We start from the raw sequence: 72,089 nt of genomic DNA, 5'->3' as shown, positions 1-72,089 counted from the left end.
TTCGCTCCTTGGTGCTGCGCTCCCCGCCCGGTCCTAATTTACGATCGGGATGGGAGGTGGCGAGGGGAGCGGAGGATCGGGGTGGGAGGCTGCGGGGAAGCAGTATGGGGCTGCGTGATTGTTTAAAAGCCGGCGGCTTTTTACCGCGCGCCGGCTTTTAAACAATCAGGAGAATTCTCCCACGCTGGGATGGCATTCTGATGACAAGCTGGATCGCAGCTGAGCGCTGCCATCCAGCTTGTCATCCTTCAGAGACACTGCAGAGCGCAGGCATTATGGGAACTTCCGATTCCGGTATTCGATATTATAAAAGTATCGGAATTAAGTATCGGAATTCCGATACAGTGAATATCGGCCGATACCCGATATTTCAGTATCGGAATGCTCAACACTATTTATGACGTGTAATAAACTGTGGTTATGAAAAACGGCAAAGTAGTTGCTGGTGTGCAGTGATTGACGCAGCAAAGCGAGTATCCCCCCGGATAATAAGTAGCGCTGCCTTACAATATATATATATATATATGTACATACACAGTATATATACACAGTGGGTGAAATACAGTTGTGCTCAAAAGTTTACATACCCCGGCAGAATTTTTCCTTTCTTGGCCTTGTTTCAGAGAATATGAATGATAACAAAAAAAACTTTTCTCCACTCATGGTTATTGGTTGGGTGAAGCCATTTATTGTCAAACTACTGTGTTTTCTCTTTTTAAATCTTTATGACCAAAAACATCCAAATGACCCTGATCAAAAGTTCACATACCCTGGTGATTTTGGCCCGATAACATGCACAGAATTTGACACAAATGGGTTTGAATGGGGTATGTAAACTTTTGAGCATAACTGTAAGTATTGAACATGTCACCAATTTTCTAATTAAATATATTTACTATTGACATGAAATTCTCATCAAAGGTCAGTAACAACCCATCCAATCCACAAAGGTAAAGAAATCAAACCATAGATGCCCATAAATTATGTGTAATAATGAGAAATGACCCAGGGAAAAAAGTATTGAACATATTTACTCAGAAAATTGATGACAGATTCAAAACTTTCTTCACCCATTGCATTTTTCTATACATATATATATATATATATATATATATATATAAATATATATATATATATATATATCTCTACATATACCTATATATATATATATATATATATATATATATATATATATATATATATATATATATATATATATGTATATAGTGGATACAGTTTTGCTGTTTTTGTCATGTAAAAAAAAAATCATACCAAGAAGAATAATTTCAGAACTTTTTCCACCTTTAATGTCATCTAAAATTTGTACAAATCCATTGACAAACAAACAAAAACATATAATTTTGAAGGGGGAAATAATAATTACAAAACTAAAATAATGAAGTTGCATTAGTGTAACACCCTCCTATAATTTGGGATGTGGTTGTGTTAATAAATATCATAGGGTACTTAGTAAACACTGTTTTTGATTTAAAAAAAAAGTGTAAAAGCAATGCACCAGAATCAAGGTGTATCCAAATTGTGATGTCCTAACCTCTAGTATTAAAACCTTTCGATGTGTCAAAGTGAGGACAATGTGAACAAGAGCCGAGCAGGACTGAGTCCCGAATATGGATACCCAGCAATGAGAAACTGTATAAATGGCCTGTGAGAACATGCTCCTATATTACATGCATATCAGCTTATACTCCAGTTAATTTTTTTCAGTTAAATTACAGGTTTCTGCACTCTGTGCATCTAGAGGTGTGCCCTCCCTTTTTTGAGCTGGACATTAGGTTTATAAAGCTTCCCATTACTGAGTATGCATATTCTGGACCTGATCCTGTTCAGACCTTGTTCACATTGACATCACTTTGACACATGGTAAGGTTTTAATACTAGAGGTTAGGACCATCCCTATTTGGGTACAACTTGAAGCTGGTGGGATGTTTTTTACATTTTTTTTTGAACAAAAACAGTGTTTACTAGATATCATATGTTATTTATATGCACTATTGCTTTTACTTATTAACTTACAGCAGGGTATATGTTCATTTTCTTTCTATCTTAGGGTATGTCGGTTTAATGGCCTGTGTGAACATGCTCCTATATTTTGCATCCATACCAACTTATACTCCAGTTCATTTTTTTCGGTTGTGTTTAGAATTAGGCAGTCACATTTAAACTCATGTTTAAAAGCAGTCAGTACACAGCTGCCATAACTTAAAGTGATTCTGATTAAACCTATATAAAGTTTAGCTGTTCTTGTAGGATTTTCCTGACATTTTTTTAGTTTCATTTTACAGCAAACACCATGGTCTGTAAACAGCTTAGAACACAGCAAAGGAATCTCATTGTTGAAAGTTGTCAGATGAGATCAAGGTTGAACTTTTTGGCCATAATTATAAAAGATATGTTTGGCTCAAAGCCAACACTGCGCATCACCAAAAGAACACCATACCTGTAGTAAGGCATAGCAGAATTACACTTTGGAGCTGTTTTTTGGCAGCTGGAACTTGTGCTTTATTTAAGGTGAAGGGAAATATGAACTGTTCCAAATATCAGTCAGTTTTTTTAACAAAACCCTTAGGTCTCTGCTAAAAAGATGAAGATGAAGAAGAATTTTCTTCCTACAGTATGTCAATGACCCTAAGCATACCTCCAAATCAACAAAAGAATGGAAAATTTGCTGGTTGAACTGAAGATGGCGTTTCACAAAAGATGCCCTTACAATCTGTCAGATTTGGAGCGCTAAACTTGGCTCATCTTTATGCCGTCACAGCCTGACACTGAGGAGCGCAAGCATGCCTGCGCTTCTCAGTCTCTGCGGTATGGCAAGCTGGATGGCAGCGTTCTGCTGCGATTCAGCCTGTCATGTGAATGTAGCAGAGCTGGAGCCGTCGTGGGAACCATGGAAAGGTAAGGATGAGGTTGCTTTATTTTACTTTTATTGCCGCAGGAGATCGTTGACCTTCAGCTGGAATGGGCGTGATGGTAAGTATGGTTTAATTTAGAACAATAAAGAATTGTGTGCTTATTTCAATTAAAGGACTTTATTCTGGGTGTTTGTGTTTTTTTTAACTTTGACTATGGGGTTAGTAATGGGGGTGTCTTATAGACACCCCTCCATTACTAACCTGGACTTGATGTCAGCTGGCATTATAAGCTGACATCAACCCCAGCCCTATTACTCCACTGCCACCGCTACAGGGCAGTGGGAAGAGCGAGGCTAAGTGCCAGAATTGGCGCATCCTATGGATGCGCCATTTCTGGGGCGGCTGACGGCTGGTGTTTCTAGCCTGGGAGGGGGCCAATATTCATGGCACCCTTCCTGGGCTATTAATATCAGCCCCCAGCTGTCTGCCTAGCCTTTGCTAGCTATTAAAGTAGGGGGGAACCAACGTCATTTTTTTGGGGGGTCCCCCATTTTAATAGCTAGTAAATGCTAGCTATTCAGCTGGGGGCTGATATTAGTAGCCTGGGAAGCTCCGTGGGTATTACCCCCTTCCCAGGCTTCAAACATCTGCCCCAGCTGCCTGCTTAACCTCCGCTAGAGCCTAAAATTACGAGGAACCCTACGCCAATTTTTTTTTTAATATGTCCTTTATTTTAACATTAAATGACAAGTACAGTAATCAACACTATCACTGTACTTCTTATATATGTGACTGACATGTTTCTATCTATCTAATCTATGTGTGATGCTCTATTCTTTCTATTCTAAATTGTCGGGTACCGCTGCTGAATTGCCGGCCGGCTTTTTTAAAGAGACGGTGCATGAAAACATTATTATTTTTTTTAATAAATCCTTTACACTAAATGACAAGTACAGTAACCAACATTGTCACTGTACTTCTCATATATGTGACTGACATGTTTCTATCTATCTAATCTATGTGTGATGCTCTATTCTTTCTGTTGGAAATTGTCGGGTACCGGTGTATGCCGCTGCTGAATTGCCGGCCATCTTTTTTAAAGAGACGGTGCATGAAAGTACTATTATTTTTTTTAATTAATCCTTTAACACTAAATGACAAGTACAGTAAGCTGAGCGCTGCCATCCAGCTTGTCATCCTTCAGAGACACTGCAGAGCGCAGGCATTATGGGAACTTCCGATTCGGGTATTCGATATTCTATAAGTATCGGAACTCAGTATCGGAACTCCGATACCGCGAATATGGGTCGATACCCGATATTTCAGTATCGGAATGCTCAACACTAGTCGTCACATAAGGTTTTAAGATTTCTGTCAATATTCCCCTTATTGTCCTTCTTAAAAGCCAGCCCTGCTTGTAGCATAACTACATTGCTTTGCCTTCCATAAAAAGTTTACTTATTTTGTAAGACTTTAGAAGATTCTGACATAGTATGTGATTTGTCAAATTGTACCATAAAATTGCATTGTTTTATATTGGGTGCATAACGATGTAGGTAACAGTTACAACAGAAACCATTCACTCACAAATTCAGCTCTGCTAAATCTCACAGGCATTTCACAGATTTTCACATTTAGACACCCAATATGTTTTCCTAGCAGGTTTAATCACAACCATTGCTGACTTTTCATTTTAGACCTTCCTTTTACACAGCACACAGATCAGTCAACCAGATAAGCAACAGTAATTACCAGCATGTGCACCAAATGGATACAGAGAGTGTAAAACATATATCCAACACTAAAATAAATCATGAGAAAATAGAGTTGTTAACACTTTGGCCTTTCTCAAAATTGGATAGAGCATTTTGTTTTCACAATTTCTGTTCTAATGTTTCTTCAAATTTCACTTTCAGGTGTAAAAAAAATGTGAATTACTAACTGCGAAGAAAGTCTGCCAAATTGTGGTTGCTTTAATTTTCCTCATTGTTGCATGTAATATTGTTTTTTGAGAAACTACCCCGAAAATTGTAGCAAAAATTCCTCAATCTCACAAAAAAACAGTATGTCTTAGTGAAGAAGCTTAAAAAAAACCTTGAAAATAAAATTTGACACAATTTTAATGCTTTATTTAACCTTGGAGAAAGCTGCTCACAGGAATTGCTCTTGAGCCCATCCTATTTTCTGATTTATATTACCTTGGTGCAAAGTGTACTGTTTCTTAAAATGAAAGAAAATGTTTGAGGTTTATGTATTGATTTAAAATAAAATCTTTAAAAATTTATATTTTCTCACTGTATACTGAAGAACACACAATAGACAAGATACATACTTTCAGCATTCTACAATTCTTTTTTAGCTTTGCCGTGTAGACTCGGCCTGGATCTGCTGAGTACTTTCATGATTATTAGGGTAGATGCACATGACTGTTTACTCTCCATCTGAGATTATTATGATCAGACTCTGATCAAAGTTTGATCAGAGTTTGATTAGAGTGGCATAAATGTTTCTTGGAGGTGAAGAGAAAAAAAAAAGTTTCTCCAGTCCATGAAAATCGGACCGCAATTGGTAGTCATCCAAGTGCTGTCTGATGTTTTTAACAGACTCATATACTTGTGTGACACCCCAGGGGTCTGGTTGCCACAGTGATAGAGATATTATGTCTGAGAGCAGGTGGGAGGTCCTTTGGTCAGGGATCCTGTGCATGCCACACCTCCTGCCCAGTCTTGGGAGGGGAAGAACTTCCCCTATATAAACCCGGGGCTGAAGCAGGGTGAGCAGTCAAGGAGAGTAGAGACAAGAAGCAGCATAGGAAGAAACAGCAGAAGCTCAGTGGGAGCAATATTACTACGAGTCAGGGGCTGGCAGCTGCAGAGCTCGCCCTGACTGAGAAGATTTCTTACCGGACCGAGGCTGTGGGGACTAATTCCTACCCAGCAGCAGAATCCGTCAGGCAGGGGATTTCAGGTCCTCTGGCCAAGAAGCCCGAAGGCACGGTCACACGCGTGGGACCAGCACCGCCATCGTGGAGCGGAAGCCATTAGAAGGCCCCGAGTCACCGGCCATACGGGTGAGCACCACACGGTACACTCAGGGACGTGGGCTACTTATATCCGCTTCTAGCAAGGTAGCCAGAAGAGTACAGTCAGTTTGGGAGGCCTACAACTCCGCCTGGCCAGGGGAGATCCCATCTGCTCAAGGACTGACCAGGCCCCGTTCGCTAGCAAGTACTCCGGGAGGGTCTATCGTTGTTACCAGTAAAGACCCTGAATTACACCGCACCGTCTCTGAGTGGTTCCTGCTACCCCCATCATCCACGTCGGCTGCCCTGAGGCCATACCCCTCCCGTTGGGGGTTATACCATCCCCGCTGCACCATCCATCCACCGGCCTCAGCGGACTGTCCTGCAGCGGCAGCTCCATAAGCTGCATTCAACGGGTGGCGTAGTCGTCCTACATCTACTGCCGTCCAGTTTGACTCCCTGGGCACGGACCGGGTCACCGCCACGAGACTACAACCCTCAAGAGATCCGGCTCCGGGTAAGCTCCCGCGTGCGCAACGCAGCGCGACACAGGCCCAGGGGCGCGTCAACTTTGGCGTAGTCGGCAGGATTTCGTGCCCGCAACCACCGGGTACTGCGTGCCTGAAAAAGAGACTTTTAAAACTTACCATCCGTGAAGTTTTCCCGCCATCGGTGAAGATTCCCGCCATCCGGCGCCATTTTCAGCCTTCTTCCCGCCATCTGTGAAGATTCCCGCCATCCGGCGCCATCTTCAGCCTTCTTCCCGCCATCCGTGGAGTTTTCCCGCCGTTGGACGCCATCTTGAGGACGCCGCGCGGGAAGAAGAGGGGCGTGGACTCCGAAAGCGCGCGAGAACTGAAGCCCCGCCTCACGTCCGGACGTTGCGTAAGGTCCTGGAAGGAGCCCAGCAGACGCCGACGTCACCGGAGCGCGACGGAAGGTCCTCAACCCTGACGATCTACTGCGGAGCCGCGGCCTACGGAACAGGATCATCGCAAGGTAGGCCACGGTCCACTAGGGGGGAGGAAGATGTCGGATGCGGAGGAGAGCTTCATTGCCTCAACCCCCGCCAGCACCACCGCTGCTGCAGTTATGCCCTTCACCATGCCCTATATCCCGGGAGCAGCTTGGCTACCCCAGTACTCAGGGGAGTCACATACCCTGCATGACTTTAGAGAAAAGCTGGATAGCCTCTTCCAGGTGTACCCCCTCACAGAAGAGCAAAAAGTGAGCATCCTGGTGGCTCAACTAACCGGGGCAGCCAAAAGGGAAGTAAAATCCTGGCCACCTGGGAGGAAGACTGTCGCAGGGATACTAACCCGGCTGAAGGACACCTTTGATACCCGCACCTCAGCCGAGATTAAGCTTAGATTCTACGGGTGCAAGCAGCGAGCGCATGAGAGTATAAGGGACTATGCACTAAACCTACAAGAGGCCCTGAGGGCCATTAAGCAGACCGACCCTGATGGAGTGGGAAACGAGGACAGGCTCTTGACCGAACAATTTATAGAGGGACTATATTGTAATGCCCACCGAACCCAGTTGCGGGCGATGGCCTTACAGGATCCCCATCTGAGCTTTGCACAGTTCAAGGACAGAGCCATCCGGGTGCTCCGAGAACCGGCACCGGGTGGCGTTGTGACCCACAGGCGCCCAGCTATCACTTACCACCAGGAGGCGGCGCCCTTGTCGGCAGGGCCTGTGGGAGCTGATGCGCAGGCTTTGGACAATGACCCGGCTCCAGACCTACACCATCAGGTCCAAGAGCTAGCTAAGAGCGTTGCTGCGCTAACCCGAACTGTGCAGTCTTTACAGGTTTCCACCCCAGGGAAGATCCAGCTGGCATCCGGACCGGAGGACATCCCGTGGCATCGACCAAGGAGGACCCCACCGGCCAGAGGAAGACCCAGTGACCGATACAGCGAAGACGGACGACCCATCTGCCGCCGCTGCAATCAACCCGGACATATGGCAAGGTACTGTTCTTTAAACGGGCACAACCTGGGGTAGAGGGCCAACCCCCAGGAAAAAGATCACCAGGCCCATCGAACTGGCGCGACAGATATGTGGGAGGACGTCCAGTCTTGCCTGTGGTACTGGATGGCATTCCCATGAGTGCCCTACTGGACACCGGGTCACAGGTCACCACCATCCCGTACGTGCTCTTTAAGCAGTACTGGAATGACTCGGATATTACCCGCTACCCTGACGACGACTTGAGTATCATCGCCAGCAATGGCCAGCCCGTGCCACAGATCGGATTTAAAGAGGTGACCATCAAAATCGGTAGAGTCGAACTGGCAGCACAGGGAGATATTGTAGATATTGACAAACATGAGAGTCACCCAAAAATAACTCTAGGAACTAATGTAATTGAAAATTGTCTTGCAGAGGTGATTTTCCTTTTACAGCAGGTTGCCAAGAACGCCAGCTCCGGCGAGCAGCGGGTGCTCCAGAAAGAGATCCGGGCACTGATGCGACGGCAACAGGTGGAACTCTCCGGCGGTGAGATTGGTAGCGTAAGAATGTGTGACCCTTTTCCTATTGCCATGCCCCCAAAAAGTGAAATGATGATTTGGTGCCGGGCAGCTATTGGTCTGAGAGGTAGAGATTACCAGGCAATGGTAGAACCAGTTTACTCAGACAGTAGGCCCACCATCTTGACAGCACGGGGGGTGGTTAATGTACGCCATGGGAGGGTGCCCGTTCGCATAATCAATATCGGGAAGAGGGAAGTGTACCTGCCCCGGTATGCCACGCTAGCCAAATTATATACCATTAACCAAAATGCTATACAATCTGTGGAACCCTTGCCTCCATCTCACCCGGAGGAAGGTAATGGCTCTAAGAAAACAAAGGAGGACTGGTGTCAGCAACTACATTTGGGTACTGACTCCACTCCCTCACATCAGAAACAGGGAGTCTATCGGGTGGTTCAAGAGTACGAGAGAGTGTTTAGTAAACACCCGTTAGACTTCGGGCGAGTCAAGGGGGTAGAACACCACATCCCCACGGGAGACCATCCTCCCATAAAAGAGAGGTATCGACCCGTACCCCCTGCACACTACCAACATGCCAAGGGGATGCTTAGAGACATGAAGGAGGCTGGGGTGATCAGGGATAGCTGTAGCCCCTGGACAGCTCCACTAGTCTTAGTCAGAAAAAAAGACAACACCATGAGGATGTGTGTAGATTACCGGAAAATCAACCGTATCACACACAAGGATGCGTACCCCTTACCAAGGATAGAGGAGTCATTGGCTGCTTTAAGATCTGCTAACTTCTTCTCTACCTTGGATCTCACTAGCGGGTACTGGCAGGTTCCTGTAGCAGAGGCGGACCGGGAGAAGACCGCATTCACCACCCCGATGGGACTTAGCGAGTTCACCTGCATGCCGTTCGGACTCTGCAACGCACCAGGAACCTTCCAACGACTAATGGAGTGTTGTCTGGGCCACAGAAACTTCGAGACGGTCCTGTTGTACCTGGACGATGTCATCGTATATTCCAAGACGTATGAGGACCACCTGAAACACCTGGCGGAAGTGTTCGAAGCTCTGGCGAGTTACGGCCTAAAGGTGAAACCCTCCAAGTGTCACCTCCTGAAGCCAAAGGTGCAGTACCTGGGACACGTGGTGAGCGCTGACGGAGTGGCTCCCGACCCTGATAAGATCACCGCAATTAAGGAATGGCCAAGCCCCTCCAGCGTAAAAGAAGTGCGGCAGTTCCTCGGGTTGGTAGGCTACTACCGAAGGTTTATTCCCGGTTTCACCAAAAAGGCAGCACCTATGCAGGACCTCCTGATAGGCCAGTCCCGGAAGGCCAAGAACCAGAAGCCGCCCTTCAAATGGGAGGAGCTGGAAGAAGAGTCCTTCCGCCAGCTGAAGATGGCCCTCACGGGGGACGAAATCCTGGCGTACCCGGATTATAGCCAGCCCTTTATCCTCTACACCGACGCCAGTAACATCGGGCTAGGAGCCGTACTGTCCCAGATCCAGCAGGGGAAGGAACGAGTAATCGCCTACGCCAGCCGAAAGCTGCGACCCACCGAAAGGAATCCCGAGAATTACAGCTCATTTAAGCTAGAGTTCCTGGCCGTAGTATGGGCAGTCACCGAGCGCTTTAAGCATTACCTCGCTTCTTCCCGGTTCACCGTGTACACGGATAACAACTCGTTGACACACCTGGACACGGCAAGACTCGGTGCCCTGGAGCAGAGGTGGATGGCCCGTCTGTCCAACTACGAGTTCACAATCAAATACCGGGCCGGACGCTCCAATACCAACGCGGACGCCCTGTCCAGGATGCCCAACCTGCCGGACGAAGGAGAAGATCCGGAGGGACTGGAAGAAGTTGAACTCCCTGCGTTCCACCGTCATGGGACTATCCAGTACTCCCACCGGGTAAGGAGTAAACAGGCTGCTACGTTGAACCCCTTACCTCACTACAACTGGGCGGAAACGCAAGACAGCGACCCTGCCGTCCGACTGGTGAAGGAGATGCTGACTCGCCCGGAGGCTTGCCTTGAACCAGACGCTCCGGAGGAAGCCAAACAACTATGGGCGGAGAGGAGTCGACTGTTCCTTTACAAGGGGAAGTTGTGCCGCAGAATGGTTAACTCCCGGACGCATGAACTACTCTGGCAAGTAGTGGTGCCACGAAGAGACGCAGCCATGGTGATGGAGGCATACCACGACGGAGCTGGACACTTCGGGTGGAAGAAGCTGGAGTTCCTGCTGCGCGAGCGATTCCACTGGGTAGGCATGAGGGGAACCATTGAGAAGTGGTGCAGAGACTGTGGCCCGTGCAACCTAAGAAGGAAGGATCGTGCCAGCCAGAAGACTCCCCTGCAGTCCATCGTCACCCGGCAGCCGTTGGAACTGGTAGCCTTGGATCATGTAAAACTGACCCCAAGCAGAAGTGGCTACGTCTACGCACTAACCATCGTGGATCACTACTCCCGGTTCTTGGTTGTCGTCCCCGTCAAGGACTTAACAGCTCGAACAGCAGCGAGAGCCTTCCAGCAGCATTTCTGCCGTCCACACGGGTACCCGGACCAAGTGTTGACAGACCAGGGACCTGCCTTTGAAGCGGAGGTCTTCCAAGAATTCTGCACTCTGTATGGCTGCCGGAAGATAAGGACGACACCCTATCATCCGCAAACTAATGGACTTTGTGAGAAAATGAACCAGGTGGTAATGGATCTTCTGAAAACGTTGCCACTGGAAGAACGCAGTCTGTGGCCTGAGAAGCTGCCCGATCTGGTGGACCTATACAACCACATCCCGGTAGGTTCCACCAACTGTACCCCGGCTTACCTAATGAGGGCAAGACCTGGTAAGTTACCTGTTGACCTGGAAATGGGAGTCCTGACACCCGAGGACACTTCACCAGAAGCAGACTGGGACACAGAGAGGCAGCAGCAGTACCGGAGAGTACAGGAGAGCGTGGAGCGAAGTCTCTGTCAGGCTAGGGAAAGACAAGAGAAAACTTACAACCAGTATGCTCCTGCTGTTCCCCTGGTACCCGGAGAGCAGGTCTTGAAGAGGAAGAGACGGCTCCACAAGTTGGACGACCAGTGGGAGAAGGACCCGTACACCGTACTGCCCTCAAGCCACGAGAACCCGAAGGTTTGTACCATCAGTAAAGACGGAGGGGAAACTACAGCCATTGTATCCCGGGACCACCTGAAGAAGTGTCCCGAACAACTGAGGAACCCTGAAGAGGAACAAGAAGACCATCGACCCGTAGAGGAAAGGGAAGATATGGTTAGTACTGTGCTCGGGGACTTCCCTCGGTCTTGGACTCAAGTCAATGGTGCAGTTGTGGTACCCGTACTCACCTTCCTCCAACCAGCATCCCAAGCACCTACGGAGCAACAGGTAGAGCTGGAAGAGCAGCCGGTCCAGGAGGCAGAAGACTCCACACAAGCAGAACAGGAGGATCAACCCTCTGCTTATAGTGAGCCTGCCGTACCCCTAGTGAGACAAAGAGCCGGTAGACAGCTGCCCAGTTTACCTGTAGTTCAGGGCCAGACAGTCAGCTCCGTAGGTCCACTAGGGCCACTAGGGGCCAGTTACCCGCACGCTGGAGGATTTGAAGTGTATAAATTGTTTTATTTATGTTTATCTGTGTATTGTTGCTTGTGTATAATTTTGTGTTTCCAGTTATTTTTAGGAATCCTTGGTGGATTTACCGGGAATCCTTGTACATAGTTGGAGCGTAACCCAGGATGGACTAGAGACTGTTAAGGACTCGGGGTAGGACAGACCCCTACCTGGTTACGTCTCCCTGTTTTGGTGAAATGGACACCTTGCTTTCTTTAAAGACTGCACCCGGTTACGGACATGCCGTGACCACCTTTATGTGTTTCTTTATTGTATTGTTATTGTTATATCTTGTTATGTTTTTCTAAAATATGTTTAGTCCCGGAGTACTAAATTTCACTAGGGGGGAATGTGACACCCCAGGGGTCTGGTTGCCACAGTGATAGAGATATTATGTCTGAGAGCAGGTGGGAGGTCCTTTGGTCAGGGATCCTGTGCATGCCACACCTCCTGCCCAGTCTTGGGAGGGGAAGAACTTCCCCTATATAAACCCGGGGCTGAAGCAGGGTGAGCAGTCAAGGAGAGTAGAGACAAGAAGCAGCATAGGAAGAAACAGCAGAAGCTCAGTGGGAGCAATATTACTACGAGTCAGGGGCTGGCAGCTGCAGAGCTCGCCCTGACTGAGAAGATTTCTTACCGGACCCGGAGTCCGAGGCTGTGGGGACTAATTCCTACCCAGCAGCAGAATCCGTCAGGCAGGGGATTTCAGGTCCTCTGGCCAAGAAGCCCGAAGGCACGGTCACACGCGTGGGACCAGCACCGCCATCGTGGAGCGGAAGCCATTAGAAGGCCCCGAGTCACCGGCCATACGGGTGAGCACCACACGGTACACTCAGGGACGTGGGCTACTTATATCCGCTTCTAGCAAGGTAGCCAGAAGAGTACAGTCAGTTTGGGAGGCCTACAACTCCGCCTGGCCAGGGGAGATCCCATCTGCTCAAGGACTGACCAGGCCCCGTTCGCTAGCAAGTACTCCGGGAGGGTCTATCGTTGTTACCAGTAAAGACCCTGAATTACACCGCACCGTCTCTGAGTGGTTCCTGCTACCCCCATCATCCACGTCGGCTGCCCTGAGGCCATACCCCTCCCGTTGGGGGTTATACCATCCCCGCTGCACCATCCATCCACCGGCCTCAGCGGACTGTCCTGCAGCGGCAGCTCCATAAGCTGCATTCAACGGGTGGCGTAGTCGTCCTACATCTACTGCCGTCCAGTTTGACTCCCTGGGCACGGACCGGGTCACCGCCACGAGACTACAACCCTCAAGAGATCCGGCTCCGGGTAAGCTCCCGCGTGCGCAACGCAGCGCGACACAGGCCCAGGGGCGCGTCACTTGCATTGCTGATTTTGATCCAACACTCGGACCACTTGGTCCAAGGAAAAATCGGACATGTGCACAGCCCCATAGAGTATCATAGATACGAGTGCTACCTGTAAAAATCACGAATACAACCTGTCCTCTTGTAGAGAGGGGTCTTTAATGACAAGATGACAGCTCATAGATGACATACTACTGGAGGCTTAGATAACGCAAGACAAAAGAATAAGACTTTGCTTAACTCTTACTGGATCTATGATTTCTGGGAGAGCGACTGTACTACATCTCTTCGTGGAGATATATAAATATATAGTCACTTTTCTAACCATTCTCTCTCATTCAATGAAACTGCAATAATATACGCATATCCGTCTGCATTACATATTTTTTTTAACGCAATGACTAAACAATTTAATGATAAATCAACATTATTTATCTGAAGTCCTGTATCTGCATGATTGGTCACCAATCACCAATCAGCACTTACTCTTGCAGAATCAGTCTTCTCCAGTAAATCAATACTGATCAATACCACTGCCAAAATTGTCATTTGGGGACCTGTTAAAGAAGAATGCTGGACATTTGAAAAATGTTAATATTAATGAATATTGAACATGTTTTGGATGCATGCACCCTTCATTAGAAAAAAGCTCTGCGTTCACTCCTAGGTAGTAATGATTTCTGTCTCTCCAAAAGGGAAAATTAATCATCCACATCACTTCAATACAATTTGTCAAGAGCTTTAGAATGGACCTAAGAAAACAGGTCAGCAAATATCACTAGGTCATCAGAGTCACCAGAGCATAGGCCCACACTATATATCAATGAGCCATCATTTCTGGTCACAGTATGTGACAAAAAATATTTAGTTTCTATGAGGGCGATAATTGCTAGATGTTTTGCATATTAAGATTACAAAGGTGAAAATCAATTCCTATAGGGGAAGGTTGAGAAAAGACACAGGTCATGTTCAGCCTTATACTCTGCATTGCTTACACTACCTACTCAAAAAGGGGGTAAGGAATGAGCTGTCCACATACATGCCTATACTGATGGCTATATCAACACAATGTAAACCTTTTGGACAATTCATCTATGTGCAATAAATCATAACCTGCATTACTTAAGCACAAATATCTTATAGCCATTGTTTTTGACATGTGAAGATGTCGTGGGTATCAGATGTTCATAATAAATGCATGTTCAATTTATATTAATTCAAATATTGTATGGAATTATTACTTTACAGTTTATGATAAATGCAATCAATGTGCCTATATTATTGTTCTAAATTAGGATAAGAAAGGCTGAATGAAACCTACCAAGCTGTTTTCTCAAGCAACTTGCCATACTCCATAGAATAAAATAAAAGGTACAGCACATAGCCTCAATTTCAGTCTAGGTACAGTAGATATAACACGTACATATGAATCAAATTTTCTCACCGAAAAAATGTACCATATTACAAAATAAATTCTATTCTCAATATGTAACACTTCTGTATCTGACAGTTAATTCTAGATAAAATATTACCTGTAGATAGTCTAGATAAAAAGAGGGACAACAACATAGTGTGTGATGGATATCTCACCTAACTATACACAGTATATAGTTAGGTGGGATAGCCATCATACACTATATTGTTGTCCCATTTTTTATCTAGGCTATCTATAGTGTTTCTATAGGTCCATTTTAGTCAAGGGTGGTTAGTACATGCTAGGGTATATTAGGGCTAGCCACCTTCGAGTGGGGGAACTACATACGTATTATAGAGTGCCAACCTTCGTGGAAAGACAGGGGCAATTAGGGATATGATAAGGTATCCTGCATTGATAACATATGTATTGAACCCTAATGCACCCACTTTTTCCTTTTATTCTAATTTCTATATATATAGTGGTGTGAAAAACTGTTTGCCCCCTTCCTGATTTCTTATTCTTTTGCATATTTGTCGCACTTAAATGTCTTACATCACAAAACAAATTTAAATATTTGATAAAGATAACATAAGTAAACGCAAAATGCAGTTTTTAAATGAAGGTCTTTATTATTAAGGGAAAAAGAAATCCAAACCTACAGGGCCCTGTGTGAAAAGTGCCTGCCTCCCGCCCTTAAAACATAAATTAACTGTGGTTTATCACATCTTTGGAAAGCGGAGTTCAATTTCCCTAGCCACACACAGGCCTGATTACTGGCACACCTGTTCTCAAACAAGAAATCACTTAAATAGGACCTTCCTGACGAAGTGAAATAGACAAAAAAATCCTCAAAAGCTATACAGCATGCTATGATCCAAAGAAATTCAGGATCAAATGAGAAACAAAGTAATTGAGATCTATCAGTCTGGAAAAGGCTATAAAGCCATTTCTAAAGTTTTGGGACACCAGCGAACCACAGTGAGAGCCATTATCCACAAATGGCGAAAACATGGAACAGTGCTGGGCTGACCAAAATTACCCCAAGAGTGCAGCGACGACTCATCCAAGATGTGAAAAAAGACCCCACAACAACATCCAAAGAACTACAGGCCTCACTTGCCTCAGCTAAGTTCAATGTTCATGACTCCACCATAAGAAAGAGACTGCGCAAAAAATTGCATGCATGCTAGAGTTCCAAGTCGAAAACCACTGCTGAGCAAAAAGAACATAAAGGATCATCTCAGTTTTGCTGGAAAACATCTTGATAATCGCCAAGACTTTTGGGACAATACTCTGTGGACTGACGAGACAAAAGTTGAACTTTTTGGAAGGTGTATGCCCCATTACATTTGGCGTAGATGTAACACAGCATTTTAGAAAAGGAACATCATACCAACAGTAAAATAAGGGGGTGGTAGTGTGATTGTCTGGGGTTGTTTTGCTGCTTCAGGACCTGGATGGCATCTGTTCGTGACCTCAAAGTGAAGCACAATTGGGTTATGCAGCAGGAAATGATCCAAAACACTCCAGCAAGTCCATCTCTGAATGGTTTAAGAAAAACAAAATTAAGACTTTGGCATGGCCTAGTCAAAGTCCTGACCTTAATCCGATTGAGATGTTGTGGCATGACCTTAAAAAGGCGGTTCATGCTCAGAAACCCTCCATTATGGCTGAATTACAACAATTTTGCAAAGATGAGTGGGTCAATATTCCTTCAGAGCATTGTAAAAGACTCATTGCTAGTTATCGCAAACGTTTGATTGCAGCTGTTGCTGCTAAGGGTGGCCCAACCTGTTATTAGGTTTAGGTGGCAATCACTTTTTCACACAGGGCCCTTTATGTTTGGATTTCTTTTTCCCTTAATAATAAAGACCTTCATTTAAAAACTGCATTTTGGGTTTACTTGTGTTATCTTTGTCTAATATTTAAATTTTTTTTGTGATCTGAAACATTTAAGTTTTATAAACATGCAAAAGAATAAGAATTCAGGAAGAAGGCAAACACTTTTTCACACCAATGTATATATGTAGGTATTATTTTGTCTAGAATTAACTGTCTGATACGGAGGTGTTTTAAATATTGAGAAAAAAAGTTGTTCTTTAATACGGTTAATTTTTTGTTGAGCGCATCACGTAGCTTCACAACATGGGAACAGAAAGTATTTACATGCTCACTTCTATCACATAGTCTCACAAAATGGATATAAATCCTTATATTGAGATAGTAGGTAAAGACAAGTTAATTGTCCATTTCCACCCTTAAATGATAACTTGTAACAAGAAAATCAATTTACGAGCTTGTATGAGAACAGATTTTTTTATTCCTTCAAAGTGTAAAAGCTTTCTTTAAAGTGGCCCTGTCTGAGATTTGGGATCTCGATCATTGTGGGAGTCACAGTAGCTGTATATGTTTAGGACAGCATTAACCATAGAAGGTCACTCTTGTGCAGCTTTGTTTGCTTATCATGCCCATGTGCAGCTACAGTCTCAAAAATCACAAGTAAGGGGCAACTTACATGATAAATGATGATGCAGATGAACTCAGAGCGTTTTTTTTTTTTTACAGGATAGTGCAGGGACAGTTACTCCTCTCATAATTCAACCTCTGTATGCTTATGGGCTGAATTTCTCAAATAATGGGGTTGGTAAATAGAAGCCTTTTGTGTTTACTCTCTCAAGGACACAGTACATCCCATTGAGAATGCAGAACTTGAGGTCTAACGTCTAACTTGTCTCTGTGAGCATGTTCAACTTACTGCTGCCACCCCTTACTGGCTTCTCTTTTATCAATCCTTCTGGAGTGTAGACATCACTTAATAATAATAGTAATAATATTTTTATTTATATAGCGCCAAAATATTCTGCAGCGCTTTACAATTCAGACAGTTTACAGACATTAATGGCACTGCCCCCATTGAGGCTCACAATCTACATTCTCTATCAGTATGTCTTTGGAATGTGGGAGGAAACCGGAGAACCCGGAGGAAACCCACGCAAACACAGGGAGAAGATACAAACTCCTTGCAGATGTTGTCCTTGGTGAGATTTGAACCCAGAACCCCAGCTCTGCAAGGCTGAAGTGCTAACCACTGAGTCACCGTGCTGACCCACAACCTTTCCTTTTAACTAATGCAGCAAGTAATACTCTCATTGCCCATTGATAGACAGCTCTGCTACAAGCCCCATCTCTCATAATAGAGCCAACTCAATTTCCATACAAGAGTGACAATTTCCTCGCACACCCCCAACAATGTTCCCTACCAATCAACATGGACACAGGAGGTGAAGATACAATGCAAAAAAAAACCAGAAACAAACATACACACAAGATGGGGAAAACAAAGGTCTTGCCCCTTCACAAGCTGAAAGTCCAGAAGCTTTGGTCTATAGCACAAATATAGCCTAATCCTCACAGCATATTTTTTAGTTTATTATCTTCTACCAGTGCTATGGGCAATTGGGCAAATATTACTTATAATTGGAGATGAGCAGATTGATCTGCAAAGGGTCAACTTTGAGTAAAATTTCCTGAAATTCGACGTCCTACCCAAATTCGAAGAAAAAAAAAGCATGCCCACCATAATTTCCCACATTGCTGAAGCATTAGGGAGCAGGCTATCAATGTTTGACGCATCCAAGCAGGTTTACCCTACAACTATGAAATCACATGGTCTATGCCAGTTGATCCTGGATTATCATAACTTGTACATTGGTGGTCAGTACCCGGGTTATCATGGATCAGTGGGTCACAGTGAAGCACATCTGGGTGCAGAACTGGCAGACTGCATGACAGACTTGGATCATATCTCTAGATCCACTGAAAAAGTACATACACATACCAACAAAATGTATTTTTCTTTATCCCTATCCTCTCTCTCTCATTCCCACTCCCCCCATCCTTTTCCCAAATCTAAAAGTGTTATTCATGTATTTTCCAAGCAATTAGACTCTTTCCAGTATTGTGATTCATGAATCTAATTTTTGGAAAAAAATCGGAAAAGCTGGTGAATTTGAATTTCAATCAATCCCCTCATCTCTACTTAAAATCTTTACAATCTGTTTGTGCTTTTTCAATTTGTTAATAAGAAAATGTGTTTATTCATGACTTATTCAAGTTTTCCTGATACAACACAGGATAATCATATATCTGATTCAGTGTCACTTCTTCCCGAGTTCAGATCAGAGGGGTTAGCGTTTAGTATTAGACAGGCTACATTTTTAACACTATCACTTTAAGGCTATCAGTTTCCTATGATGAGAATTGTAAATCCAGAGGAAGAGACATTTAAGGCTGACTAATAGGAAGGGGAGCAGTAGGGGTGTAATTATAGTGGGTGTTGAGGATGCAGTCACAATCAGGCCCTGGAGCCTAATAAGGGGAAAGGAGAGGGGGAGAGGTCCCTTTGGCCCAAATTACATGACCAATAGATTTTGCATTGGGGTCCACAAGCTTCAAGTTAAGCTACTTGGGATGAGATGAGCACTAAAGCCCAAGAAGCTTTAACTATACAATGGCTGAAAAATCTAAACTTTGTTTCCTCTTTCTGAAAAAAAATGTTTCAAACCTTAATCTGGGTAGCAAGACAAGGCATCATAATAAACGAAACCTAATATAGAAATAAAATGAACATATACCCTGCTATAAGTAAGTAAAAAGCAATAGTGCATATAAATAGCATAGGGTACTTAGTAAACAGTGTTTTTGATTAAAAAAAAAGCGTAAAAGCAATTTCACCAGCGACAAGGTATACCCAGTCAGGACAGTCCTAACCTCTAGTATTAAAACCTTAACATGTCAAAAATTACCTCAATGTGAATAAGGGCCGAGCAGGATCGGGGCCCGACTATGGTCACCCTGCAATGGGAAGCTATATAAACGTAATGCTCAGCTCAAAGAAAAATGAGGTGAAGCCCGTTGGCATACATGCAATGTGTAGGAGCATGTTCACACTGGCCATTAAACAGACAAAACATAACATGAACATATACCTGCTGTAAGTAAGTAAAAGCAATAGTGCATATAAATAACATAGGGTATTTAGTAAACACAATGGCACCATAATAGTGATGACAATTTTGATTGTTGATAATATTCACCCCACCATCCCACCCCTTTTATATATTCTACTGCATTATTTGCTTTTAAAAAACCCTCTAAAAGAGGCCCCCAAAATAAGGTTATTACAGTTTGTCCTACTGCTGTCATCTCTAGCAATCAGCTCGACTGATGGGGAAAATAGCAGAAAATGTTCCTTCCTAACACCACAAAAGTGGAAATTAAGCATTATCAAGTGCAAATTTAAATTAATGAGATGTGAACATGGCGCTGTCTTCAATAAAGAGAGAGATGCGCTTTGTAATTGCTCTCTGTGCCAGCTAACTAATGAACATCCAAAGCAAGCAAGTGTCTAAAGGTGTTTTCCTGGATATTTAGTTTACAAAAGGCAGGAAAAGTTTTGGTGATGAGATGCTGATCGTGTATATATGTCTCGCAAGGTGAGGGAAGGAATAAGTGTACAATGACGGGAGGGGGGGTGGAGGAAGCCCACAACTCGGGAAAAGGGGCGTGGAGACCCCTAGGCAGATCTAATATCACCTTGCCTACCCTATCATCCCTATAAAGGTTCTGCATCTATCGCCGAGTAGGAACCTAAACTCTGAATGTCCCTAGAGCTAGGCTCTAAATAGGGAGGGGAAGGGGTGAGCATTAGTCAGGCCCTTCTACAATCTAAAGACCACAAGGTAAACAACCAAAGTGGATACACTTATCTTGTGCAGACACCAGAGAGATAACGCCAACTGTCCTCCAAGTGCAACAAAGATGAGACTAGCCAACTGATTGTACTCCAAGCCTACATAAAGGTTCATAGAACTATCACCAGCAACTCTCTAGAGAAACTAAGAGTTTTTAACTACTAAGCAAGGGTGTGTCAATCAGCAGCAAAAGATGGAGGTCGCTGCTGTGTCCTAAAGGGAGAAAGATATAACTATACTCAAGGGATTAGAGGATCAAGAAGTTGTCTGCAATGCCAAGCGCAGTGACCTTCTACAGCTGGATCCAGAGCGACTGTCTGTCACACCTTACATACCCATGGACAATATGTGACTGATCCAGCCAATCACTGGCCTCAGCAGTTGTGTGACGACCATACTACCATTACCAGTGAGTCCAGTGACTGTTTGCAGTGGCCGTAAGTAATAACTGCTGGACAGGGAAAACATCTTCGGAGCCAGTGCTAGAAATTAGGAAATTTGGAGATGAATATGAATTATTGCTCTTTTCCTGTCCTTTAATTAAAATGTCTTTTTAGAGTATTTTAAAATTAGATTTGGAAAGCAGACAATTTATTTCTCATTTTAGATCCTCTGGTATTTTTATTTTTTCTAACAGTAAAAGTTTATTCTTGAAGGTGAATTATTTATTTTCCAGCACATGCACTGTAATTGTGTAAATAATCTAATGCTTGGCAATTTTGGGTAGATAAAATAAAATTTATGTCGAGAAAATATTTACTATAACACACCTAGTTAAGAATATATTATGTCTGTGGAAAATATCAGCACAAAATAGTCAGCTATAATGATATTTTTCAAAAACTTCCTGCTGCTGCAACTATTCCCGCTGAGCCAATTATAGCTGTGACCACTAATCACTGCAGTGCTCTTGACATATGCTTAGAGCAAACAAAGGAAAAATCTCATACTAACTTTTACACAAAACTGGGTTTTCTTTGAAACATGTTTTCATAATGACATCTCCAAGAAACCATTAGTGACTCCTACAGATCAACAATAGGCAAAAAGGCATTGAAGAAATGTAAACATGCCACTTTTCCGCTTTTGGTGTGATAGCTACACTAACTAATGTATACACTTATGAAGCAAAAATCTAAACAGAGGGTAACAAAAAGGTTGTTTCAGATGTAAAAATTCAGTATTTACTATAGACTTTTTCAGAACGCTATATCTACGGTATATATCTTTTATTTCCTATGCAGATTAATATTATTAACACGACACCTAAATGGGTACAGTAGAATTGATGCTCAAGTATATATTGATAAACTGCATTATATATATATATATATATATATATATATATATATATATATATATACAGTGGAGAAAATAAGTATTTGATACACTGCCAATTTTGCAAGTTGTCCCACCTACAAAGAATAGAGAAGTCTGTCATTTTTATCGCAGGTACACTTCAACTGTGAGAGACAGAATATTAAAAAAAATTCATAAAATCAGATTGTATAATTTTTGCATAATTAATTTGCATTGTATTGCATGAAATAAGCATTTGATACAATAGAAACACAGAACTTAATATTTGGTACAGAAACCTTTGTTTGCAATTACAGAGGCCTGACGTTTCTTGTAGCTCTCGACCAAGTTTGCACACACTTCATCATGGATTTTGGCCTACTCCTCCATACAGATCTTCTCTATATCTTTCAGGTATTGCGGCTGTCACTGGGCAACATTGAGTTTCAGCTTCCTCCAAATATTTTCTATTGGGTTCAGGTCTGGAGACTGGCTAGGCCACTCCAGGACCTTGAAATTCTTCTTAAGGAGCACTTCTTAATTGCCCCAGCTGTGTGTTTCAGCTCATTGTCATGCTGGAAGACCCAGCCTTGACTCTTCTTCAAGGTCTTTAATGAGGGAAAGAGGTTGTTGCCCAAAATCCAACGATACATCACCCTATCCATACTCCCTTCAATGAGGAGCAGTCATCCTGTCCCCTTTGCAGAAAAGCACCCCCAAAGTATAATGTTTCTCACCACCATGCTTCATGGTTGGGACGGTGTTCTTGGGGTTGTACTCATCCTTCTTCTTCCTCCAAACACGGCAAGTGGATTTGATACCAAAAAGTTCTATTTTGGTCTCATCTGACCACATGGCCTTCTCCCATGCCTCCTCTGAATCATCCAGATGGTCATTAGCGAACTTCAAACAGGCCTGAACATGTGCTGGCATGAGAAGAAGGACCTTGCTTGCCTTGCAGGATTTTAATCGGTAATGGTTGAGACTGTAATGGTTGAGACTGTGGTCCCAGCTATTTTCAGGTCATTGACCAGGTCATCCTGTGCAATTCAGGGCTGATTCCTGACCATTCACAGAATCATCCTATTCCTTACTCCACGAGGTGAGATCTTGCATGGAGCCCCAGACAGAGGATGATTGACAGTCATCTTGTGTTTCTTCCATTTTATAATAATTGTACCAACAGTTTTCGCCTTCTCACCAAGCTGCTTGCCTATTGTCCTGTAGTCCATCCCAGCCTTGTGCAGGTATACAGTTTTGTCCCTGGTGTCTTTAGACAGCTCTCTGGTATTGGCCATTGTGGAGAGGTTGGAGTGTGATTGATTGAGTGTCGAGGAAAGGTGATTGGAAGTGATTGGAAAGGTGTCTTTTACACAGGTATGGAATTCAAACAGGTGAAATTAATACAGATAATGAGTACAGAGTAGGAGGGCTTCTTAAAGAGAAGCTAACATGCCTGTGAGAGACAGAATTCTTGCTGGTTCGTAGGTGATCACATGCTTATTTCATGCAATAAAATGCAATTTAATTATTTAAAAAATATACAATGTTATTTTTTGATTTTTATTTTTAGATTTTGTCTATCACAGTGGAAGTTTACCTACGATACAAGTTATAGACTTCTCCATTCTTTGTAGGTGGGAAAACTTGCAAAATCGGCAGTGTATCAAATGTTTATTTTCCCCACTATATATATAAATTTATATATATAGATATATATATATCTATCTATATATATATCTATATATATAAATATACACTGCTCAAAAAAATAAAGGGAACACTCAAATAACACATCCTAGATCTGAATGAATGAAATATTCTCATTGAATACTTTGTTCTGTACAAAGTTGAATGTGCTGACAACAAAATCACACAAAAATCATCAATGGAAATCAAATTTATTAACCAATGGATGCCTGGATTTGGAGTCACCCCCAAAATTAAAGTGGAAAAACACAATACAGGCTGATCCAACTTTGATGTAATGTCCTTGAAACAAGTCAAAATGAGGCTCAGTATTGTGTGTGGCCTCCACATGCCTGTATGACCTCCCTACAATGCCTGGGCATGCTCCTGAAGAGGCTGCGGATGGTCTCCTGCGGGATCTCCTCCCAGACCTGGACTAAAGCATCCGCCAACTCCTGGACAGTCTGTGGTACAACATGACGTTGGTGGATGGAGCGAGACATGATGTCCCTGATGTGCTCAATCGGATCCAGGTCTGGGGAACGGGTGAGCCAGTCCATAGCTTCAATGCCTTCATCTTGCAGGAACTGCTGACACACTCCAGCTACATGAGGTCAGGCATTGTCCTGCATTAGGAGGAACCCAGGGCCAACCACACCAGCATATGGTCTCACAAGGGGTCTGAGGATCTCATCTCGGTACCTAATGGCAGTCAGGCTACCTCTGGCAAGCACATGGAGAGCTGTGCGGCCCTCCAAAGAAATGCCACCCCACACCATTGCAGACCCACTGCCAAACTGGTCATGCTGAAGGATGTTGCAGGCAGCAGATCACTCTCCACGGCGTCTCCACACTCTGTCACGTCTGTCACATGTGCTCAGTGTGAACCTGCTTTCATCTGTGAAGATCACAGGGCGCCAGTGGCGAATTTGCCAATCCTGGTGTTCTGTGGCAAATGACAAGCGTCCTGCACGGTGTTGGGCTGTGAGCACAACCCCCATTTGTGGACGTTGGGCCCTCATACCACCCTCATGGAGTCAATTTCTAACTGTTTGTGCAGACACATGCACATTTGTGGCCTGCTGGAGGTCATTTTTCAGGGCTCTGACAGTACTCCTCCTGTTCCTCCTTGCACAAAGGCGGAGCCAGAGGTCCTGCTGCTGGGTTGTTGTCCTCCTATGGCCCCCTCCACATCTCCTGGTGTACTGGCCTGTCTCCTGGTAGTGCCTACAGCTTCTGGACACTACGCTGACAGACACAGCAAACCTTCTTGCCACAGCTCGCATTGATGTGCCATCCTGGATGAGCTGCACTACCTGTGCAACTTCTGTGGGTTGTAGAGTCCGTCTCATGCTACCACGAGCGTGAAAGCACAACCAACATTCAAAAGTGACCAAAACATCAGCCAGAAAGCATTGGTACTGATATGTGGTCTGTGGTCCCCACCTGCAGAACCACTCCTTTATTGAGTGTGCATTCATCTAAAGCTAAGCAATTTTCCATTGTTTGTCCTCCCTTGTTGTCTTTAGTGTTCAGTGGGGATAGACTAGTGCTCATCCCCTTCCTTCAATAGCCAGAGCCAAACATCAGGGAAATAAACAAAAACTGACACTTTGGGTTTGTTTATCTGTGTGTTTTTGGGCGGAAACTTTTTTTCCCCTTTCTCCTTGGCATGGGTTCAGTTGCAGAGCAGTTCCACTGTCTGTCTCTGGAGGTGAATGACCTCCGCTGTGAGGTTCAGCAGCAACATTAGTGGCTACAGGTCGCCAATGTGGGGGACTCTGCAGGTAGGTCTGTTCAGGCTGAACCCAAGGTTGCCCCGCAGACAGGTTTTCAGGAGGTAGGGACAAGTTTTTTGTTTTCAAGGAGGCCTGCAAACTGCATTTTCAGCTTCACTCTTACTCCTCCGGAAATGAGGAGCAACGGGTTGGAATTGTGGAATTGCGATCTCTTTACTGCAGGGAGATCTTCAGTCGTGGGCGTTTTCTTTACCCCAGGACTCGGTTTGTCTCCAGTCTGTGGAGGGGTTTATTAAGGCTCTGGCCCTCATCTATGATGACCCTGACCGAGTCGCCTTGGCTGAGTCTAGGCTATGTCGCCTTTAGCAGGGAAATCGGTCAATGGAGACGTACAGTTCCGAACTCCATAGGTGGGCAACGGATTCAAAATGGAATGACTCAACCCTTAGAAGTCAATTTTGTGAGGGGCTTACTGAAAGGTTAAAAGATGCCTTGGCAGTATATGAAACCCCTCAGTCCTTCTAAGCTGCCATGTCATTGGCCATACGTCTGGATAGACGCCTTCGGGACAGACGGGTGAGACCACCTTCTCTGGTGCCTTCTTATCTGGGTTGTGTACCTCTGCCGGGGGGAGCGGTCTGGGGGTGATCCAATACTGGGGGGGTCTTTGCATCATACATTTTCCTGGAGATTCACAAGAAAAAAGGGGCATGTTTTTTTGTGGGAAAAAGGGACATTTTGTTGGGACATGTCCTTCAATTCATAAACAAAAGGAGACTCGATTAACTCTTGGTAGTCTGGAGTTGGATAAACAAGGGGTGCAATTGTTGCTAACCTGCAGTTCTCACATTGTCCTGACAGCAGAGGTGGTGCTAGAGAGCAAAACCGAGAAAACTATTTGTTGACAGTGGAGCTGGAGTCAGTATGGTTGATGCTGAGTTGGTACAAATTCATGACCTTGCTTGCTGTGCTGGTCTGTGTCATGGGCTTGCTGATAATCTTCCCACACCAATTGTTTTGGGTATTCCTTGGCTTGTTAAACATAATCCATTCGTAGATTGGCAAGCCGGGGAAATTATTGAATGGGGAGATTACTGCCATAAGAACTGTTTCGATATTTCCCTTTTTACTGTCTCTATGGAAATATTACGTGCTTTTCTGTCTGGTTTTGAGGACATTATTTCTGAGAGGGGGTGTCAGGATTTGCCTCCTCATCATGCTTATGACTGTCCTATTAACCTGATCACCATAGCTAAACTACCAAAGTCCAGACTGTATAATTTTTCTGGCCCTGAGAGACAAGCCATGAAGGATTTCATTGCGGAAAGTCAGGAGAAGGGACATATTAGACCCTCATCTTCGCCCATCGTGACAGGCTTCTTGTTTGTGAAGAACAAAGATGGCGGTCTACGTCCCTGTTTAGATTTCCGGGAATTAAATCAAATTACCATCCGTGATCCATACCCTCTTCCTCTGATTCTTGATTTGTTCAGCCAGGTAGTAGGAGCTAAGGTATTCTCCAAGTTGGATTTAAGGTGACCCTACAATCTAGTTAGAATCAGAGAAGGAGACGAATGGAAAACAGCATTCAATACCCCGGAAGGACATTTTGAGAGTCTGATTATGCCTTTTTTATTTGACCAATGCAACTGCGGTATTCCAGCATTTCATAAATGATGTTTTCCATCATTTGGTGGGGAGGTTTGTGGTGGTCTATCTGCACGATATTTTGGTTTGCTCACTGTTAGGGGGACGGTTGCAAACAACTTTATTATAATGGAACGCAACCGACCCCGGGGTCTGCAATGCAGCCTGGTGGACTGCTGCCGAACACCTTCCGGGTGAGAAGGAAGACAACCAACTTAAATGATAAACCCTTCCGTGTTACTGCACACGGGAACGGGTATAGCGGTTCGCTCAATCTCCGTTAACTGCACGGGAGATGTGCGGCCGGGGAAGTAGCTGTAGCCCTGTTAACTACACAGGGACAACGCTGTAGGCGCTAGGATGCGTGTGTGATACACGCCGGGTATAGGCCGACTGAGGAGAACCGCTCCACGTGGCTCACAGGCGGTACCGGGAATACGGCGTCTGCAGACTGCTCGGGGTGTATGGCAACCCCCTTGTAAGAGCCAGACTGCCAGACCAAACTATCTGCCTATTTCCACTAAACTGCCTATTTCCACTAAACCTGCCTATTTCAACTATAGCACACGTGGAGCTCAAACGACCAAGCGTCCACACAACAGCATCACTGCTCAATGATCAGAGCGCGCAGCCATGTTTGTGGGAGGGCTTTTTAAAGACTAAGCCCTGCCCACCGTCGCACCATTGGTGACATCACCCGTGACCAATCAGGCGGTGGCAGGTCACCCGGATCAGCTGACTCCCAAACCACCAATCACGGTCCACCATGTCACGGGCATGCTCAGTGCAGAGAATCCTGGACTTCGGCTGTAGCAGCCCTGTTTCCCTCCGCAACCTACGCTTCATGTTGCTAGGGATAAAGTCCCGGGAAACAACTCGTCCATCTCATGCACCAGCTAGGTGTTGGGACTGATGAAAATGCTGAGCAACATCAGCCCTGGCTGGATGAGAATGGGAGACCACCAAGTTCCCTGATGGCTCTGAACCCATTTCAAATCCAGTAACTGCCCGACGCCTAACATTCACCTGATTTTGAGACTCATCAGGGGCATGTTAAGCAGGTGCTCCAGATATTAAGGGATAACAAACTTTATGCCAAACTGGAAAAATGTGCTTTCGCTGTTCAAGAGGTGCATTTTTGGGGGTACTTGTTGTCATCTTCAGGTTTTCGAATGGATCCAGAGAAGATCTGTACAGTCCTTGATTGGGAATGTCCCGAGAACCTGAAGGCTCTATAATGTTTCCTGGGCTTTACTAGTTTTTACCGGAAATTCATCCAAAATTACTCAGTAACGGTGAAACCCCTTACTGATATGACTAAGAAGGGGTCTGATTTTCCCAAATGTTCGGATGCCGCCCTCCAGGCTTTTTCTTCCTTAAAGGATAGTTTTGCCACTGCTCCTATACTCAGTCAACCCGATATTTCCCAACCCTTTATCTTGGAGGTTGATGCTTCGGATGTCGGGTTTGGGGCTGTGTTGTCTTAGGGTCCGTCCCCTGGTAAATGGCATCCATGTGCCTTCTTTTCTAAAAAATTGTCTTCGGCTGAGAGAAATTATGACGTGGGTAATAGGGAACTTTTGGCGATCAAATTGGTGTTCGAAGAATGGCGACATTGGTTGAAGGGGGCTGTCCATCCTATTACTGTTATTACTGACCATAAGAACCTGTCGTATCTCCATTCAGCTAAACGTCTCAACCCTAGGCAAGCCAGATGGTCTCTGTTTTGTACTAGGTTTAACAGCAATTTTGTTGTGACATTTCGTCCAGGGGTCAAAAATGTCAAGGCTGATGCTTTGTCCCGGAGCTTCCCTGGTGGTGATGACCATGAGAACCCTGCCCCGATATTACAGAAAGGGGTAGTCATTTTGCCACTGTACCCTGAACTGGAGGGTGAGGTGTTGGAGGCTCAGGGGGACGCCCCTGCCTCCTGCCCATCATAACTCTGTGCTTGCTGGGCATCCAGGTGGTAAGGCAACTGCAGACCTCCCCTCTCGTCATTTTTGGTGGCCGGGGTTGCATTGGGATGTGATTGAACACATAACTGCTTGTAGTATTTGCACGCGTTCTAAGGTTTCACATACCCATTCGTCTGGTACTCTTCTTCCGCTACCTATCCCTAGTAGGCCATGGACACACTTGTCCATGGATTTTATTACTGACCTACCGGTTTTTGCAGGCAAAACGATGGTTTTGGTGGTAGAAGATAGGTTCAGTAAAATAGTTCACTTCGTCGCATTACCTGTACTTCCAAATGCCAAGACACTTGCTCAGGTGTTCATAAATGAGATCGTGAAGCTTCACGGGGTTACCTCCGATGTGTTGTCAGATTGGGGGACCCAGTTTGTTTCCAAGTTCTGGAAGGCATTCTAGTCTCGTCTGGGGGGTGCAGCTGTCCTTTTCCTCTGCCTTCCACCCTCAGTCAAATGGACAGACCGAACGTGTCAATCAGAATTTGGAGACCTACTTCAGGTGTTTCATCTCCGAAAATCAGGAGGATTGGGCATCCTACTTACCGCTGGCAGAATTTTCCATTAATAATCATCTTCAAGAATCCACTGGCAGGTCACCGTTCTTTGGTGCGTATGGTTATCACCCACAGTTTGGTACCTTTAGTGGGGGAGGAGCTTCAGGAGTTCCTGAGGAGGAACGGTTTTCTTCGTCGCTCTCCTCAGTACGGCAGCGTGTTCTGAGTAATTTAAAGATCATGGGAGACAGGTATAAACGTATGGCTGACAGAAAATGCTTGCCAGGTCCGGACCTGAATATGAATGACTTTGTGTGGTTGTCTACCAGGAATATAAGATTTAAAGTTCCTACTTGGAAGCTGGGACTTAGGATTATTGGTCCCTATAAAAGAACTGCCATCATTAACCCAGAAGGGTTTTGTCTCAAAGTTCCTCAGGCCCTTAAGGGCCACAATGTGTTCCACTGGTCCTTACTCAAGATGTATGTGGAACCTCTTGAGCCCTCACCTCTACCACCGCCCCCAGTAATGGTTGATGGTAATCTGGAATTCCAGATTTCGAGGATTGTAGATTCTTATCTCCAGCATTGTTCTCTCCAATACTTGGTGCACTGGAAAGGCTATGGTCCAGAGGAGAGGATGTGGGTTTCAACATCAGAGGTGAACGCTCCCAGGTTGGTTCGTTCATTCCACACCTCTTATCCTGAGAAACCCAGTCCTGAGTGTCCGGAGGACACTCGTAGAGGAGGGGTACTGACACGGCTGTGTCAGAAGTGACAGAAAGTCACTCTACGGTTGGTTGCAGGAGATCTCTACGTTTGGCATTACAGACAACTTCTTAGATGCTGTCTCTAGGATCCAGCGGCAACCTTCCTCTGGCTAATTAAAACCCTCGCCTACTTGTATAAATACCTGCTGTGTGTCAGAGGGAGGTGCCGGCGATATTCATTACTTCCTCTCTGGTGCTTGAGGACGTTTGCGCATTTGCATGGAGTCATCTTAAGCTAAGCAATTTTCTCTTGCTTGTCCTCCCTTGTTGTCTTTAGTGTTCAGTGGGGATCGACTAGTGCTCATCCCCTTCCTTCCCTAACCAGGGCCAAACGCCAGGGAAAGACAGGGCGAGGAATGCGTGTGGCGATTGGTGAAGAGCCAATATAGGGACGTTAGGGGACACAGGGTGATAGTCTATCAGCCAGTAGGTCCCCACTCCCCCCCCTTTCCCTAGAGTCTGGACTTCCTTTCCCTCTTCCCTTTGTGTTACACTAAGTCTTTCCCACAGCTTGCGTGACACATGTGACCCACTGGGAATAGTGGCGCTGACATCAAAGGAACTGTGCTGCTGCAGGAGGTTAGTGTTAGAACTTGATTCTTTGGGACCATCCACCATTTTTTTGTGGTTTTCTGGCTGTTGGTCTTTTTTCCCTGGTGTTGGTTTTGACTACGGTCAGGTGATTGTATCACCCTTTATTACCTAGCACCTGCCTCCTAGTCCTTGCCGGACAACAGTGTTTATCTGCGAGAGTTCTGGCTAGGAGGTTTGGTAGTAGTACTTTCTGTGTTTAGTTTTGTGCAGTTTTTGGATCCTCTAGTTCTGCCTGCTGAGATTCCTTTATTCCCTTTTTCATTTCTGCAGCTTCCTCTAGTTTCCTGCTAGGAGGTCACCTGTTTGTTTTTCCCAGTTCTTAGTTCTTTCAGGGTCTCCTTCCCCTCTTCCTTTAAGTCTTCTTTTGAGTTTAGTCTAGGAAACGTCGGTGGGTCTATTCGCTAGGAATAGGTTGCCCACTCCACAGTAGGGCCTCAGTCTAGACCTATTGCAGGGACAGCTTTTCCCCTCTTCTGCCCTAGTGTGGAGTTGCAGTTTCGTAACAGTTTGTCTGGCCCAAATATAAAAAAAAAAAAAAAAATCCTCATCTGGATTCCTTCAATATGAACATCACACAGGAGCTTGCTCAGCACCTGCAAGGGTTAACTCTGGAAGTAGCTAGTCTGCAACAGCACGTCATTAATTGCCCTGGAGCACGCCCTGATGAACCGAACGTAGGATTACCTGAGTTTTTTTCTGGTAAACGGCAGGAATTTTTTACGTTTAAAAATGAATGTTTACTATATTTTCGGCTTAGACCTGGGTCCTCAGGGAGTGAATTACAGCGTATGGGGATTATTATGTCTTTATTGCGAGGCAAACCCCAAATCTGGGCATTTTCTTTACATCCTAATGATTCTTGTTTGACGTCAGTAGAATAATTTTTTACTGCATTGGAGTTGTTATATGATGATCCTGATTGGGTCATATCAGCTGAGGCAGAGCTCAGACAGCTTAAACAGGGTTCTGGTGAGGCTGAGAAGTATTGCACCCTATTCAGACGATGGTCCGCAGAGGTCAGATGGAATGACCCAGTGCTCAAGAGTCAGTTTCTGGCAGGTTTGAATGAAAGGGTTAAAGATTTGCTCATTGCATATCCTGCACCTGCCACTTTGGAAACAGCTATGCAGCTAGCTATCCGTGTGGATAGAAGATTGAGAGCCAGGCAGAGTGAAGAGAAGACTCTTTTAATGTTGGACCTCGGTCTCTCAGGCTAGTCACGCCGTCAACGGGGAACCGATGCAAGTTGGGGTGACGTCCTCCTGTTCCCAGGAGAGGGAGAGGAGGTTCTCTGGAAGGCTATGCTTGTATTGTGGTAAGGCTGACTATTTTATTAAGCAATGCGAGGCTCGCATAAGGAAGTTAAACAAAAGGGTCAGCAGGAGCAACTCTCCTGTTATATAGCATTTTTACGCTCCGCAGGAGTGTTTTTATCTGGTAATACCACCTATCATGGTCATTCCATTGATTTTCAGGTAATGGTTGATTGTGGCCTGATCAACAATTTCTAGTCAAGTATAAGTTTGTTTCTGAACCTTTGTCGTCTCCTTTCCCTGTTGTGGCGATTGATAACACTCCCCTGGAACATGGGTGCATTTCTCGGAAGGTCACCGGGTTCCCACTAATTATGAATATGGAACATAAAGAGCATATAGACTTATTTGTACTTGCTAATTTGCAGGGCCCACTGGTTCTGGGTTTTCCCTGGTAAAGGGTGCACAATCCATTGTTGGACTGGTCGTCTAGTACTATAAGGTCCTGGGGTCAGGGGTGTTATGGTAAATGCTGTAATGTTCACATTGCTGCAGTTTTGAAGACGGAGCTACCTGAAGCCATTCAGGATTTCTGGAGGGTATTTTCGGATGTTGAGTCGCAAGCTCTACTGCCCCATAGAGAGTATGTTTGCGCTATTGAGTTCGTCCCAGGTACTACACTCCCTAAGAGTCGTTTATTTAATCTGACGATTCCTGAGAGGGAGGCTTTAAAGGAGTACCTACAGTCTAGTTTAGCTGCAAGTCATATAAAACCATCTAAGTCCCCTGTGGCTGTAGGATTCTTTTTTGCTAAAAAGAAGGATGGGGGTATTAGGTCATGTTTGGATTTTCGGGAGATTGATAAGATCACTGTGCGCAATCCTTACCCATTGCCGCTGATTCCAGATTTTTTAATCAGCTTACCGGAGCGAAGTGGTTTTCTAAGATTGACCTTCGAGGGGCATATAATTTGTTGCGGGTGAAGGAGGGTGATGAATGGAAGACAGCTTTTAATGCCCCGGAGGGTCATTTTGAGTGTCTGGTGATGCCTTTTGGCCTTACTAATGCGCCTGCGTTTTTTCAAAATTTCATTAATGACATTCTGAGGCCGTTGATCGGTAGGAGCGTTATTGTTTATTTGGATGATATTTTGATCTATTCACCCGATCTGGTGTCGCATTGGCAGAGAGTCTCCAAAGTTCTACAGATTTTGAGTGAAAACACTCTCTTTGCTAAGCTAGAGAAGTGCGAGTTTGCGGTACAGAAAATTAGTTTTTTGGGGTACTTTGTCTCCTGTGATGGGTTTGAGATGGACCCGGTGAAGGTTCAGGCAGTACTGGAGTGGCCTAGACCTGAATGTTTAAAGTCCATTCAGAGATGTTTAGGGTTTGCTAATTATTACAGAAAGTTCATAAAGAATTTTTCTGTTATCGCTAAACCTATAACTGATCTCACCAAGAAGGGTGCTAATACAGTCCAATGGTCCACTGAGGCAGTTAAGGCTTTTGAGCATCTCAAAGAGAGGTTTAGCTCTGCCCCTGTTTTGATCCAGCCAGATGAGACCAAACCATTTCTGGTAGAGGTTGATGCCTCATCAGTAGGGGTGGGGGCAGTTCTGTCCCAGGAGGGAAAGGATGGGGTGCATCCCTGTGCTTTCTTTTCTAAAAAATTCTCGGAGACGGAGCTCAACTATGATGTAGGGAACCGAGAACTGCTGGCAATTAAACTCGCGTTCGAGCATTGGCGACATTTTTTAGAGGGGGCTAGACATCCGATACAGGTTTTTACTGATCATAAAAATCTGATATATCTGGATGCTGCTAAACGTTTGAATGCCCATCAAGCTAGGTGGGCACTGTTTTTTGCCCGGTTCCATTTCTCCGTAACATATATTCCTGGGACAAAAAATGTTAAAGCGGATGCCCTGTCTCGTAGTTTCACTCCAGCAGTTAATACGGTGAAGGAGGAATGTATTTTGCAGAGGGGGGTGGTGGTAGCAGCATTGGGTTCTGAGTTGGAGAATAGCATCCTGGGGGCCCAGAAGGCTGCACCAACAACCACTCCGTATGGTAAATTATTTGTGCCTAGAGCCTTGAGGAGAGCTTTGTTTGCTGAATGTCATGAGTCTCGGTTGGTGGGTCATCCAGGGATTTCGGAAACTAGAAGGTCGATTGGTCAAAGTTTCTGGTGGCCAGGGTGGCAAAGAGAAATCGTCAAGTGGGTGCGTCTGTGTACTGTGGGCGCTAGGTCGAAGGCCTCACATGCCCCGGCTGCGGGGTTGCTGTGCCCTTTGGAGGTCCCTAATTCGCCATGGACGCATCTTGCTATGGATTTTATTACCGATCTGCCATTTTCTGAAGGGTTTTCTGTCATCTGGGTTGTTGTGGATCGGTTTAGTAAGATGTGCCATCTGGTCCCGTTCAATAAACTACCCTGCGCAAAGACTCTAGCTAAGGCATTTGTGAAAGAGATTGTCAGGCTCCATGGTGTTCCCACGGACATTGCTTCCGATAGAGGACCTCAGTTTGTGGCTCGCTTTTAGCGTGCATTCTGTGACAGATTAAAGGTTCATTTGTCATTTTCATCTGGGTATCATCCGGAGTCCAATGGACAGACCGAAAGGAAGAACCAAGATGTCGAACAGTTTTTAAGATGTTTTGCAGCAGATAATCCAGAGATGTGGTCGGAATATCTACCACTAGCTGAGTTTGCTCTTAATAACCATACGTCTTCCTCGGCTGGGTGTTCTCCTTTTTTTTACTGTACAAGGAGGCATCCATCTTTCGGCCCATTTTCTAAAATTAGGGCGGCGGTGCCTGAGGAGGAGAGTTTCTTGGAAAATTTGCAAAGGGTTTGGACCAGGGTACACCATAATCTTAAAGAGGCGAATAGGAGGTCCAAAAAATATTTTGACAAGAAAAAAAGGGAGACATTGTTTGCAGTTGGGGACATGGTCTGGTTGTCCTCTAAGAACCTGCGTTTGAAGATCCCTTCTAAAAAACTGTTTTAGGACCCTTCAAAGTGGTTCAGGTGGTCAACTCCGCAGCGGTGAGATTAGACATTCCCTCATCCTGGAGAATTAATTCAGTTTTTCATGTATCGTTACTGAAGAAAGTGGACACGCCAGAAAAGGAGACGATGCCGACTGTCCCTCCAGTTAATGAGGACGGCAAATTTGAAATTTCACGCACTTTAGATTATAGATGGCTCAGAGGAAGGTTACAGTATCTCGTGTCCTGGAAAGAATTCGGTCCCGAGGATAATTCTTGGGTGTAAGCTGAGGACGTCTCGGCCTCAAGGCTGATTAAAGCTTTTCACGGTTATAGGAAGCTTCGCCCCCAGCAGTTCACCCCCAGCAATTTGCCCCCAGCAGTTCGCCCCCATCAGTTCGCCCCCAGGTACATTTCGCCCCCGCACATTTCGCCCCTATCATTTCGCCCCCAGGAAGATTCGCCCCCGCACATTTCTCCCCCGCACGTTTCGCCCCCGGACCGGGGCGAACTGGGGGCGATATGTGCGGGGGTGGAATGTGCGGGGGCAAAACATCCTGGGGGCCAAATGCTGGGGACGAAATGTGCAGGAGCGAAATGTACCCGGGGGCGAATTGCTGGGGGCGAACTGCTGGGGGCGAAACATCCAATTCCCGCTTTTCACAGGAGATTCCCGAATAAGGCTTGGCCGAGAGGATCGGGAGGATCCTCATAAAAGGGGAGGTACTGTTAGAATCTGTTTCTTTGGGACCATCCGCCATTTTGTTGTGGCTTTCTGGCTGTTGGTCTTTTTCCCCTGGTGTTGGTTTTGACTAAGGTCAGGTGATTGTATCACCCTTTATTACCCAGCACCTGTCTCCTAGGCCTTGCCGGACAACAGTGTTTATCCGCGAGAGTACTGGCTAGGAGGTTTGGTATTAGTACTTTCTGTGTTTAGTTTTGTGCAGTTTTTGGATCTTCTAGTTCTGCCTGCTGAGATTCCTTTATTCCCTTTTTTGTTTCTGCAGCTTCCTCTAGTTTCCTGCTAGGAGGTCACCTTTTTCTTTAGGTCTTCTTTTGAGTTTAGTCTAGGAAACGTCGGTGGGTCTATTCGCTAGGAATGGGTTGCCCACTCCACCATAGGGCCTCAGTCTAGACCTAGTGCAGGGACAGCTTTTCCCTCTTCTGCCCTAGTGTGGAGTTGCAGTTTCGTAATAGTTAGCACATATTGTTTTTATTTCAAATGTGTCCCTTAAGTAATTAAGCAACAGTTGTTCAGTAGTGGACAACCCCTTTAATGGTTTGCATACATTGCAGAGCTTCTAATCCATTTCATAATACTTTGAAGTAATTTTATAAATCTTTCTGCCTGTAGCATCATAAAAGGAAGCTAAAAAGGAACCTGCAATCTTGTGAAAAGCTATTGACCTGCAGATGATGGTTAATCTGTAGATAAATAGCATTTAAGGCTATGTGTTTACATTGAGTATTTGATTGCAGAAATTCTCTGCAAGGTTTCTTCATCTCTTGGCAGCAAAAACTGTGAGTAAAAAACGCACGTTTTTGCCTCGTTTTTTATGTGTTTTTGGTGAGTTTTTGCATGCTTTTTTTAAGCGTTTTTGTACTGCAATGAATGCTATTTGGGTGAAGCATATTTTCACTGCTTCCAAAACACTGCATTCTAATGCTGCACCTGTTTTGTCATTACATGCAGATCCACCTCATGTAATGACATTTCAATTGGTCAAAATCTGCAGCGGAGACTAGCATATCCACTACAGAAATTGACATGCTTCTGGAGTTTATGCAGCGTCAAAAACAAGCACAGCGGGCATGGGATTTCTTATAAATTAAATAAAATGAAGAATTTAATTTTTAAAAATGGCATGGCATAATTTTCATAACCAGCAGAGGGAAAACCGACCACTTGGGGCTGATATTACTTGCCAGGGAAAGGGCCATTAGTCAAAAATGTTCCCTGGCTATTAATAACGGCCCACAGCTGTTTGCTTAGTGTTTACTAGCTAGATTACAGGGGGACCCCTGAAAAATTGACGTAGGGTCCACCTATAAAATCAAACCAGCAAAGGCTAAACAGACAGCTATGAGCTGATATTAATAGCCAGGGAAGGCGCCATGGATACTGGCCCCCTTCAAGGCTAATAATATCAGTCCTCAGTGGCCCCAGAAATGGTGCATCCATAAGATGTTCCAAATCTGGCACTTATCCTTTGCTCTTCCCACTTGCCCTGTGGCAGTGGCAAGTGGTGTAATAGCGTTGGGGTTCATGTCAGTCTTGTATTGGCAGCTGACATGAAGTCCAGGTTAGCAATAGAGGGAGACTATAAGACGCCCCCATTACTCACTCCATAGTAAAGGTTTTGAAATAAACACACGGCGTGAAAAAAATCCTTTATTTGTTATAAAAGTCCACACAGTTTTATTAATTTATTTCAAAATAAAAAACACTGTATACTCACCTAGCGCCTAATACTCTAAATCCATTGTCTCCTTTAAAATGCAGAAAATAATAAACAACAAAAAAACACCTAATTCCTAATCCATTGTCACCTGTAAAAAAAAAAAAAAAAAAAAAAAAAACAACCGAATCCCTCATTTGTCCGATGTGATCACACTCCTGTCAGTGTATAGCCTGCTGCCGGGTGATCCGATCACTGTTGGATACTCGGGACTTTACCTGTATTATGGGGGATAGTTGAGTATATGATGGTTTATTATATTTTATTTTTTTACAGGTGACATGGGAATCTGGGATTAGGCATTAAGGTGAGTATATGGTATTTTTTTTTTTTTTTTTCACTGAGCACAGGCGCCAGATGATGACAGCTCCCATCAGTGGCTCCTGCTCTTGCTATTATCAGCGGCAGCAGTCGTAAGCTGATGGGAGAAGCATTCTCTCATCAGCTGACGCCTGTGACCCGCGGTTAATTCTTTGCGCATTTTTGACACATTTTTGACCCATTGACTTCAATTGAGTCAGTCAAATATGCAGCAACAATTTGCAGAAAATCTGCAAACATTTTTATACCTGCGTTTTTGCTGTGGATTTGACTGACTCAATTGAAGTCAATGGGTGGAAAACACGACAAAACCACACAAAGAATTGACTTGCTGCAGATTTAAATGCACTACAAATCCTGACAGGAAAATTGCTAATCATGTGCACAGCACTTCAGGATTGTCATTGCATTAGCAGGCACAAGGATTCCCTAGTGTTTTTGGCCCAATTCCACGTGGACAAAATGCTGCGAAAACGCACCAAAAATGCAAGATGCCCTAGGCCTAATCGTTGTGAAAGCTATGAAAGTCCCAGCCTAGAGTGTCTGTTGTAAGGTCATGGCCTAGCAGGAAAAGGCAATGGATTTCAGTGCATGGGGGTGGTAAGAAGATATAGTGAAAACCGTACAACAGAGCATGTGCAGTGAAAGTAGTTGGGAGGTGTGTGGTGAGGTAAGGCTTTCTTTTTTTAATAAACTCTTGCTTATTGTGTGAAATTATTTATAAGCAGGCTTAAAAATCTTAGTTTGAGGCATCGCATCATCCTGTGCAAATAAGACTTGCGCTGTCGAAAGCAATGGCAGTCTATGAGCATTGAACCATCCATTACGTATTGTTCAGTGCACATCAGAAGGGTGGTCAGCTCACATAAGCAGAAAATTGAACGACATACTATCAGCAAACAAGTAGCTGATCACCGGTCATTAAATGCTGCTCATCTACTAATGTGAACGGACCTTTGCAGCTCATTAATGGAAAAAAGCTAAAGTATAATACTTCTTTCTTTTCTGCAATCTTTAGCGTTTGACCTAAAATACATATATGAAAGGAACTTTTTCTGCAAACTTACTTTTATGCATTGTTACCTTTGCTGAGCTATCTGTTCTGGATAATGTACTTTATTTATGAAAGCTTCATCTATGGCCCAATTTTACTGCTGGCCACTGGGATGTTTTGCCCTGTCTGGCTAAAGCTATTCTGCTTCTGAAAAAGAAGTTGCGTGTCTCTAAGGTCAAAGCGATTTTTGTTTGTGGTAAGATTAATAAGGTATTTTGGGGTACAAATTGATTCAGGCTTTTTTCACATCTGTATTGTACGTTCCATTTAAAATACAGTGTTTAATCCACTGCATGATGGAAGTCACCAACTTTGATGGCCTCTTTTGACTTATGAGGGGTTTTTGGATTTCATCTGAGGTGTCTGCTGTTTTGTCTGGAACAATGGAGAGATGGGGTTCACTGGTCTGCCGAAAATACCAGTAGATGAAACCAGGAGACCAAGGATATTTTTGTGTGGTTTATTGTCAACGCATTTCAAAGTTAAAAACTTTTTCTTGAAACACGTTGACAATAAACAACACAGTAATATCCTTTTTCTCCTGGTTTCATCTACCGGTATTTCCTTTTTTTTCAACTACTGGTATTTTCAACAGCGCCATTAACCCCATCTCTCTATTGTTTCTTCTCAGATTAATTTGCAGGGCTGCAACAACTGACATTTTCAAGCTGTTTGAGTTGTTGTATGTCACACAGCTCCATCAGTTGAGCAATTCCCAGCACCCTGACCCCCCCCTATATACAAGATAAGACCCCATTGCGCTATTGTTTTTTTTATTTTTCTTCACTTGCCTGGAACAATGACACAAGTGGTGCTATTTGCCTCCAAATACGTCACAATTAGTGTTGAGCCACCCCCGTAGTGTTCGAGTTCGGTTCGGTTCGTCGAACACCCGTGTGTTCACCGAACTGTTCGACGAACACCTTCGAACACCGTTACAACCAATGGCAGGCAAACAAAAACACATAGAAACACATAGAAAACACCTTCAAAGGTGTCCAAAAGCTGACAAACTGCTCTGAAGACACAACTAACACATGGAAAAGTGACAAGTACATATAGTCATGCGAAAAGAAAAGAGGTGGAGGAGTAAAAGGAGGGGGAGACACAGATATAGGCATGTCATGCCCTTCTAAAATCCAAAAAGTGAGAAGCCGACACGTTCAGTCCGCTCCTGCCCGTGCCACCTCTGTGTCGCCGGGTTTGTGCCAGAGCCGCGGTGAACCCTGACGGCCAGCCCACCTCTCCCAATACTGGTGCCTGTCCGCTGGTGGGTCAAGCGAGCCCCCCTGTGGTGGAGGCAGCTCTAAGCTTTTTAATTTAAATTGTCTCTCTAATTTGAATGAATACACTTTAAATCCATTTACAAGGATCTATTGGAGGGCAAGTCTCATGCCAGCAGCCGCGTAATTCCAGCTCCAGTAGCGTCCACTAAAGCTGCTGCAGTTAAAAAGCTTTTATAAGGATCGAGCTCGGCTGTCCACCGCAAGGCATCCTACTGCCAGTCCCAGCCCCTATGCCTTGGGGTGCCTCCTGATGCTCTTCACTGAGTATCCCGTGGTCCCGAGTGTCAAAACTACAGGTGGTGTAGCTTGCTTAACAGCCGGGATAATCCGCTGACTAGCAGACACTGCTACTAGGCACAAAGTATTTCCTGGGCTAGATGCAGTTAAAAATTTGTAATTAGATACTCTCGTTGGATGCTGAGAAAGCATTCCATAGAGTCTCCTGGCACGCCATATATGATTCTCTTAAAAAGCTTGAGGTAGGGGTCTAGGGGACCCTTTTATAGCCAAAATCACGGCCCTGTATCGCAATACGTCACCTAGGCTGAAGATAAATGGAACTGTATTACCCTGAGGGCTCGGTTGCTACAGAGGTATTGCACCTCACCCAGAGGTGTGATATCTCACTCTAAGGTAAGGATGGAGTGTGGATCAGGACCCGACACCTGCATGCATTACACCACATTGCCGTGGGGCAGGGCGACCAATATGCCCCTGAGATGGGCACGACAGTCCCTGTCCCTGGCTGGAGTGGGGGGAGGGAACACTGAGGAAGGGGAGCCCTGTAGTGCAGGAGCAGGGAGGAAGCAGTTCCTGGGTGCATTGAGAAGGGAGTATAAAAGGTGGGCACCATCTTAGTTCAGTGCAGAGAAGTCTGAGCAGAAGTGGCAGGGAGCAGGGGCTCTGCATGAGCTCTGCTCCGGAGGCGGGCCTAGTAACAGAGGCCCAGGCCTGGAAGAGGGAGAAGGAAGGAAGAGGAGCGGAGAAGGCTCCAGGAACAAGGAATGAAGGGATCCCAGGGGTGCGGACGGGCGAGTCGCCACCGCACGCCCGAATCCACCTGCGTGGAGGGGTCAGGCCAAAGGGGGAGACCGGTCCCCGAAACTAGTGGAGGCAGGAAACGACCCTCAGCTAGAAACCGGAGGCTGTGACATTTTATGTGGCGCAGCCCCTCGCTACACCCGCTAGGAAGGCACCACATAGGGTCAGGGAAACTGGCGCCAAGTTTACCAAGAGGAGGCCCGAGGCAGCCGGACAGAAGGGTTGGTAAGAAAGGCCAGACAAAGGACACACAAAGGGGGTCCTGTGAAGCGCTCCAAAGTTATCTGGGAGTTGTCTGAGCCCCTCACCTGGTGAGCACAGTACGACGTGGGCAGCAGTTACCTGCAGACGTGGTCTGGATAATAAGAACTGTGAGTAAAGGCCCTGGACTGCATCACTGACTCCGTGTCGTTACTGCTGCTGCCCTGCACCATCAACCCCATCCTCCGCATACACTGCCCTGAGGCTATACTCCTCCCGTGGGGAGTTATGCTACGCTCTGCTGCACCCACAACACCAGCCTCAGCGGTCTGCCCTGGAGCGGCGGTTCACTCTGACCGCAATCCACGGGTGGCGTAGTCGGACATTTAAACATCAAAACCACATAAATAGTTCCGCCACTGGTTTGACCGCCCTGAGCCACGGAACCGGGTCGCCGCCACGGAGACTACAACCACCAGCATCCACCAAAAAGGGTCCGGCTCCGGGTGTCCCAAGGCCCAGGGGGCGCGTCAGAACATTTTCATCACATTTCACAATCACCAATGGGACAAGGCAGGGATGTTCTCTGTCCCCTCTTTTATACATCCTAGTGACGGAGCACCTGCTCTCATCAATTCGCCATAACCCCAATATTAGGTGGATTGAGGTGGGAGGCACCGAGTACAAGTGCTCTCTATTTGCTGATCATGTCCTAGTATATATCACTCAATCACATATATCCATCCATGCAGGTATGGCTGAAATAGATCACTTTGTTACATGGTCAAATTTTAAAATCAATGCAGCGAAGTCTGAGGCCCTCGATGTCTCCCTCCCCAAATCCATATAGGATTCCATCCAGTTCAACTTTCCCTTTGCCTGGCCCTCACAGGGTATCAAATACTTAGGAATTCCTATTCATAGAGACCTCTCCCATCTATGTTATCTTAATTTTGGGCCCTTTATTGAACAACTCCATACAGACCACGGTTGGCAAGTTAGAACTGTAAGATTCACTACGTGAACCACTGGTGTTTTGTGGAAAAGCACATGTACACTGTGTTCCAAATTATTATGCAAAAAGTGTTTAGGAGTGATAAGGGAAGAATTTGTTTGTTTGTCAGTTAAACTCATTGATGGTGATGTGTGTCAGGGCTCTTTATATCACTGTAAGCAATTGCAGACACCTGTGCTAATTAGTTTGGCAGGTGTGTCCAATGAAAGGCAAGACTACTTAAGAAGGCTGTCTCACATTATTAAGCAGCCTACATTTTCTGCCAAAATGGGAAAGAAAAAGTATGTGTCGGCTGCTGAGAAGCAACAAATTGTGGAGTGTTTAGGTCAAGGCATGACTACAATCAACATTGTGCGATGATCAGGATGAAGTGTCTTGGCAATCAAGAAGTATGTAGCTGATTCACAGTACACACGTGTGCGTGCTGATAAGGGCAAATTGAGGACTCTTTCCTACAGGCAATTACATCAGGTTAAAAGAGCAGCGGCAAAAAGCCTTGTCATAGCAGCAGACAAGTTTTTGAAGCTGCTGGTGCCTCCAACGTCCCCCGAACAACAAGATGCAGGGTCCTTCAGAGGTTTGCAGCTGTGCATACGCCATCCTGTCGACCTCCTCTATCCACTTCACACAAGCAGAAACGGCTCCAGTGGGCCAAACATTACATGAAGACTGATTTCAAAACTGTTTTGTTCACGGATGAGTGCCGTGCAGCGCTCGATGGTCCAGATGGATGGAGTGGAGGATGGCTGGTTGATGGACACCCCACGCAAACACGGCTACAGCGCCAACAAGGAGGAGGTGGAGTAATGTTTTGGGCTGGAATCATGGGGAGAGAGATTGTCGGCCCCTTTAGGATCCCTGAAGGTGCTAAAGATGAACTCCATAATGTATGTGGATTTTCTCAAACAGCACTTCCTGCCATGGTTCAAGAAGAAGAACCGTGTATTTCACAGCAAGATCATTTTTTTGCATGATAATGCACCATCTCATGCTGCACATAAAACATCTGCATCTCTGGCTGATATGGGCATAAAAGGGGACAAACTTATGGTGTGACCCCCATGCTCCCCTGACCTCTACCCCATTCAGAACCTCTGGAGCATCATTAAAAGGAGTGTCTATGATGGCGGGAGGCAGTTCACATCTAAGCAACAGCTCTGGGAGGGTATTCTGTCCTCATGCAAAACAATTGAAGCAGAAACCTGACAAATTCAATGGACGAGAGAGTTCAGAAGCTCCTTTCGAACAAGGGGTCCTATGTGAAAATGTAACATCACCTAGAATAAAGTTTTGAGTTGAAAACTGTTTGATTTCAGTTTCTAATAACCTGCTAATGCTTATAATTTCAAAAATGACCATTTTTTTGGTCTTTATTAAAATGAAAAGGTTGATCGAAAAGTTTGGCGGATCTAAGAGTGTGGCAACCCAGTAGTCATGATTACTTCGAATTCTGACAATATGAGGGTCATGTTGCAGGTAGTGGAGCAAGAAGGCACTTATGGGTCTTGCGCATCTCGGAGCCCCAAAATTATTTTCCGGGCTAGATGCAGCTAAAAATTATTATTAATTTTAAATCTGGTGGAGCTTATTATAGATGGCCTAATAGAATCAGTGCTGCACACTGCTACAAAGCCCAAATTATTTTCCAGCCAAGATACAGATAAACATGATTAGTAATTTGAAAGCTTAAAACGGTTGGTAGGGTGATTTTAACCAATCATCCATCTTTTACTCTCCCCAGGATGACACAGGGGTAGAAAAGTCGTTTCGGATCCATGATTTGTTCATCTTTATGAACGTGAGTCTGTCTACATTATCAGTGGAGAGCTGCGTGCGCTTATCTGTCAGCACACCACCAGCAGCGCTGAACACACGTTCAGACAGAACGCTGGCTGCGGGGCATGACAAGATCTCCAAGGCGTAAGTGGCTAGCTCCGGCCATTTATCCAGATTGGAAGCCCAAAAAGAGCAAGGGTCCAGTGACACAGTCATGGCTTCAATGTTTACTTGGAGATACTCCTGTACCATCGTCTCTAGGCGTTGACTATGTGTCAGACTTCTTGTCTCCTGTGGCCTTGCAAAGGATGGGCTAAAAAAGTGGTGAAATGATTGCGCAAAATTGATGTTACCAGCAGATACTGTGGTTCTGTTATGGTTTGAGTGCTGAACACTTGACGGTCCCACGGTTGGCAAGTTGGAACTGTGAGATTCACTACGTGCACCACTGGTGTTTTGTGGAAAAGCAAATGTAAGATTCTGCAACAGTCTCTGCTGATACTCCTGCATGCGTGCATCCCTTTCTATGGCAGGAATAATTTCTGCAAATTTACTTTTGTACCGGGGATCTAACAGTGTGGCAACCCAGTAGTCAGGATTATTTCTAATTCTCCCAATTCGAGGGTCATGTTGCAGGTAGTGCAGCAAGAAGGCACTCATGTGTGTTGCGCATCCAGGAGCACCAAGTCCCTGTTGTGTTGGTGGCGAGGTAACAATCATGCTTCCTTCCTCTGTCCTCTCCCCCCAACCTCGCACAACAGAAATGTGATCAAGGTCTCCCTCATCTGATGAGTCTTCCATCAGTTCGTCCTCCACTTCTTCCTGGGCTCCTGCACCTTCCTCACTAGTTTGGCTGCTACCATGCGCCCTGGTAAAACCATCTCCCCCACCCTCACATGCCTGCCGCCTTGGTGCTGCCGACCGTCTGGACCTTGCAGATGTTAGCCCTTCCGCATACAACTCCTCCTCCTCTACTTCCTCCACCTCCTCTTGTGCCACCACCTGACTCCGAATTCTGTTTAACATGTGATCCAGCATGTAAATCACCGGAATAGTCATGCTGATAATGGCATCGTCAGCACTAAACATCTTCGTCGCCATTTCAAAACTGTGCAGAAGGGTGCATAGGTCCCTGATCTGAAACCACTCCTCCAGCGTGATTTGCCCCACGTCTGGATCTCGTTGGCCCAGGCTATACGTCAGAACGTATTGCACCAGGGCTTGTCGGTGCTGCCACAGTCGCTGCAACATGTGCAGAGTTGAATTCCACCGGGTAGGCACATCGCATTTTAGCCGGTGAAGTGGCAGGCCCAACGACTTCTGTAGAGATGTAAGTCGCTGAGCTGCGGGATGCGAACGGCGGAAGTGAGCACACAGCGACCGTGCCCTCTGCAGAAGGCCATCTAGTCTGGGATAGTGGGCTAAAAATTGCTGGACAACCATGTTCAACACGTGAGCCATACAAGGCACGTGTGTGACATTGCCCCGGCGAAGGGCCGCACCCAGGTTTGCAGCATTGTCGCACACGGCCTTCCCTGGTTTCAGGTCCAGTGGAGACAACCATTCATGAAATTGGTTCTCCAGAGCTGACCACAACTCCTCAGCTGTGTAACTCACATTTCCCAGACATTTCAAAGTAAAAACCGCCTGATGACGTTGAGCCCTACTGCCAGCATAGTAAGGAGGTGTGCAGGATCCCTTCTGCGCAGTTAGAAAGCTTGTGGCATGACCAGACAGGCTTTGGGTGCAGGTGGAAGACCGAGAGGAGGTTGAGGAGGCAGAAGCAGTGGAGGAACTTTGACATAAAGAGGATTGACGCACAACTCGTGGGGACGGCAAGACTTGGACAGCAGCCCCTTGTCCTGCTGTCACCATAGTTACCCAGTGCCCAGTCAGCGACATGTAACGCCCCTGTTCATGCCTACTCGTTCAAGTGTCTGTGGTGAAATGCACCCTGTCACACACAGAGTTTCTCAAAGAAGCGGTGATGTTGTGTGCGACATGCTGGTGGAGCGCAGGCACACCTTTCTTTGAGAAGTACTGCCGACTGGGCATCTGGTACTGGGGCACTGCGACAGACATAAGGTCTCGAAAATCCTCTGTGTCCACCAGGCGGAAAGGCAGCATTTCTGTAGCCAAGAGCTTACAGATGGTGAAATTCAACCTCTTAGCTTTCTCATGGCTAGGAGGAAATGGTCTTTTACTTGTCCACATCTGAGGGACCGAGGGCTGGCTATTGTGCTTAGACGTGGTTGATAAGGGTGTCCCCGGCAAACTGCCGGTCTGTGAGGAAGATGCAGGCGGACATGTTAGGTTGCCTTGATCCAAAGGTGGTGCTATCGATGTCGGACAGCGCTCAACACCAGCTGGTGTTACCACCTCCAAAGAAAATGATGACCTGCCAATCACGCTGGCTGTTGCGGGTAAAGAGGTGGCAGGTCTGCGCCCCAAAACAGGTGTGACTGCTGTCCCCCCAGTCACAGAGGATGAAGAGGCCGCGGATGCACAAGATATGGCAGACGGTGGTTGGCCCGGCCGGCTAGGCCGCATTGTAGCACACTGAGCTTCCCACTGCAACTTATGCTTCATGTCCATGTGCCGGTTCATGCATGAAGTACTCAAACTATGTATTTTTTGGCCTCTACTTAGCTTTTGCTGACAAATGTTACAGATAACACGAGTTGGGTCATCTTTATCGATCTGAAAAAATGCCCAGGCTATGCAAGGCTTAGCACCCATGCGACCTGAAGAGCCACCACGACTTGTGGTGAGAGGCAGAGTTGTGTTTGAGGATGCAGTTGTTGACGTGCTTCCAGTACTATGTCTCTGTCCAGGAAGGCGCAACCTGACCTCGTCGTCACTAGCATCTTCCTCCACCTCCTCTGCTGACCTCATCTCTTGGCTGACTGTGGGTTGACAGTAAGTGGGATCTCCAACCTCATCATCATCACCCTGTGCGTTATCACACCCGTCGTCCTCAGAGCCAACCTGTTCCTGCCCTGACAAAAAACTAAAGTTGTCGCTCCAATCAGGTATTTGAGTCTCATCATCGTCTTCCTCATTGTCTCCACCAACAGGAGTTACAGTTTGGGAATGAGGGTCTACATTATGGTCAGAACCTTCTGCGTCTGGTCCTGGATCCGACTCATAAAGATTCTGGGCATCAGTGCAGATCATTTCCTCGACTGGATTCACAGAAGCGCTGGAGTCGACCTCTGATTCCCAGGCTATAGTATGCGTAAACAGCTTTGCAGACTCAACCATCTGTTCTACCTCATACTCAGACGGGCAGCTGGAGATTTGGGAGCTGTGAGGAAGCAAGTGCGATTGGGGTGACACCTTTGAGGACTGGAGTATTTGTGATGTTGAAGTTGATGTGGAGGAGAGCCCACTTAAAGGAGCACTTGATATCCATTGAAGCACGTGCTGTTTTTGTGCCTCATCTGGAATTTGTAGCGATTGGCGTGGCCGTAAGAAAGGGATCTTATCACATTGTCCGCTAAAAGAAGTAGACATTTTAGTTTGGCTGGAAGATGGTCTTTCTTCTGCAGATGTTACTGTTGCTTTAACACCTACCCCACGGACACAACCTTTTTTCCCCTTCCCAACACGCCTATTCCCCTTTCCACCAGCAGCAGGCCTTTTTCCACTCATTTTGGTGGTTAACTAATTCACAACTCTGGAGTTGTTTGCACAAAAAAACAATGGATGGGAACCGAGCAGAGCTGAGTGGCCAAACTGTGGTATTAGGCCAAAACTATTGGCTGGGTTAGATGCAGAAAAAAATTATATTCAATTTGCAACCTGATGGAGGTCAGTATAGATGGACTAATAGAACAAGTCCCACACACAGCTAGAAGCCCAAATATTTTTTCAGAGCTAGATGCAGAAAAAAAAATATTCAGTTTGCAACCTGATGAAGGTCAGTATAGATGGACTAATCGAGAAAGTCCCACACACTGCTAGAAGGCCAAATATTTTTTCAGAGCTAGATGCAGACAAAAAATTATTTTGAATTTGCAACCTGATGGAGGTCAGTATAGGTGGACTAATAGAACAAGTCCCACACACAGCTAGAAGGCCAAATATTTTTTCAGAGCTAGATGCAGAAAAAAATTATATTCAGTTTGCAACCTGATGGAGGTCAGTATAGATGGATTGATAGAGAAAGTCCCACACACTGCTAGAAGGCCAAATATTTTTTCAGAGCTAGAGCAGAAAAAAATTATATTCAGTTTGCAACCTGATGGAGGTCAGTATAGATGGACTAATAGAGAAAGTCCCACACACTGCTAGAAGGCCAAATATTTTTTCAGAGCTAGATGCAGAAAAAAATTATATTCAGTTTGCAACCTGATGGAGGTCTGTATAGATGGATTAATAGAACAAGTCCCACACACAGCTAGAAGCCCAATATTTTTTCAGAGGTAGATGCAGAAAAAAATATATTCAGTTTGCAACCTGATGGAGGTCAGTATAGATGGACAAATACAACAAGTCCCACACACAGCTAGAAGCCCAATATTTTTTCAGAGCTAGATGCAGAAAAAAATTATATTCAATTTGCAACCTGATGGAGGTCAGTATAGATGGAGTAATAGAACAAGTCCCACACACAGCTAGAAGCCTAAATATTTTTTCAGAGGTAGATGCAGATAAAAATTATTTTTAATTTGCAACCTGATGGAGGTCAGTATAGATGGACTAATAGAGAAAGTCCCACACACTGCTAGAAGGCCAAATATTTTTTCAGAGCTAGATGCAGAAAAAAATTATATTCAGTTTGCAACCTGATGGACGTCTGTATAGATGGATTAATAGAACAAGTCCCACACACAGCTAGAAGCCCAATATTTTTTCAGAGGTAGATGCAGAAAAAAATATATTCAGTTTCCAACCTGATGGAGGTCAGTATAGATGGACTAATACAACAAGTCCCACACACAGCTAGAAGCCCAATATTTTTTCAGAGCTAGATGCAGAAAAAAATTGTATTCAATTTGCAACCTGATGGAGGTCAGTATAGATGGAGTAATAGAACAAGTCCCACACACAGCTAGAAGCCCAAATATTTTTTCAGAGGTAGATGCAGATAAAAATTATTTTTAATTTGCAACCTGATGGAGGTCAGTATAGATGGACTAATAGAGAAAGTCCCACACACTGCTAGAAGGCCAAATATTTTTTCAGAGCTAGATGTAGAAAAAAATTATATTCAGTTTGCAACCTGATGGAGGTCTGTATAGATGGATTAATAGAACAAGTCCCACACACAGCTAGAAGCCCAATATTTTTTCAGAGGTAGATGCAGAAAAAAATATATTCAGTTTGCAACCTGATGGAGGTCAGTATAGATGGACTAATACAACTAGTCCCACACACAGCTAGAAGCCCAATATTTTTTCAGAGCTAGATGCAGAAAAAAATTATATTCAATTTGCAACCCAACCTGATGGAGGTCAGTATAGTTGGAGTAATAGAACAAGTCCCACACACAGCTAGAAGCAAAATATTTTTTAAGAGCTAGATGCAGATAAAAATTATTTTTAATTTGCAACCTGATGGATTTCAGTATAGATGGACTAATAGAGAAAGTCCCACACACTGCTAGAAGGGCAAATATTTTTTCAGAGCTAGATGCAGAAAAAATTATATTCAGTTTGCAACCTGATGGAGGTCAGTATAGATGGAATAATAGAGAAAGTCCCACACACTGCTAGAAGGCCAAATATTTTTTCAGAGCTAGATGCAGAAAAAAATTATATTCAGTTTGCAACCTGATGGAGGTCTGTATAGATGGATTAATAGAACAAGTCCCACACACAGCTAGAAGCCCAATATTTTTTCAGAGGTAGATGCAGAAAAAAATATATTCAGTTTGCAACCTGATGGAGGTCAGTATAGATGGACTAATACAACAAGTCCCACACACAGCTAGAAGCCCAATATTTTTTCAGAGCTAGATGCAGAAAAAAATTATATTCAATTTGCAACCTGATGGAGGTCAGTATAGATGGAATAATAGAACAAGTCCCACACACAGTTGGAAGCCCAAATATTTTTTCAGAGCTAGATGCAGATAAAAATTATTTTTAATTTGCAACCTGATGGAGGTCAGTATAGATGGACTAATAGAGAAAGTCTCACACACTGTTAGAAGGCCAAATATTTTTTCAGAGCTAGATGCAGTAAAAAATTATATTCAGTTTGCAACCTGATGGAGGTCTGTATAGATGGATTAATAGAACAAGTCCCACACACAGCTAGAAGCCCAATATTTTTTCAGAGGTAGATGCAGAAAAAAATATATTCAGTTTGCAACCTGATGGAGGTCAGTATAGATGGACTAATACAACAAGTCCCACACACAGCTAGAAGCCCAATATTTTTTCAGAGCTAGATGCAGAAAAAAATTATATTCAATTTGCAACCTGATGGAGGTCAGTATAGATGGAGCAATAGAACACGTCCCACACACAGCTAAAAGCCCAAATATTTTTTCAGAGGTAGATGCAGAAAAAAATTATATTCAATTTGCAACCTGATGGAGGTCTGTATAGATGGATTAATAGAACAAGTCCCACACACAGCTACAAGCCCAATATTTTTTCAGAGGTAGATGCAGAAAAAAATGTATTCAGTTTGCAACCTGATGGAGGTCAGTATAGATGGACTAATAGAGAAAGTCCCACACACTGCTAGAAGGCCAAATATTTTTTCAGAGCTAGATGCAGAAAAAAATTATATTCAATTTGCAACCTGATGGAGGTCAGTATAGATGGACTAATAGAATGATGCTATGCCCAAAAGATTTTACTTCACTAGGTGCAGTAAAAAAATTGGTATTCCATACACAGGTGGTATATCTTGCAACACAGATAGGCTACTCCACTGACTAACACACTCTGCAATAGGCCAAAAAGGATTAGCTTTGCTAGATTCAGCCAAATGCTGTGAAAAAAACTTGCACAGCACTGGCACAGACCTGCCTGGCAAAAACTGATAGGAACTGATGTAACTTAGTCCTGAAAAGGACTCCAATTACAATTAGTCTTTACTCCCACAACCTATCTATTTAAGAGCACAGACCTGCCTGATAAAAGTCGTAGGAAATGCTGTAACCTAGTCCTTAAAAGGACTGCAATCACAACTATTCCCTACTCCCAAGCTATCTGTAGATTTGTGCGAAAATTGGCTTGAAATTAACAAGGTATAGCGCACACAGCAACAGCGGTGCCATCTAACACGCAGCTGCAGCAGTGAGAAAATGGTGGCGACGGGGAAAATGGCTTGGTCTTATAGGGCAAGGACATGTGACATACACTGCCAATGACACATGCCCTTGCTTGTGTGAAAAAAAGCACTTCGCTCCGTGTGTGCACTGCTGATAGGCTGACAGATTGCACCTCCCCACTGTAAATGCGGGAAAGAGAAAAAAAAATGGAGATCTTCATTATTCCAGCCGAAAAATTCGGCTGTTCGAGGTTATGTACGATAACTGTTCGTGCACCAAAATCATAACTGGATTTTTTCTCAGTAATGATGAAAATTAATGTTAATACGCAGTTTGAGTGTACAGAGGGGTGGGGGGAGGGGCAGGGGACGGATCTCTGCAGGAATAATGAAGATCTCCATTTTTTTTTCTTTTTCCCGCATTTACAGTGGGGAGGTGCAATCTGTCAGCCTATCAGCAGCGCACACACGGAGCGAAGTGCTTTTTTTCACACAAGCAAGGGCATGTGTCATTGGCAGTGTATGTCACATGTCCTTGCCCTATAAGACCAAGCCATTTTCCCCGTCGCCACCATTTTCTCACTGCTGCAGCTGCGTGTTAGACGGCACCGCTGTTGCTGTGTGCGCTATACCTTGTTAATTTCAAGCCAATTTTCGCACAAATCTACAGATAGCTTGGGAGTAGGGAATAGTTGTGATTGCAGTCCTTTTAAGGACTAGGTTACAGCATTTCCTACGACTTTTATCAGGCAGGTCTGTGCTCTTAAATAGATAGGTTGTGGGAGTAAAGACTAATTGTAATTGGAGTCCTTTTCAGGACTAGGTTACATCAGTTCCTATCAGTTTTTGCCAGGCAGGTCTGTGCCAGTGCTGTGCAAGTTTTTTTCACAGCATTTGGCTGAATCTAGCAAAGCTAATCCTTTTTGGCCTATTGCAGAGTGTGTTAGTCAGTGGAGTAGCCTATCTGTGTTGCAAGATATACCACCTGTGTATAGAATACCAATTTTTTTACTGCACCTAGTGAAGTAAAATCTTTTGGGCATAGCATCATTCTATTAGTCCATCTATACTGACCTCCATCAGGTTGCAAACTGAATATAATTTTTTTCTGCATCTAGCTCTGAAAAAATATTTGGCCTTCTAGCAGTGTGTGGGACTTTCTCTATTAGTCCATCTATACTGACCTCCATCAGGTTGCAAACTGAATATAATTTTTTTCTGCATCTAGCTCTGAAAAAATATTTGGCCTTCTAGCAGTGTGTGGGACTTTCTCTATTAGTCCATCTATACTGACCTCCATCAGGTTGCAAATTAAAAATAATTTTTATCTGCATCTAGCTCTGAAAAAATATTTGGGCTTCTAGCTGTGTGTGGGACTTGTTCTATTACTCCATCTATACTGACCTCCATCAGGTTGCAAATTGAATATAATTTTTTTCTGCATCTAGCTCTGAAAAAATATTGGGCTTCTAGCTGTGTGTGGGACTTGTTGTATTAGTCCATCTATACTGACCTCCATCAGGTTGCAAACTGAATATATTTTTTTCTGCATCTACCTCTGAAAAAATATTGGGCTTCTAGCTGTGTGTGGGACTTGTTCTATTAATCCATCTATACAGATCTCCATCAGGTTGCAAACTGAATATCATTTTTTTCTGCATCTAGCTCTGAAAAAATATTTGGCCTTCTAGCAGTGTGTGGGACTTTCTCTATTAGTCCATCTATACTGACCTCCATCAGGTTGCAAATTAAAAATAATTTTTATCTGCATCTAGCTCTGAAAAAATATTTGGGCTTCTAGCTGTGTGTGGGACTTATTCTATTACTCCATCTATACTGACCTCCATCAGGTTGCAAATTGAATATAATTTTTTTCTGCATCTAGCTCTGAAAAAATATTGGGTTTCTAGCTCTGTGTGGGACTTGTTGTATTATTCCATCTATACTGACCTCCATCAGGTTGCAAACTGAATATATTTTTTTCTGCATCTACCTCTGAAAAAATATTGGGCTTCTAGCTGTGTGTGGGACTTGTTCTATTAATCCATCTATACAGACCTCCATCAGGTTGCAAACTGAATATAATTTTTTTCTGCATCTACCTCTGAAAAAATATTTGGGCTCCTAGCTGTGTGTGGGACTTATTCTATTACTCCATCTATACTGACCTCCATCAGGTTGCAAATTGAATATAATTTTTTTCTGCATCTAGCTCTGAAAAAATATTGGGCTTCTAGCTGTGTGTGGGACTTGTTGTATTAGTCCATCTATACTGACCTCCATCAGGTTGCAAACTGAATATATTTTTTTCTGCATCTACCTGTGAAAAAATATTGGGCTTCTAGCTGTGTGTGGGACTTGTTCTATTAATCCATCTATACAGACCTCAATCAGGTTGCAATCTGAATATAATTTTTTTCTGCATCTACCTCTGAAAAAATATTTGGGCTTCTAGCTGTGTGTGGGACTTGTTCTATTACTCCATCTATACTGACCTCCATCAGGTTGCAAATTAAAAATAATTTTTATCTGCATCTAGCTCTGAAAAAATATTTGGGCTTCTAGCTGTGTGTGGGACTTGTTCTTTTACTCCATCTATACTGACCTCCATCAGGTTGCAAATTGAATATAATTTTTTCTGCATCTAGCTCTGAAAAAATATTGGGCTTCTAGCTGTGTGTGGGACTTGTTGTATTAGTCCATCTATACTGACCTCCATCAGGTTGCAAACTGAATATATTTTTTTCTGCATCTACCTCTGAAAAAATATTGGGCTTCTAGCTGTGTGTGGGACTTGTTCTATTAATCCATCTATACAGACCTCCATCAGGTTGCAAAATGAATATAATTTTTTTCTGCATCTAGCTCTGAAAAAATATTTGGCCTTCTAGCAGTGTGTGGGACTTTCTCTATTAGTCCATCTATACTGACCTCCATCAGGTTGCAAATTAAAAATCATTTTTATCTGCATCTAGCTCTGAAAAAATATTTGGGCTTCTAGCTGTGTGTGGGACTTGTTCTATTACTCCATCTATACTGACCTCCATCAGGTTGCAAATTGAATATAATTTTTTTCTGCATCTAGCTCTGAATAAATATTGGGCTTCTAGCTGTGTGTGGGACTTGTTGTATTAGTCCATCTATACTGACCTCCATCAGGTTGCAAACTGAATATATTTTTTTCTGCATCTACCTCTGAAAAAATATTGGGCTTCTAGCTGTGTGTGGGACTTGTTCTATTAATCCATCTATACAGACCTCCATCAGGTTGCAAACTGAATATAATTTTTTTCTGCATCTAGCTCTGAAAAAATATTTGGCCTTCTAGCAGTGTGTGGGACTTTCTCTATTAGTCCATCTATACTGACCGCCATCAGGTTGCAAACTGAATATAATTTTTTTCTGCATCTAGCTCTGTAAAAATATTTGGCCTTCTAGCAGTGTGTGGGACTTTCTCTATTATTCCATCTATACTGACCTCCATCAGGTTGCAAACTGAATATAATTTTTTTCTGCATCTAGCTCTGAAAAAATATTTGGCCTTCTAGCTGTGTGTGGGACTTTTTCTATTAGTCCATCTATACTGACCTCCATCAGGTTGCAAATTGAATATAATTTTTTTCTGCTTCTAACCCAGCCAATAGTTTTGGCCTAATACCACAGTTTGGCCACTCAGCTCTGCTCGGTTCCCATCCATTGTTTTTTTGTGCAAACAACTCCAGAGTTGTGAATTAGTTAACCACCAAAATGAGTGGAAAAAGGCCTGCTGCTGGTGGAAAGGGGAATAGGCGTGTTGGGAAGGGGAAAAAAGGTTGTGTCCGTGGGGTAGGTGTTAAAGCAACAGTAACATCTGCAGAAGAAAGACCATCTTCCAGCCAAACTAAAATGTCTACTTCTTTTAGCGGACAATGTGATAAGATCCCTTTCTTACGGCCACGCCAATCGCTACAAATTCCAGATGAGGCACAAAAACAGCAGGTGCTTCAACGGATATCAAGTGCTCCTTTAAGTGGGCTCTCCTCCACATCAACTTCAACATCACAAATACTCCAGTCCTCAAAGGTGTCACCCCAATCGCACTTGCTTCCTCACAGCTCCCAAATCTCCAGCTGCCCGTCTGAGTATGAGGTAGAACAGATGGTTGAGTCTGCAGAGCTGTTTACTCATACTATAGCCTGGGAATCAGAGGTCGACTCCAGCGCTTCTGTGAATCCAGACGAGGAAATGATCTGCACTGATGCCCAGAATCTTTATGAGTCGGATCCAGGACCAGACGCAGAAGGTTCTGACCATAATGTAGACCCTCATTCCCAAACTGTAACTCCTGTTGGTGGAGACAATGAGGAAGACGATGATGAGACTCAAATACCTGATTGGAGCGACAACTTTAGTTTTTTGTCAGGGCAGGAACAGGTTGGCTCTGAGGACGACGGGTGTGATAACGCACAGGGTGATGATGATGAGGTTGGAGATCCCACTTACTGTCAACCCACAGTCAGCCAAGAGATGAGGTCAGCAGAGGAGGTGGAGGAAGATGCTAGTGATGACGAGGTCAGGTTGCGCCTTCCTGGACAGAGACGTAGTACTGGAAGCACGTCAACAACTGCATCCTCAAACACAACTCTGCCTCTCACCACAAGTCGTGGTGGCTCTTCAGGTCGCATGGGTGCTAAGCCTTGCATAGCCTGGGCATTTTTTCAGATCGATAAAGATGACCCAACTCGTGTTATCTGTAACATTTGTCAGCAAAAGCTAAGTAGAGGCCAAAAAATACATAGTTTGAGTACTTCATGCATGAACCGGCACATGGACATGAAGCATAAGTTGCAGTGGGAAGCTCAGTGTGCTACAATGCGGCCTAGCCGGCCGGGCCAACCACCGTCTGCCATATCTTGTGCATCCGCGGCCTCTTCATCCTCTGTGACTGGGGGGACAGCAGTCACACCTGTTTTGGGGCGCAGACCTGCCACCTCTTTACCCGCAACAGCCAGCGTGATTGGCAGGTCAACATTTTCTTTGGAGGTGGTAACACCAGCTGGTGTTGAGCGCTGTCCAACATCGATAGCACCACCTTTGGATCAAGGCAACCTAACATGTCCGCCTGCATCTTCCTCACAGACCGGCAGTTTGCTGGGGACACCCTTATCAACCCCGTCTAAGCACAATAGCCAGCCCTCGGTCCCTCAGATGTGGACAAGTAAAATACCATTTCCTCCTAGCCATGAGAAAGCTAAGAGGTTGAATTTCACCATCTGCAAGCTCTTGGCTACAGAAATGCTGCCTTTCCACCTGGTGGACACAGAGGATTTTCGAGACCTTATGTCCGTCGCAGTGCCCCAGTACCAGATGCCCAGTCGGCACTACTTCTCTAAGAAAGGTGTGCCTGCGCTCCACCAGCATGTCGCACACAACATCACCGCTTCTTTGAGAAACTCTGTGTGTTACAGGGTGCATTTCACCACAGACACTTGGACGAGTAGGCATGGACAGGGGCGTTACATGTCGCTGACTGGGCACTGGGTAACTACGGTGACAGCAGGACAAGGGGCTGCTGTCCAAGTCTTGCCGTCCCCACGAGTTGTGCGTCAATCCTCTTTATGTCAAAGTTCCTCCACTGCTTCTGCCTCCTCAACCTCCTCTCGGTCTTCCACCTGCACCAAAAGCCTGTCTGGTCATGCCACAAGCTTTCTAACTGCGCAGAAGGGATCCTGCACACCTCCTTACTATGGTGGCAGTAGAGCTCAACGTCATCAGGCGGTTTTTACTTTGAAATGTCTGGGAAATGTGAGTCACACAGCTGAGGAGTTGTGGTCAGCTCTGCAGAACCAATTTCATGAATGGTTGTCTCCACTGGACCTGAAACCAGGGAAGGCCGTGTGCGACAATGCTGCAAACCTGGGTGCGGCCCTTCGCCGGGGCAATGTCACACACGTGCCTTGTATGGCTCATGTGTTGAACCTGGTTGTCCAGCAATTTTTAGCCCACTATCCCAGACTAGATGGCCTTCTGCAGAGGGCACGGTCGCTGTGTGCTCACTTCCGCCGTTCGCATCCCGCAGCTCAGCGACTTACATCTCTACAGAAGTTGTTGGGCCTGCCACTTCACCGGCTAAAATGCGATGTGCCTACCTGGTGGAATTCAACTCTGCACATGTTGCAGCGACTGTGGCAGCACCGACAAGCCCTGGTGCAATACGTTCTGACGTATAGCCTGGGCCAACGAGATCCAGACGTGGGGCAAATCACGCTGGAGGAGTGGTCTCAGATCAGGGACCTATGCACCCTTCTGCACAGTTTTGAAATGGCGACGAAGATGTTTAGTGCTGACGATGCCATTATCAGCATGACTATTCCGGTGATTTACATGCTGGATCACATGTTAAACAGAATTCGGAGTCAGGTGGTGGCACAAGAGGAGGTGGAGGAAGTAGAGGAGGAGGAGTTGTATGCGGAAGGGCTAACATCTGCAAGGTCCAGACGGTCAGCAGCACCAAGGCGGCAGGCATGTGAGGGTGGGGGAGATGGTTTTACCAGGGCGCATGGTAGCAGCCAAACTAGTGAGGAAGGTGCAGGAGCCCAGGAAGAAGTGGAGGACAAACTGATGGAAGACTCATCAGATGAGGGAGACCTTGATCACATTTCTGTTGTGCGAGGTTGGGGGGAGAGGACAGAGGAAGGAAGCATGATTGTTACCTCGCCACCAACACAACAGGGACTTGGTGCTCCTGGATGCGCAACACACATGAGTGCCTTCTTGCTGCACTACCTGCAACATGACCCTCGAATTGGGAGAATTAGAAATAATCCTGACTACTGGGTTGCCACACTGTTAGATCCCCGGTAGAAAAGTAAATTTGCAGAAATTATTCCTGCCATAGAAAGGGATGCACGCATGCAGGAGTATCAGCAGAGACTGTTGCAGAATCTTACTTGTGCTTTTCCACAAAACACCAGTGGTGCACGTAGTGAATCTCACAGTTCCAACTTGCCAACCGTGGGACCGTCAAGTGTTCAGCACTCAAACCATAACAGAACCACAGTATCTGCTGGTAACATCAATTTTGCGCAATCATTTCACCACTTTTTTAGCCCATCCTTTGCAAGGCCACAGGAGACAAGAAGTCTGACACATAGTCAACGCCTAGAGACGATGGTACAGGAGTATCTCCAAGTAAACATTGAAGCCATGACTGTGTCACTGGACCCTTGCTCTTTTTGGGCTTCCAATCTGGATAAATGGCCGGAGCTAGCCACTTACGCCTTGGAGATCTTGTCATGCCCCGCAGCCAGCGTTCTGTCTGAACGTGTGTTCAGCGCTGCTGGTGGTGTGCTGACAGATAAGCGCACGCGGCTCTCCACTGATAATGTAGACAGACTCACGTTCATAAAGATGAACAAATCATGGATCCGAAACGACTTTTCTACCCCTGTGTCATCCTGGGGAGAGTAAAAGATGGATGATTGGTTAAAATCACCCTACCAACCGTTTTAAGCTTTCAAATTACTAATCATGTTTATCTGTATCTTGGCTGGAAAATAATTTGGGCTTTGTAGCAGTGTGCAGCACTGATTCTATTAGGCCATCTATAATAAGCTCCACCAGATTTAAAATTACTAATCATGTTTATCTGTATCTTGGCTGGAAAATAATTTGGGCTTTGTAGCAGTGTGCAGCACTGATCCCATTAGGCCATCTATACTAAGCTCCACCAGATTTAAAATTAATAATAATTTTTAGCTGCATCTAGCCCGGAAAAGAATTTTGGGGCTCCGAGATGCGCAAGACACATAAGTGCCTTCTTGCTGCACTACCTGCAACATGACCCTCATATTGTCAGAATTCGAAGTAATCATGACTACTGGGTTGCCACACTCTTAGATCCCCCAAACTTTTCGATCAACCTTTTCATTTTAATAAAGACCAAAAAAATGGTCATTTTTGAAATTATAAGCATTAGCAGGTTATTAGAAACTGAAATCAAACAGTTTTCAACTCAAAACTTTATTCTAGGTGATGTTACATTTTCACATAGGACCCCTTGTTCAAAAGGAGCTTCTGAACTCTCTCGTCCATTGAATTTGTCAGGTTTTGGATGGTTTCTGCTTCAATTGTTTTGCATGAGGACAGAATACCCTCCCAGAGCTGTTGCTTAGATGTGAACTGCCTCCCGCCATCATAGACACTCCTTTTGATGATGCTCCAGAGGTTCTGAATGGGGTAGAGGTCATGGGAGCATGGGGGTCACACCATAAGTTTGTCCCCTTTTATGCACATATCAGCCAGAGATGCAGATGTTTTATGTGCAGCATTAGATGGTGCATTATCATGCAAAAAAATGATCTTGCTGTGAAATACACGGTTCTTCTTCTTGAACCATGGCAGGAAGTGCTGTTTGAGAAAATCCACATACATTATGGAGTTCATCTTTAGCGCCTTCAGGGATCCTAAAGGGGCCGACAATCTCTCTCCCCATGATTCCAGCCCAAAACATTACTCCACCTCCTCCTTGTTGGCGCTGTAGCCGTGTTTGCGTGGGGTGTCCATCAACCAGCCATCCTCCACACCATCCATCTGGACCATCGAGCGCTGCACGGCACTCATCCATGAACAAAACAGTTTTGAAATCAGTCTTCATGTAATGTTTGGCCCACTGGAGCCGTTTCTGCTTGTGTGAAATGGATAGAGGAGGTCGACAGGATGGCGTATGCACAGCTGCAAACCTCTGAAGGACCCTGCATCTTGTTGTTCGGGGGACGTTGGAGGCACCAGCAGCTTCAAAAACTTGTCTGCTGCTATGACAAGGCTTTTTTGCCGCTGCTCTTTTAACCTAACGTAATTGCTTGTAGGAAAGAGTCCTCAATTTGCCCTTATCAGCACGCACACGTGTGTACTGTGAATCAGCTACATACTTCTTGATTGCCAAGACACTTCATCCTGATCATCGCACAATGTTGATTGTAGTCATGCCTTGACCTAAACACTCCACAATTTGTTGCTTCTCAGCAGCCGACACATCCTTCTTCTTTCCCATTTTGGCAGAAAATGTAGGCTGCTTAATAATGTGAGACAGCCTTCTTAAGTAGTCTTGCCTTTCATTGGACACACCTGCCAAACTAATTAGCACAGGTGTCTGCAATTGCTTACAGTGATATAAAGAGCCCTGACACACATCACCATCAATGAGTTTAACTGACAAACAAACAAATTCTTCCCTTATCACTCCTAAACACTTTTTGCATAATAATTTGGAACACAGTGTACATGTGCTTTTCCACAAAACACCAGTGGTTCACGTAGTGAATCTTACAGTTCTAACTTGCCAACCGTGGTCTGTATGGAGTTGTTCAATAAAGGGCCCAAAATTAAGATAACATAGATGGGAGAGGTCTCTATGAATAGGAATTCCTAAGTATATGATACCCTGTGAGGGCCAGGCAAAGGGAAAGTTGGACTGGATGGAATCCTATATGGATTTGGGGAGGGAGACATCGAGGGCCTCAGACTTCGCTGCATTGATTTTAAAATTTGACCATGTAACAAAGTGATCTATTTCAGCCATAACAGCATGGATGGATATATGTGATTGAGTGATATATACTAGGACATCATCAGCAAATAGAGAGCACTTGTACTCGGTGCCTCCCACCTCAATCCACCTAATATTGGGGTTATGGCGAATTGATGAGAGCAGGTGCTCCGTCACTAGGATGTATAAGAGAGGGGACAGAGAACATCCCTGCCTTGTCCCATTGGTGATTGTGAAAGGTGATGAAAATGTTCTGACGCGCCCCCTGGGCCTTGGGACACCCGGAGCCGGACCCTTTTTGGTGGATGCTGGAGGTTGTAGTCTCCGTGGCGGCGACCCGGTTCCGTGGCTCAGGGCGGTCAAACCAGTGACGGAACTATTTATGTGGTTTTGATGTTTAAATGTCCGACTACGCCACCCATGGATTGCGGTCAGAGTGAACCGCCGCTCCAGGGCAGACCGCTGAGGCTGGTGTTGTGGGTGCAGCAGAGCATAGCATAACTCTCCACGGGAGGAGTATAGCCTCAGGGCAGTGTATGCGGAGGATGGGGGTGATGGTGCAGGGCAGCACCAGTAACGACATGGAGTCAGTGATGCAGTCCAGGGCCTTTACTCACAGTTCTTATTATCCAGACCACGTCTGCAGGTAACGGCTGCCCACGTCGTACTGTGCTCACCAGGTGATGGGCTCAGACAACTCCCAGATAACTTTGGAGCACTTCACAGGACCCCCTTTGTGTGTCCTTTGTCTGGCCTTTCTTACAAACCCTTCTGTCCGGCTGCCTCGGGCCTCCTCTTGGTAAACTTGGCGCCAGTTTCCCTGACCCTATGTGGTGCCTTCCTAGCGGGTGTAGCGAGGGGCTGCGCCACATAAAATGTCACAGCCTCCGGTTTCTATCTGAGGGTCGTTTCCTGCCTCCACTAGTTTCGGGGACCGGTCTCCCCCTTTGGCCTGACCCCTCCACGCAGGTGGATTCAGGCGTGCGGTGGTGACTCGCCCGTCCGCACCCCTGGGATCCCTTCATTCCTCGTTCCTGGAGCCTTCTCCACTCCTCTTCCTTCCTTCTCCCTCTTCCAGGCCTGGGCCTCTGTTACTAGTCCCGCCTCCGGAGCAGAGCTCATGCAGAGCCCCTGCTCCCTGCCACTTCTGCTCAGACTTCTCTGCACTGAACTAAGATGGTGCCCACCTTTTATACTCCCTTCTCAATGCACCCAGGAACTGCTTCCTCCCTGCTCCTGCACTACAGGGTTCCCCTTCCTCAGTGTTCCCTCCCCCCACTCCAGCCAGGGACAGGGACTGTCATGCCCATCTCAGGGGAATATTGGTCGCCCTGCCCCACAGCAATGTGGTGTAATGCATGCAGGTGTCGGGTCCTGATCCACACTCCATCCTTACCTGAGAGTGAGATATCACACCTCTGGGTGAGGTGCAATACCTCTGTAGCAATCGAGCCCTCAGGGTAATACAGTTCCATTTATCTTCAGCCTAGGTGACGTTTTGCGATACAGGGCCGTGATTTTGGCTATAAAAGGGTCCCCTAGACCCCTACCCCAAGCTTTTTAAGAGAATCATATATGGCGTGCCAGGAGACTCTATGGAATGCTTTCTCAGCATCCAACGAGAGTATCTAATTACAAATTTTTAACTGCATCTAGCCCAAGAAATACTTTGTGCCTAGTAGCAGTGTCTGCTAGTCAGCGGATTATCCCGGCTGTTAAGCAAGCTACACCACCTGTAGTTTTGACATTTAATTTTTTCAAAGGAAATGCTTCGGGACCACGGGATACTCAGTGAAGAGCATCAGGAGGCACCCCAAGGCATAGGGGCTGGGACTGGCAGTAGGATGCCTTGCGGTGGACAGCCGAGCTCGATCCTTATAAAAGCTTTTTAACTGCAGCAGCTTTAGTGGACGCCACTGGAGCTGGAATTACGCGGCTGCTGGCATGAGACTTGCCCTCCAATAGATCCTTGTAAATGGATTTAAAGTGTATTCATTCAAATTAGAGAGACAATTTAAATTAAAAAGCTTAGAGCTGCCTCCACCACAGGGGGGCTCGCTCGACCCACCAGCGGACAGGCACCAGTATTGGGAGAGGGGGGCTGGCCGTCAGGGTTCACCGCGGCTCTGGCACAAACCCGGCGACACGGAGGTGGCACGGGCAGGAGCGGACTGAACGTGTCGGCTTCTCACTTTTTGGATTTTAGAAGGGCATGACATGCCTATATCTGTGTCTCCCCCTCCTTTTACTCCTCCACCTCTTTTCTTTTCGCATGACTATATGTACTTGTCACTTTTCCATGTGTTAGTTGTGTCTTCAGAGCAGTTTGTCAGCTTTTGGACACATTTGAAGGTGTTTTCTATGTGTTTCTATGTGTTTTTGTTTGCCTGCCATTGGTTTTAACGGTGTTCGAAGCTGTTCGACGAACAGTTCGACGAACAGTTCGGCGAACACACGGGTGTTCGACGAACCGAACCGAACTCGAACACTACGGGGTTGGCTCAACACTAGTCACAATCTACTATGGAGGCAACAAACTAAGCTTTCTTCACAGATAGAACTTTAGATTTATCCCTATAGATTTTGCAATTATCAATATAAATTGTGATAAATCACAATGATAGGATGAGGGCAGTTAATAAAAGATTATATAGTACTTGATTAGTCGTGGTAATTTCATCTGATTTGAAATATGTCATGTGATGTTATTACATTTTAAATTAACTCAGGAAAGGATCAAAATGTTTACGTGTCTAAAAATAAATGTTTAATATCTGTAATATTCATATTTTCCAGAAAAGAGAATGTGACTTTTACATTGAAGAAAGGATAGCCTGCACTCACATTTATCTGCATAATGCTAACTCAAAGTGAATGATTCAGTTAATGTCTTTAATCCTCTGGCAATTTATGATTGCATAATTCTACTGATGGCTGTTTAAAGTAATACAGCTCAAAGGCAAAATCAGCCTGTAGGCAAGGATTCAAAAGACCGGAATATTTATCACGTGTTCTGATGTATAGCGAGAAACAACCATTTCTATTTCAATCCACTGTGTCCAAAAGCTAAAATAATATAAATATATTTTTCTTTACTATGTTTAGGTTTCTTTTCTGAACAAATTCAGTTGTCTACAATCCTTATTTCACCCTTTAAACACTGGGGTAAGAAATAGTTCACAATACATTGAAAATAATGAGCTTAGTTTAATTTGCTAAAATGAGAATAAAATCTTCATGTAGCCAATATATGCTAGAAATTGACATTTCTGATAATAAAAGTATAAAAAATATGTTTAAAACCATATACACCAACGAGACATTTAAAACATTATCACAGCACAAAATTGCTGCAAAAATTATAATTAAAAAAATACTTAAACTGAAAAATAGCATCCAAATATAGTATTTTTATTACGATGCTCTTATTTGTAACAATTATAATCATAACACATGCATCTTTCGTGCATATGATTTTTTTTTAAATACCTATAAAACATTTTCTGGAGATGCTGGAATTGCATCGGGTGTATTATTTTTGCAAATGCGTAGCTACCTTCAGAGCTCTGCTATGGTGCAGCTAGTAGTTACATGATAAATGCTTTTGTACCAAGCCTAAAGTCGTATTGTCACTAAACAGTTATGTTTTTCAGGTTCTAACTAATGTCTTTTTGTTTCCAGCAACAGTAAAGAAGGAAATAAATAAGACAATGCCTTACATTATTATAGTGCAAATATAAGTCCCCTTTAACTATACCAATAATTTTAAGCCCTCCCTTAGGGAGAGAAAGATAGATCAAAGGAACTGTGAAAAGCTTTGAGGATTGAAGCCTATAATACTGCTGTCCTATACTTTAACAACATCAAAATTATGAATGCCAGAGACAGTAACACCAGTGGAAATATCTGTGTACCAAACGCATTTCAATTGAATCGAGAATAAACTATATTAGACCATTATTTTTACATTAAATTATTTAAATCATTATTTTTTTATTTATTTCTTTTAATTGACAATGTTTATTTTGGAGCATAACATACAAAATACATTAGATAATACATCATATTTTATTTCTATTAGTAAAACAAAACTGAAAAAAAGGAACACTATGATTTAAGATGGAGCAGTTAGTGTAAAACATTGGCAGAAGCCTTCAAATAATTGACTCTTATGCTGTTCTAGACCAAATTACTTAATTTGTTTGACCACGTGCTAGCTTATTTAGCTGTCAGCAGATGTAACTTTTGTATAAAGGGTCATTTTATATGCAGAACTACAAACCCCTTGATACAATGTATTCTGAGGCCTTTGTGGGCTTACTATCATTTTTCATGTTTACATTTTCCTTTTCTTGGGTAATAATTCTATTTGTTATGCCTAGGAAAAATATAGTAATTAGCAAATAAGAAAAAATTATTTTTCTGAAATTTTAGATTGTGATACATTGTAAATAGTGTTGATGTCTATTACGTTTTATGCTGTATTAGAAGCTTTTAACCATATGCCATAATAATGTTCTCATCTGATAAAGTTTTCTATAATACCAGCAAAAATTATTATTATGCAGATATTTCCGGCACTCTTATGTTCAATTCTATTATAATATGTCATTGAATATTTTTAATTTTTAAAAATGTAATACATGGATAATATTCTTTACGTGTTGAGATTATCACTTTCTATTGATGGGACGAACAGCAGGACTCCTGAAATAGTATGTTAATCAATAGCATACAGTTGATTAACTATATAAAAAGACACATGCATGTTTTTCTCAATATCTCACATGAAATCAGAATAAACCTTTTCCGTTTTAGGTCAATTAGGATTACCATAATTTTTAATATTTGCCAAATGCCAGAACAATGAGAGATAGAATGTTTTAAGGCATTTTTATTGCTTAAAAGTAAAAAGATTACATAAACTAAGATTACAATGCCTCTAAACAATTCTGGACTGCCCATATGATGATGTCATGTGTTTGGAAGCTTCTGATAGTTTTTTTAGCAACATATGAGTTAATTAGAGACACGCCTGTGGATGTATTTTAATACACACCTGAAACACACTGCTTCTTTGTGTAACATCATGCGAAGGTCTAAAGAAATCAGCCAAGATATCAGGAAGAGAATTGTGGACTTGCACGTCTGGCTCATCCTTGGGTACAATTTCAAGATACCTGAAGGTGCCTTTTTTGTCTGTACAAGCAATTATACGCAAGTACAAACAAGATGGGAATGTCCAGCCATCATACCGCTCAGGAAGGACACAGGTTCTGTGTCCCAGAGATGAACGTGCTTTGTTCTGGCATGTGCATATCAACCCAAGGACAAAAGCAAAAGACATTCTGAAGATGATGGCGTAAGCTGGTAAGATTGTGTCAATAACCACAGAGAAACTAGTACTGTATCAACATGGGCTGAAAGGCCACTCTGCCAGAAAGAAGCCATTACTCCAAAAGAAACATAAAAAAGCCAGATTAATGTTTGCAAATGCACACAAGAACTAAGACCTTAATTTTTAGAGACATGTCCTGTGGTCTGATTAAACTAAAATTTTTCTTTTTGGGCATAATGAGCACTGTTACTTTTGGAGGAAAAAGGGAGAAGCTTGGAAGCCTAAGAGCACCATCCCAACTGTGAAACACGAGGGTGGCAGCATCATGTTGTGGGGCTGTTTTGCTGCAGGAGGGACTGGTGCACTTCACAAAATAGATGGTATCATGAGAAAAGAAGATTGTGGTAACACTGAATCAACATCTCAAGACATCAGGCAGGAAGTTAAAGCTTGGGCTGAAATGGGTCTTCCAAATGGACAATGACCCGAAGCATACTGTCAAAATGGTAACAAAGTGGCTTAAGGATAGCAAAGTCAATGTTTTGGAGTGGCCATCACAAAGCCCTGATCTCAATTCTATTGAAAATTTATGGACAAAGCTGAAAAGGCAGGTGCGAGCAAGGCGGCCTACAAACCTGGGTCAGTTACACCAGTTTTGTCAGGAGGAATGGGCCCAAATTCTGACCAACTATTGTGAGAAGCTTGTGGAAGGATATCCCTAATGTTTGACCCAAGTCATTCAGTTTAAGGGCAATGGTACCAAATACTAATAAAATGTATGTAAACTTTTGACTTTGCAGTAAGTAATAAAAATGCCTTAAAACATTCTCTCTCTCTCATTATTCTGGCATTTGACAAATATTAAAAATTATGGTAATCCTAATTGACCTAAAACGGGAAAGTTTTATTCTGATTTCATGTCACATATTGAGAAAAACATGCATATGTGTCTTTTTATATAATAACCTAAAAAAGCAAATCACCAAAGGGTGAAATGCAATCTGCAGATAACGAAACAAAAACCTAACTTAGAGTCTAATAGGTATCAGTAGGGTAATCATATGAATAATAACATAACAAGGAAAAATAAATAAATACCTAAGACACATCGGGAGATATATAGAATATATTATAATTTTATTAAATACAAAAATATTTCTTTATATGAAACATCACATAGTAGGTGTTGGGAAAAGAGCAGCTAAAACGATAGGGGATACAGAGTTTATAATCCCAATAAGTGACAGGAACAAGACTGCACTAACAATCCCAGGTCGCTATAAACACTCCATAGGCTATAGTATAAGTATATCTGATATAATTGATACAATGCAAATCCAGCAGCTCTGGATAGTATGGTAGTGTAAATAAGATATCCAGGATAGACAAAAATCGCATGGTAGCTAGATATATGAAAAGTAGAGATGAGCGTTGTTCTACTCGAACTGTTCGCCAATCTCAAATTCGAGCTGTTTTGGGCGGTGTTCGAGCCGTTCGGCGAACACGAACAATTTGAGAAAAATTCGGCTGTTCGAGGTTATGTTCGATAACTGTTCGTGCACCAAAATCATAACTGGATTTTTTCTCAGTAATGATGAAAATTAATGTTAATACGCAGTTTGAGTGTACAGTGGGGTGGGGGGAGGGGCAGGGGATGGATCTCTGCAGGAACAATGAAGATCTCCATTTTTTTTTCTATTTCCCGCATTTACAGTGGGGAGGTGCAATCTGTCAGCCTATCAGCAGCGCACACACGGAGCGAAGTGCTTTTTTTCACACAAGCAAGGGCATGTGTCATTGGCAGTGTATGTCACATGTCCTTGCCCTATAAGACCAAGCCATTTTCCCCGTCGCCACCATTTTCTCACTGCTGCAGCTGCGTGTTAGACGGCACCGCTGTTGCTGTGTGCGCTATACCTTGTTAATTTCAAGCCAATTTTCGCACAAATCTACAGATAGCTTGGGAGTAGGGAATAGTTGTGATTGCAGTCCTTTTAAGGACTAGGTTACAGCATTTCCTACGACTTTTATCAGGCAGGTCTGTGCTCTTAAATAGATAGATTGTGGGAGTAAAGACTAATTGTAATTGGAGTCCTTTTCAGGACTAGGTTACATCAGTTCCTATCAGTTTTTGCCAGGCAGGTCTGTGCCAGTGCTGTGCAAGTTTTTTTCACAGCATTTGGCTGAATCTAGCAAAGCTAATCCTTTTTGGCCTATTGCAGAGTGTGTTAGTCAGTGGAGTAGCCTATCTGTGTTGCAAGATATACCACCTGTGTATAGAATACCAATTTTTTTACTGCACCTAGTGAAGTAAAATCTTTTGGGCATAGCATCATTCTATTAGTCCATCTATACTGACCTCCATCAGGTTGCAAATTGAATATAATTTTTTTCTGCATCTAGCTCTGAAAAAATATTGGGCTTCTAGCTGTGTGTGGGACTTGTTGTATTAGTCCATCTACACTGACCTCCATCAGGTTGCAAACTGCATATATTTTTTTCTGCATCTACCTCTGAAAAAATATTGGGCTTCTAGCTGTGTGTGGGACTTGTTGTATTAGTCCATCTATACAGACCTCCATCAGGTTGCAAACTTAATATATTTTTTTCTGCATCTACCTCTGAAAAAATATTGGGCTTCTAGCTGTGTGTGGGACTTGTTGTATTAGTCCATCTATACTGACCTCCATCAGGTTGCAAACTGAATATATTTTTTTCTGCATCTACCTCTGAAAAAAATATTGGGCTTCTAGCTGTGTGTGGGACTTGTTGTATTAGTCCATCTATACAGACCTCCATCAGGTTGCAAACTTAATATATTTTTTTCTGCATCTACCTCTGAAAAAATATTGGGCTTCTAGCTGTGTGTGGGACTTGTTGTATTAGTCCATCTATACTGACCTCCATCAGGTTGCAAACTGAATATATTTTTTTCTGCATCTACCTCTGAAAAAAATATTGGGCTTCTAGCTGTGTGTGGGACTTGTTCTATTAATCCATCTATACAGACTTCCATCAGGTTGCAAACTGAATATATTTTTTTCTGCATCTACCTCTGAAAAAATATTGGGCTTCTAGCTGTGTGTGGGACTTGTTCTATTAATCCATCTATACAGACCTCCATCAGGTTGCAAACTGAATATATTTTTTTCTGCATCTACCTCTGAAAAAATATTGGGCTTCTAGCTGTGTGTGGGACTTGTTGTATTAGTCCATCTATACTGACCTCCATCAGGTTGCAAACTGAATATATTTTTTTCTGCATCTACCTCTGAAAAAATATTGGGCTTCTAGCTGTGTGTGGGACTTGTTCTATTAATCCATCTATACAGACCTCCATCAGGTTGCAAATTGAATATAATTTTTTTCTGCATCTAGCTCTGAAAAAATATTGGGCTTCTAGCTGTGTGTGGGACTTGTTGTATTAGTCCATCTACACTGACCTCCATCAGGTTGCAAACTGCATATATTTTTTTCTTCATCTACCTCTGAAAAAATATTGGGCTTCTAGCTGTGTGTGGGACTTGTTCTATTAATCCATCTATACAGACCTCCATCAGGTTGCAAACTGAATATATTTTTTTCTGCATCTACCTCTGAAAAAATATTGGGCTTCTAGCTGTGTGTGGGACTTGTTGAATTAGTCCATCTATACTGACCTCCATCAGGTTGCAAACTGAATATATTTTTTTCTGCATCTACCTCTGAAAAAATATTGGGCTTCTAGCTGTGTGTGGGACTTGTTGTATTAGTCCATCTATACAGACCTCCATCAGGTTGCAAACTTAATATATTTTTTTCTGCATCTACCTCTGAAAAAATATTGGGCTTCTAGCTGTGTGTGGGACTTGTTGTATTAGTCCATCTATACTGACCTCCATCAGGTTGCAAACTGAATATATTTTTTTCTGCATCTACCTCTGAAAAAAATATTGGGCTTCTAGCTGTGTGTGGGACTTGTTGTATTAGTCCATCTATTCAGACCTCCATCAGGTTGCAAACTTAATATATTTTTTTCTGCATCTACCTCTGAAAAAATATTGGGCTTCTAGCTGTGTGTGGGACTTGTTGTATTAGTCCATCTATACTGACCTCCATCAGGTTGCAAACTGAATATATTTTTTTCTGCATCTACCTCTGAAAAAAATATTGGGCTTCTAGCTGTGTGTGGGACTTGTTCTATTAATCCATCTATACAGACTTCCATCAGGTTGCAAACTGAATATATTTTTTTCTGCATCTACCTCTGAAAAAATATTGGGCTTCTAGCTGTGTGTGGGACTTGTTCTATTAATCCATCTATACAGACCTCCATCAGGTTGCAAACTGAATATATTTTTTTCTGCATCTACCTCTGAAAAAATATTGGGCTTCTAGCTGTGTGTGGGACTTGTTGTATTAGTCCATCTATACTGACCTCCATCAGGTTGCAAACTGAATATATTTTTTTCTGCATCTACCTCTGAAAAAATATTGGGCTTCTAGCTGTGTGTGGGACTTGTTCTATTAATCCATCTATACAGACCTCCATCAGGTTGCAAACTGAATATATTTTTTTCTGCATCTAGCTCTGAAAAAATATTTGGCCTTCTAGCAGTGTGTGGGACTTTCTCTATTAGTCCATCTATACTGACCTCCATCAGGTTGCAAATTGAATATATATTTTTTCTGCATCTAACCCAGCCAATAGTTTTGGCCTAATACCACAGTTTGGCCACTCAGCTCTGCTCAGTTCCCATCCATTGTTTTTTTGTGCAAAGAACTCCAGAGTTGTTAATTAGTTAACCACCAAAATGAGTGGAAAAAGGCCTGCTGCTGGTGGAAAGGGGAATAGGCGTGTTGGGAAGGGGAAAAAAGGTTGTGTCCGTGGGGTAGGTGTTAAAGTAACAGTAACATCTGCAGAAGAAAGACCATCTTCCAGCCAAACTAAAATGTCTACTTCTTTTAGCGGACAATGTGATAAGATCCCTTTCTTACGGCCATGCCAATCGCTACAAATTCCAGATGAGGCACAAAAACAGCAGGTGCTTCAACGGATATCAAGTGCTCCTTTAAGTGGGCTCTCCTCCACATCAACTTCAACATCACAAATACTCCAGTCCTCAAAGGTGTCACCCCAATTGCACTTGCTTCCTCACAGCTCCCAAATCTCCAGCTGCCCGTCTGAGTATGAGGTAGAACAGATGGTTGAGTCTGCAGAGCTGTTTACTCATACTATAGCCTGGGAATCAGAGGTCGACTCCAGGGCTTCTGTGAATCCAGACGAGGAAATGATCTGCACTGATGCCCAGAATCTTTATGAGTCGGATCCAGGACCAGACGCAGAAGGTTCTGACCATAATGTAGACCCTCATTCCCAAACTGTAACTCCTGTTGGTGGAGACAATGAGGAAGACGATGAGGAGACTCAAATACCTGATTGGAGCGACAACTTTAGTTTTTTGTCAGGGCAGGAACAGGTTGGCTCTGAGGACGACGGGTGTGATAACGCACAGGGTGATGATGATGAGGTTGGAGATCCCACTTACTGTCAACCCACAGTCAGCCAAGAGATGAGGTCAGCAGAGGAGGTGGAGGAAGATGCTAGTGACGACGAGGTCAGGTTGCGCCTTCCTGGACAGAGACGTAGTACTGGAAGCACGTCAACAACTGCATCCTCAAACACAACTCTGCCTCTCACCACAAGTCGTGGTGGCTCTTCAGGTCGCATGGGTGCTAAGCCTTGCATAGCCTGGGCATTTTTTCATATCGATAAAGATGACCCAACTCGTGTTATCTGTAACATTTGTCAGCAAAAGCTAAGTAGAGGCCAAAAAATACACAGTTTGAGTACTTCATGCATGAACCGGCACATGGACATCAAGCATAAGTTGCAGTGGGAAGCTCAGTGTGCTACAATGC

Source organism: Phyllobates terribilis, unplaced genomic scaffold, assembly GCF_046119375.1.
Source record: "Phyllobates terribilis strain yellow unplaced genomic scaffold, ASM4611937v1 Scaffold_4__5_contigs__length_816908805, whole genome shotgun sequence".
Taxonomy (NCBI): Eukaryota; Metazoa; Chordata; class Amphibia; order Anura; family Dendrobatidae; genus Phyllobates; species Phyllobates terribilis.
The sequence above is the reverse complement of the archived record's forward strand: the minus strand, read 5'-3'. Positions refer to the sequence as shown.